General features: G+C 34.8%; 1 pseudogene; it reads right to left on the bottom strand.

Moving 5' to 3' along the window:
• Positions 1-38,764: 38,764 nt before the first annotated feature.
• On the bottom strand, positions 38,765-40,402 carry LOC122732856 (annotated as a pseudogene).
• Between the last annotated feature and the right edge of the window lie 31,687 nt (positions 40,403-72,089).

Here is a 72,089-nt window from a genome sequence, read left to right as displayed (position 1 = left end):
TTTTTGACAATTGGGGTGGATATGGATTTTGTTGTTGTCGTTTGGAAGAAGTAGAAACATCACTGCCTAAAAAAAGGAAATAACTGCTTAAGGGGAAAGTGTAGATAGGAAATTTTAAGAGTTCTTACCCAATGTGAAGACTCTGAGGCATTATCCTTTTCAAGCTTTACCCAATTCTATGACCACACCATCAGAGATAGGGGTTAGAAAAAACAGTACCTTCCTTTGAAAACAGTTTAAATTTTATAGATAAAATGACAACATTATTTCATTACAAATTGCTTTACAATAACTAAAATTAACAGGCAATGTCGCATAGTAAATAGATGGCTAGGCTTGGAATTAGGAGGTCCAAGATTCAAAACCTATTTATTATACTTAATTGTTGTGGCCCCTTGGACAAGTTATTTCACATCTTTTTGCCTCAAGAGAAATGTGTGTGTATATATATATATATATATATATATATATATATATATATATATATATATATATATATATATATATATATATATATATATATATATATCATCTGCTAAGGTACCAAATCAATAGGACAGAGGGCTTGAGGAAGGTTGAGGTTTTGCAACTCTATTCAATACTGATATTTTTTTCTACAGTGGAGAAATCATACATCTTTCAAGTATCTATATATTAGAATTCTTACTGACTCATTATTAATTTAACAAAATAAACTAATCATCAAAACTAGGAATATCAGGAATTAAGCAGCAATCTTATGCCTCTAGGTCTTTGCTCTTCTCTAAAAACACTAGGTGAATGGAGTGATAGACATATAACCTGATATTTATGCCTTCAAATAGCTTTGCAAAGGTCTGCAAACATATATATATATATATATATATATATATATATATATATATGTGTGTGTGTGTGTGTGTGTGTGTATGTATGTACATATGTATGTATGTATATATATGTATAATATTTTTCCTACTGAGAAATGACATGAAATATGCCCTTCTTTCCACAGTCCTTATTATACTGTCTGATAATATTGTTTCTTTCATTTTGATGGAAAAAAATCTTTTCATAAGATAATTCTGGGCATACAGTTGATATTTTACAAATATGTGATAAAAATTATGAGCTTTATGGCGGTAGCTAAGTGGCGCCCTGGATAAAACATTAGACCTGAAATCAGGAAGACTCATCTTTATGACTTCAAATTCAGCTTCAGACACTTACTAGCTGTATGACCCAAGTCACTTCACTCTGTCCCTGTTTCTCATCTGTAAAATGATATGGAGAAGGAAATGTGAAACCATTCCAGTACTTATGCCAAGAAAACCCCAAAATCTAGTTTAAAAGAATCAGACATAACCAAAATGTCCCAACGAAACAACATGAACTCTATGTAAGAGTATTCCTTAAGTATCTTATGATAATTAATTTTCAATTATACTGTAATTCAAGAAAATGGTAAGAGGAATTTTGAATTTGTAAATTGAAACAGAGCTGTAATGTGGTAAATTATTTCAGATAAAAAATAAAACTTTATTTACAAAACTAAACATAAAAAAATTAAGAAAAATTGTCCAGGTTGTCCCAACAGTCTGTGGCTACATCATTGACTCTTCAAACTGTTTCATTCCTATAACATGGGACAAATGAACCTGGTCACATGGGTGATGAAGTAATTTAATAAACACATTCATTAAAAATACATTCTATTCTTAATCAAACAAAATTGTTTAATTAAAGATGTTGTAACATCAAGGTCTCTACGACTTGCTACTTATATAACATTAGAAAAGTCTCTTAATCTCAAAGGACCTCAGTATATTCATATGTAAAATGAAGAAGTTGGACTATATTACCTCATTTCTTTCCATCTCTAGATCTATGATTCCTTGATTCTATGATTCATTGAATGAACTAGGAATGTTTGTCCTGATGAGGGATAGACTTGTGGTTAGCCAAATGGCCAATTTCAAAGGACTGATAGGCTATGACATAGAAAATAGATTAAATTTATTCTGTTTAACCATAGAGTAAATAACTAGGAACAAAGCATGGAAGCTTCAAAGAGGCAAATTCATGCTTGTAAAAAAAATCCAACATATAGAAATGTCCTAAAGCAGAATGGGATGCTTTACGAGAGAAGTAAGATCTCACTTTAAGTCTTCAAGTAAAGGCAGAATGACCACTTGTCAAGTACCTTATAGAAGGAAATTCTCATTCAAGTATTGTTACTGAAGTACTTACCAAGTCTGATATTTGATTCATTTGTGCCAAATGACTATTACCACTTAGAATGTTTCATGATCTTGGTTGCTGTCCTTTATTCTTTAAGAGGACCAAAATGACATCACTATGTTACAATCAAATTAATGTGTATCTGATTGTGGTTAATAAGACCAACATGAGCTTGGAATGCTCTATGACATGGATATTTGGGTTGGATTCTCAAATTTGCTCATATTGTATTTCTTTTGAGCTACTTCAATTCTACTTTGTTCACAGAATGCAGCATTTTCTCTGATAAGGGAATGCCATTCTGCGCAGTCCTGTGCTGGTGTCTCTCATGGCATGTAATCAATTGCAGTGTTCTTAAGAGATACCTTGAGAGTGTCCTTATATCTCTTCTTCTGACTACCATGTGAGTACATAACTTCTGCAAGTTCTTGGCCGTTGAACAATGTGCCTGTTAATTGGTGTGGAGCTCTCTGCAGTAGGGTTTGAATGGGTGTTTACCTCAAAAAGGAACCTCTTCCTGTGGTATCTTATTCTGCCAAATGATCTTTATAATCTTCCTAAAACAATTCAAATGGAATTGATTCAATTTCCTGTCATGGAGCTGTTATACTGTCCATGTTTCACAGGCATACAACAATTACGTGAGCACAACAGCTCTGTAGACCTTTAGTTTTGTAGTCAGTCTACCTTTTCTCTCCCACACTTTCCTTTCGAGTCTCCCAACTGCTGATATAGCTCTAGCACTGTGTGTCTCACCCTTGTTAGCATTGTATACATCTCTGAAAAGTATACTGCCAAGGCAAGTGAACTTATCTAGAGTATTCAAAATTTCTCCACTTAATGTGGATGGTTCTCTGTATGGATGGTGTGGTGCTGGCTGAAGGAGCACCTGTGTTTTCTTGCTCTTAATTGTTAGAACAAAATTAGCAAAAGCTGCAGAGAATCAATTGATACTTTGTTTCATCTCAATTTCAGAGGATGAATTGAGTGCACGATCATCTGCAAATTAAAAAAAAAAAATCATGCACAACCGCTCCCTCCACTTTAGTCTTGCCTTTTCAAGTTGCAGAATTTACTATCAGTGCAATAGCTGACCTCATTGAAAGTGTTTGAATTAGAAAAATATTAATTGTTCATTGGTAGGCTGAGCAAATATAATGAAAATGATAACCCTACCTAAGTTAATTTATTTATTCAGTGCAATACCAATCAAACTATCAAAATATATTTTATATATCTAAAAATATAATAAAATTTATCTGGAAAAACAAAAGTTCAAGGATATCATGAGAATCAATGAAAATATTATAAAAGAGTGGTCTATCAGCACCAGATCTCAAACTATATTGTAAAGCAGTAATTATCAAAACAGTCTGGTACTGGCTAAGAAATAGAGAGGTAGATCAACGGAATAGAATAGGTACACATTATACTATAGTAAATGAGTATACTAATCTAGTAAATTATAAACCCAAAGATCCAAGGTTTTGGAACAAAAACTCATTATTTGACAAAAACTGCTGGGAAAACTGGAAAACAGTATAGCAGAAACTAGGTATAGACCAACATTTCACACCATATACTAAAATAAGGTCAAACTAGGTACATGATTTACATGTAAAGGATGATACCAAAAGCAAAGTAATCAGTATGAAATCATTTATCTGTCAGATTTATGGGCAGAGGAAGAAATTAAAACCAAAGAATATATAGAGAGTAAATCAAAATGTAAAATAGATCATTTTGATTATATGCTTTTGCAGAAACAAAATTAATGAAACCAAGATTACAAGGGAAGCAGGAAAACGGGAAAGAACTTTTGAAACAAAATATTTCTGATAAAGGCCTCATTTTTCAAATATATAGAGAACTATGTGAAATGTATCAAAATACTGCTTATGCCCCAATTGATAAATGGTTAAAGGATATGAACAGGTAGTTTTCATACAAATAAATCAAAGCTATCTATAATCATATGAAAAAATGCTCTAGATAACTATTGATTAGAAAAATTCAAATTAAAACACCTCTGAGGTATCACCTCACATGTATAAGAGTGGCAAGCATAACAAAAATGGAAAATATTGGATGTTGGAGGGGATGTGGGAAAACTGGGATGCTAATGCACTGCAGGTAGAGTTGTGAAAAGATGAAACCATTCTGGACAGCAATTTGGAACTATGCCCAAAGGGCTACCAAACTGTGCCTACCCTTTGATCCAGCAATACCCCTGCTAGGTTTATACCCCAAATACATCCTCACAAAGGTGAAAAAAGACTTATTTGTAGAAAAATATTTATAGCAGCTCTTTTTTTGGTGCCTAAGAATTGGAAATCAAAGGAATGTTCATCAATTGGGGAATGGGTAACAAATGGTGTCATATGATGGTGATGGAATATTATTTTCTATAAGAATGGACAAGCAGAATAACTTCAAAAATCCTGGAAAGAAATGTATGAGCTGATGTATAGTGAAGTGAGCAGAACCAAGAGAATGTTATGCACAGAGACAGCAATATTGTTTAATGAAGAATTGTGAATGGCTTAAGTATTCTCAATAATACAATGATCCCAGATTCCCAATGGAATATTGATGAAACATACTATCCACCTCTAAAGAAAGAATTGATATTGCTAGAACAGACTGAAGCATGCTATTTTTTCATTTTCTTTCATTTTTTCTTTTAATCAAGTTTTCTTATACAAAATTACTAATACAGTAATGTTTTACATAATTTTAATATAAAAAAGTTTTTGATAACATAGCTTGGAAAGTACCAGAGCATTGTCTATTATCCAGAACCTAGGCAAGCATGCTGTCATGAAATTGACATACAATACTGATGAACTTGTCCACACTACCAAATTTTGGCTAAATTTTACATAAGCCTTTATGACTGACTGTATCATCAAAGGTCTTTACCAGGTCTACAAATGTTCTTTACAGACCACTATTCTGCTCCCAGCATTTCTTCTGAAGGTGTCAGGGAGCAAACACCACATCAACCACTCCTTGGTCCTTTCTGAAGCCACACTTGCTCTCAGATAGTTGAACATCTTCCAGGTGAAGCATCATCCTATTAAGGAGGATTCTGGCAAGAATCTAGCCAATAATGAATAAGAGAGAGAATCCCTTATGATTGTCACAGGACAATCACCTTTTTAGAGGTGGACAATGGAGACAATCTCAAACTCCTAGGTGGACAATGGAGACAACCTCAAATTCCTCTTGACATATAAGGCAAAAAAATCAGCTACTATATGAACAATGGACCCCCAACTTTGTAGATTTTTTCATGATGTACAGACATGAGATAGAAATATTCAGTGATCCCAATTCATTTTATAAATTGTTACTAAACCTATTTTTTAAGTTATAGACCCTTTGACATTCTGGGGAAATTTATAGATATCTTCTCAGATTATTTTTTTCAAAACATAAAAGAAAAATCAAATAAACAATTGTTGGACTGACTTACAACTCTACTAGCAAGAAACTAATGTGCCTATCTTTCCCCAACCACTCCAAAAGTGGATATTTTCATATTCTTTCATCTCTGCTGATTTTATGGATATAAGAAAACCCCGAGGATTGTTTGATTTGCATTAGTGTTTTGGAGTGCTCTTTTATATGTTTTTTTTTTAATTAAATTTATTTTATTCTGAACTTAAGAAATGAAACAAGCATTTCCATAACCCAGTAAAATAGAAAAATATGATTATACATGAAACTGTAAATCTATTCTGTACAACTTGCTATTCTTTTTAAATATATAATAGTTATCATGTAACTTTCTTTTTTTTCTTTCCTCCTCACTCTGTGCCCAAGAGATGACTAACATTAGACACAAATGTGTGTGTATGTAAAACCACTCCCTACATACTTCTGTTGATCATTTATTTCTCTGGATGTAGCTAATTTGGGTCTTTATGATAGTCAAAATTACTTAGTCATTCAAAGTTTTCTTAAAACATTATTATTGTTACTGCATAAAACATTCCACGGTTCTTAACAGTTTACAGTTCTTTTAAGAATTATTTGCATATATCATTTGATTATATACCTACCAGAGAAGGAAAGGGAAACAACTTACATTAAATGCAGTTATGAAAACATTAAACAAAGATCATGAATCCCTACTCAAGAAAGTCTTTATAGGTATGCTAATGATGCCAAGCCTTGAATTCTACTCCCTGATGCTCATAATAAATTCATTTTAGAATATGAATAAATAAATAAACAAATATAGTATTTTTTTAAAAATTTTACTAAGTGCCAGGCACTGTGTTAAAACCAGAAGATAGAAATATAAACAAGCAGAAGAGTGCTTGACCATAAACAGGTAATATTGTAATGTGAAAAGATAACATATAAAGGGGAATTACAAAAGAGGCAGATTTTCCTGAGGTGTTTAAATTTGGAGATGACCAAGAAGTGGTGTGGTGGTTGATTCTGGGCCAGGTAAGTAAAAAACAAACCAAAAACTCCTCAGTTATCAGAGCCCCAGGCACTGCGAGGCAGCTGGGTGGTACAGTAGAGTGCTACAACTGGGGTCAAGGGGACTCATCTTCTTGAGATCAAATATGGTCTCAAATTCTTACTCCCTGTGTCACCATGGAGAAGTTGCTTAACTCTGTTTGCCTCAGTTTCCTTATTTGTAAAATGATCTGGAGAAGGAAATGGTAATCCATTCTAGTATCTTTATAGAGAAAACTTCAAATAGGGTCATCAAGTGTCAAAGAAAACTGAAAAATGATGGAATGACAATAACAACAGGAACTAAAGATAAACTATGAGTTCCACTGGGAGGATCGTAAGAGTGCATGATTTGTCATTTTTAGAAAAAATTATTTATTTTATTTTTAACTTAAGAAATAAAGCAAACATTTATTTAACAAAATAGAAAAAAATACAGGAAACTGCAAATCTAGTATGCACAACTTCCTATTCCTTTTAGATAAATAATAAAAGTTACCTTTTCTGTCCCTTTCTTCCTTCACCCCCCCCCACTCCCAAGACATGGCTACCACTAGACGCAAATATATGTGTATGCATCTGTGGCTGTGCATGTCTCTGTAAAGCCATCCTATGCACACTTCTATCAGTTATTTATTTGGAGGCAGATAGTGTCTTCCTTTGGGAACTTTGTAGTGAATTTGGGTATGTAAAATAGTAAAAATGAATTAGTCAGACAGCTATTCTTTAAAAAAATGCAATTTCAGTATACAATATTCTTTTGGTTTTGGTCATTTTGCCCTTCTTTCTTGCAAGTATATCTATGTTTTTCTAAGATCAGTGTTCTCATCATTTCTTTTAGCACAGAAGTATTTATATACCACAACTTGTTCAGCCATTCCTCAACTGATGGGTTTCCCCACAATTTCCAATTCTTTGCCACAAAGAGAGCTGCTGGGGCAGCTAGATGGCATGGTGGATAAAGCACCAGCCCTGGAATCAGGACAACCTGAATTCAAATCTGTCCTCAGGCATTTGACCCTTACTAGCAGTGTGATCCTGGGCAAGTCACTTAACTGTCATTGCCCTGCAAAAAAAAGGGGGTGCACAAAGAGAGCTGCTATAAATATTTAAAAACATATAGGTTCTTTGTTTGAAAATGGCAGGACAGTGGCATTGACAACCTGGTTTCAGGCAAGAAAAGTGAAGTCCTTTCTGGCTATTGACATCATAGTTATATAGATACACTGTACTATAATAAAGTAGAAAGTTATAAGGTTTTTTTATTCAAGTGGATTGTGGAAGTTAATGGAACTTTTATAGCAAATGCTTTCAGGAATTCAATAACCAGATGAAACTGAGTATATTCTAGATTTAATGGAAAGATATAAAAGAAGCATATTTTGAGTACTTCTCCAATGTTATCCAAAATAACTCACATTTTGGTTTAACCCAGTTATAATTTAGACACAGTCTTATATGATGTTACCAAAGGTAACTGGATAAAATGTATTCTCATACATAACATTGTGTCAGGAATCATGAAGATGATACTTAAAATGAAATCTGTCTGTAACAATATGGTCCTTCCCTCAAGGAAATGCTAGTATACAGTGAAAGACTATTCAAGAGGGCTTATGCTTCTGGTTTCAGAAAACATTATAAAAGCATCACATATATTTAGCTGAATTCATGAGTCATCTGAAAATGAATGACAAATGAAGTTTGTTTGTTTATCACCCAAATTTCTCCCTGCCAAAATTTGTGCAATGATTCTCTAAAGTGGGGCAGCTAAGTGGCACAGTGGATAGAGCACCGGCCCTGGATTCAGGAGGACCTGAGTTCAAATCCAGCCTCATTGACACTAGCTGTGTGACCCTGGGCAAGTCACTTAATCCCAATTGCCTCACTAAAAATAAATAAATAAATAATGATAAAAATTATTCTCTAAATCTGGCGATTGTTTATAATGATTGGTAAATCGTTTTACAGTAGTTACCCAAGTTAATTATGCACTTATCACCATATAAATCAATACAATAAATGAGACAACTTGTAGTTGATATGAGATCTATTCCCACATCACAAGCTGACTCTTCAACATTTCTTTTTGGTTACAATGTAAGCATTCCAAATTCATTATGTCCCAAAAAGGAGTTAATTACCCCCCCCCAAAAGTCTTCAATCTTCCCACCTCCATTATTTCTCTCAAGAGCACCACCTTCTTGCAGAAAACTAAGACCTGAAACTGGAAATCATCTTTAATTTCTCAGTTCAGTCAATTGCTGTTGATTTTTTGTCTGCAATATCTCTTAAATTGAATGGGGGTAAATTGTCCCACAAAAAGAGGCATCAAAGAGCTATTATAATAGAGAGAAAGAAGGGGTTGGGGTGGCAGCTAAAGATTAAACTTTACTCTCATCAAAGCTGGCTCATATGGGGAATAACATACTCACTTGGATATATAAATTATCTTGCCCTATAAGGAAGTAAAAAAAAAAAGGATGGGAATTATAGAAGGGGGATGGAGGATGATAAAAGGGAGGGGATTCGGGGGAAGGCAATGATCAGAAATAAAACACTTCTGAGGAGGGAAAGGGTGTAGATAAGAATAGTGGGGATAAACAGGTGAAAAAACGTGGACAGAAATAGTTATCATAACTGTAAATGTGAATGGGATTAACTCACCCATTAAACAGAACCAGATAGCAGAATGGATTAAAAACCAAAATTCTACAATATGTTTATTTTACAAGAAATACGTATGAAGCAGAGTGATACACAAAGTGTAGATGCAAAGGGCTAGAACAGAATCTATTGTGCTTCAGCTGAAACAAAGAAAGCAGAAGTAGCAATCATATATTCAGACAAAGGAAAAGCAAAAATAGTACCAGTTAAAAGAGATAAAGCAGGAAAGTCTAAATTGCTGAAAGGTACTATAGGCAATGTAGTCATATCAATACTTAAGGTATATGCATGAAATGCTATAGCATATAAAATTTTGAATAAGTTGAATAAGTTACAGAAGGAAATAGATAATAAAATCATACTAGTGCGGACCTTAAATTTCCCCTCTCAGAACTGGATGAGTCTAACAAAAAATAAATAAGAGAGATTTTAAGGAAATGAATAAAATTCTGGCAAAGTTAGATATGATAGATCTCTGGAGAAAATTGAATGGAAATAGAAAGTAATATCACTTTTTCTCAGCAGTCTATGGGGCCTAGACAAAAATTGACATATTAGAGCATATAAACCTCAAAACCAGATGCAGAAAAAGAGAAATAGTAAACACATCCATGCAATAAAAATTACATTCAATAATAGACAATTGAAAGAGATTAAAAATCAATCAGGAATTAAATAATCTGATCCTAACAAACAAGTTGATCAAAGAACAAATCATAGAAACCATCAATGATTTCATTTTTTAAAATGATGATATCTTTTCCCTGGAAAGATAATGCTCAGTTTTGTTGGATAGTTGATTCTTGGTTGTAATACAAGCTATTTTGCCTTCCAGAGTATCATATTCCAAACCCTCCAATTCTTTAATATTGAAGCTTGCAGGTCCTGTATAATACTGACTGTGGCTTCGTGGTATTTAAATTTTTTTTCTGATTGCTTCGGAAAGACTCCTTCAACTGATTATTCTGGAATTTGGCTACAATATTCCTTGGAGCTTTCTTTTTGGAGTCTCTTTCAGGAGGTCATCAGTGGATTAGTTCAATGATGATTTTATCCTCTGATTCTATGATATTGGAGTAGTTGTACTTGATAATTTCCTGGAATACAGTGTCTAGATTCCTTTTTTTCTTTTTTCTTTTTTTTTTATCATGGCTGCTCTGAGCTGGACTGTACTGCCCTCCACTTTCACCCAAGTGAAACAGACAGGAAGAACTGAAGAAAAGACCAGAACTGAACAGAAAAATTTGATCTTCATATACAGGAGTCAAGAGAAGTATAAAAAGGTAAACAGGGAAAAAATTATTCAATAAGGTTAAGCTGTTTACATCCCTATAAGGGAAAATAATATTTTTAACTCTTGAGATCTATAACTCTGTAAGGGTATAGTTATTAAATTGACCTTGATATGATGATATAAAGAAACTTAAGGGAAAGAATAAAAGGAGAATAGAAGGAGGAGAGGGAATAGGAGCTGGAATGGGGTTAATTATATCATATGATAAGGCACAAAAAAACTATTACAATAAAGAGAAAGAAAGGAGGGGTGAGCATTGTTTCAAACTTATGCTTATATATTTGGTTCAAAGAGGAAATAGCATATACACCCGTTTGAATAAAGAAACTAAGCTTATTCTTTAAGGAAGTAAAAGTATAAGGGGAAAACAATGGTACTAGTAGAAGGGAGGGCAAATTGAGGGAGGCAGTGGTCAGAAGAAAAATACTGGTGCGGAGGATAGGGTGAAAGAAGAAAAAAGAGTACAAAGGACAAAAGAGGATGAAGGGATATACACAAGAATCATAAATATGACTGTGAATGGGATGAACTCTCCTATAAAATGGAAGTGAATAGAAGAGTTGATTAAAACCAGAATCCTACAATATATTGTTTACAAGAAATACATTTGAAGCAGAGAAATACACACAGAATAAAGGTAAAATGCTGGAGCAGAATATATTATGCTTCAGCTGAAGTATAAAAAGCAGGTGAAGCAATCCTTATCTCAGATAAAGCAAAAGCAAAAATAGATCTAATTATAAGAGATAAGGAAGGAAACTACATTTTGTAAAAGGTACCATAAAAATGAAGTAATATCAATACTAAACATATATGCACCAAGTAGTATAGCATCCAAATTCTTCAGGAGAAGTTAATGAATTAAATGAGAAAATAGACAGCAAAATTATACTGGTGTGGGGGATCTGAATTTATCCTTCTCAGGACTAGATAAATATACCCATGGAATAAATAAGACATAATTTAAAGAGGTGAATAGAATGTAAGAAAAGTTAGATATGTTAGACCTCTAGAGAAAATTGAATGGAAATAGAAAGGAATATAGTTTTTTCTCTGTGGTAGATGGCACATATTCAAAAATTGACCAATATTAGGGCATAAAAACCTCACAGTCAAATGTAAAAAGACAGAAATAACAAATGCATCCTTCTCAGATCATGATGCAATAATAATTATATGTAATAAAGAGCCATGGAAAGGTAGACTGAAAATTAATTAGAAACTAAATAATCTCTTCCTAAAGAATTAATGGGTCAAACAACAAATCATAGAAACAATCAATAATTTCATCCAAGAGAATAACAATAATGAGACAACATATGAAAAATTATCAGATACAACCAAAGCAGTTCTTGGGGGAAATTTTATATCTCTAAATGCTTACATGAATAAATTAGAGAAAGTGATCAATGAATTGGCCATGCAACTAAAAAATCTAGAAAAAGAACAAATTAAAAATACCCAATTAAATACTCAATTAGAAATCGTGAAAACCAAAGGAGAGATTAATAAAATTGAAAGTAAGAAAACTATAGAATTGATTAAAAAAAGTAAGAGCTGGTTGATCTTTGTCAGAAAGGGAGAGGGAGTGGTGAAGCCAAGATCGTAGAGAGAAACCAAAAAGTTTCCTGAGCTCTCCCATGTTTCCCTCAAAAACAACATTAAATCTAGCCTCTAAATGGATTCTGGAACTACAGAAGTTACAAAAAGACAGAGAGACACAATTCTCTTATTTGAGATAATTTAGAAGACATTAGGAAAGGTCTGTCCCATTTGAGCTAAAGGGGAGTGTGGTTCAGGACAGCTCACCACAGCAGAAAGCTCAGCACAGCTGAGAGTGGCATAACTGAGAGTGGCACAGCTCAGAGTTTTAAGCAACTTGCAACAGTGACTTCTGTCCCCCAAGAGCAGACTTCAACTTTATAAGTTTAAAAATAGGTTACAATATGAGTAAGAAACAAAAAAGGATCCTTAATGTTGATAGCTTCTTTGGTGAAAGGGAAGAACAAAACACAAACTCAGATGAGATTGTCAAAATGACTACAAAGTGAAGACTCAAGTGAGAAGAGGATCTTGTGTCAAGACCAAAAAGCCTTCATTCAAGAGCTCATAAAGTCTTTTAAAAATCAAATGAGAGAGGTAGAAGGAAAAAATGGGAAAAGAAATGAGAGAAATGAGCTACACTGGAAAAAGAAACACAAAAATTTACTGGAGAAAACAATTGCTTAAAAATTACAATTACCAAATGGGAGAGAAAAATGGTCAAATGGAAAAGGAAATTCAAAAGCTTACTGAAGAAAATAATGCCTTAAAAATTAATACTGAGCAGATGGAAGCTAATGACTGCATGATACACCAAGAATCTGTTGAGTAGAATAAAAAAACCTGAAAAATATAAGAGAATGTGAAATACCTCATTGGAAAAACAACTGACCTTGAAAATTAAACTAAGAGAGATAAGCTAATAATTGTTGGACTACCTGAAATCCATGATCAAGAAAAGAGTCTAGAAACCACATTCCAGGAAATTACCAAGGAAAACTCCCTGATATTATAGAATCAGATGATTAAAAATAGAAAGAAAGAAAAACCCTAAAAGCTCATTTTATGAAAAAAATCAATAAAATAGATAAACCTTTGGTCAATTTCATTTAATAAAAGAAGAAAACCAAATTACAAGTATCAAAAATGAAAGGGGTGATTTCACCACTAATGAAATGGAAATTAAAGCAATAATTAGCAGCTATTTTTCTCAACTGTTTTCCAATAAATTTGACAATCTAAATGAAATGGATGACTATTTACAAAAATATAAACTGCCCACATGAACAATGGAAGAAGAAATAAAATCTTTAAATAAGCCCATCTTAGAAAAAGTTATTGAACAAGCCATCAATGAAATCCTTAAGAACAAATATCCAGGGCCAGATGGGTTTACAAGTGAATTCTACCTAACACTTAAGAATGATTCATTCCAATACTATGCAAATTATTTGAAAAAATAGGTGAAGAAGAGTTCTACTAAAACCTTTTTATGACACAAATATGGTCTGGATACCTAAACCAGGAAAAGCCAAAACAGAGAAAGAAAATTATTGACCAATTTCCCTAATGGATATTGATGCAAAAATCTTAAATATAATATTAGCAAGGAGATTAAAGCAATTCATAACCAGGATAAGACAGAATGACAAGGTGGGATTTATACCAGAATACAAGGCTGGTTCAACATTCAAAAAACTATCAACATAATCAAGCATATCAATGACAAAACTAACCCAAAAACATATTTTTATCTCAATACATGCAGAGAAAGCTTTTGACAAAATACTGCACTCATTCCTATTAAAAACACTAGAGAATAGGAATAAGGGGAGGTTTCCTTAATATAATAAGTAGTATCTACCTAAAACCATCAGTAAACATTCTATGTAATGGTATACGTTAGAGGCATTCCCAGTAAGATCAGGGGTGAAACAGGGATGTTCATTATCACTTCTATTATTTAGTACTGTACTAGAAATGTTAGCTTTAGAAATAAGAAAAAAAAGAATTAAAGGAATTAAAATGGGTAAGGAAGAAAAAAAAACTATCACTCTTTTCAGATGATATGATGATATGATTATATACTTAGAGAATCCTTGAGAATCCACCAAAACATTACTTGAAGGGGAGCTAAGTGGCACAGAGAACAAAGCACCAGCCATGGATTCAAGAGGCCCTGAGTTCAAATCCAGCCTCAGAGACTTAACACTTACTAGCTGTGTGACCCTGGCTAAGTCACTTAACCCTCATTGCCCCACAAAAAAAAAGTTACTTGAAAAAATAAAAAAAACACTTTAGTAAAGTTGTAGGATGTAAAATAAATCCACAAAAATCATCATCATTTCTATGCATGACCAACAAAGCTCAGCAGCAAGATATAGAAAGAGAAATGCCATTCAAAGTAACTATAGACTATATAAAGTAATTGGGGGTCTACCTGACAAGACAAACCCAGAAACTGTATGAACCTAATTACAAAACATGTTTCACACAAATAAAATCAGATCTAAATAATTGGAAAAATATCAATTGCTCATGGATAGATCAAACTAATATGATAAAAATGTCAATTCTACCTAAAATAATTTACATATTAAGTGCCATACAAATCAGGCTATCTAAAAGTAATTTTATAGAGTTAGAAAAAATAATAACAATCTCATCTTGAAGAACAAAAATTCAAGAATTTCAAGGGAACTAATGAAAAAAATGCAAAGGAAGGTGGGCTAGCTGTACCAAATCTGAAGCTAGACTATAAAGGGCAGCCATCAAAACTCTTTGGTACTGGCTAAGAAATAGAGTGGTGGATCAATAGAATATGTTAGGCACAAAAGACCCAGTAGTAAATGACTATATTAATCTACTGTTTGATAAACCCAAAGACTCCAGCTTATGCAATAGGAATTCAGTATTTGACAAAAACTGCTGGGAAAACTGGAAGATAGTATGGCAGAAACTAGGCATGAACCAACATATTACACCTTATACTAAAATAAAGTCAAAATGAGTTCAAGATTTAGAAATAAAGGATGATAGTATAGATAAATTAGGAGAAGAAGGAGTGGTTTACCTCTCTGATCTATGTAGAGGAAAACAATTTATGTCCAACCAAGAGATAGAGAATATTAGGAATTGCAAGATGGCAGACTTTGATTCTGTTAAATTAAAATGTTTTTGTACAAACAGAAGGAATGTATCCAAAATTAGAAGAGAAGCAGGAAACTGGGAAATAATTTTTATAGCCAATATTTCTGATATAGACCTCATTACTAAAATAAAGGGAAGTAGGAAGCTAGGTGGCACTGTGGATAGAGCACCAGCCCTGGATTCAGAAGGACCTTGGTTCAAATCCAGCCTCAGACATTTGATATTTACTAGCTGTGTGACCATGGGCAAGTCACTTAACCCTCATTGTCCTGCAAAACAAACAAACAAATAAATAAAATATAGGGAAATAAATCAATTTTACCGGAATATAAGTCATTCCCCAATTGAGAAATAGTCAAAGGATACGAACAGGTAGTTTTCTAATGAAGAAATCAAAGCTATCTATTGCCATATGGAAAAATGCTCTACATAACTATTGATTAGAGAAATGCAAATTAAAACAACTCTGAGGTACCACCTGACACCTATCAGATTGGTTAATATGACAAAAAAAGGGAAAATTATAAATGTTGGAGAAGGTGTGGGAAAATTAGAACACTAATGCATTGTTGGTGGAGTTGTGAAATGATGTGACGTGGCTCTTCTCAGCAGTGCAATGATACAAAACGATTTCAAAGAACTCATGATAGAAAATGTTCTCAACATCCAGAAAAAAATAAGACAGTGGATTGAGCCATACTCTTTCTACTTTTGAGCTGTTTTTTTTCCTTCTTCTTTTGAGATTTTTCCCTTGTGCTCTGATTCTTCTTTCACAATATTACTAATGCAGAAATATGTTTAATGCGATTGCACATATATAACCTATATCAGATTGCTTTCCATCTTGGGGAGGAAGGAGGGAATGGCAGGTGGGAGAAAAATTTGGAACGAAAAATTCTATGAAAACAAATGTTGAAAAGTATCCTTATATGTAACTTTTTTAAACAAAAAGAAAATATACAGCACCAATTCCTTTTATATTTAAAATATTTAATAGTATTTTATTTTATTTTTCAGTTACATGTAAAGATATTTTTTCTTTTCTTTTTTTTTTTGGGGGGGGCAATGGGGGTTAAGTGACTTGCCCAAGGTCACACAGCTAGTAAATATCAAATGTCTGAGGCTGGATTTGAACCGAGGTCCTTCTGAATCCAGGGCTGGTGCTCTATCCACAGTGCCACCTAGCTTCCTACTTCCCTTTATTTTAGTAATGAGGTCTATATCAGAAATATTGGCTATAAAAATTATTTCCCAGTTTCCTGCTTCTCTTCTAATTTTGGATACATTCCTTCTGTTTGTACAAAAACATTTTAATTTAACAGAATCAAAGTCTTCCATCTTGCAATTCCTAATATTCTCTATCTCTTGGTTGGACATAAATTGTCTGAGGCCAGATTTGAACTCAGGAACTCCTGAATCCAGGGCTGGTGCTTTATCCACTGCGCCACCTAGCTGCCCCATTTTTTCATTTATTAAAGTAATAAACATTTTTATAGTTTTGGGTTCCAATTTTTATCCCTCCTTCCTTCCTTCCCCTCCCCCTTCCCTCAGGTGGTAAGCAATCAGATATAAGTTATACATGTCTGATTATATAAAACATTACCATATTAGTTATTTTGTATAAGAAAACTTTGAATAAAAGAAAAAATGAAAGTGAAAAATAGCATACTTTATTCTGTGTTCCATAAATATCAGTTCTTTATTTGGATATGGATAGCATGTTTCATCAATAGTTCTTTGGGATTATCTTGGATCACTAGAGTGCATAGAGAAAAATGGAGCTTATCTTAAAATAATAATTAATATTTATCTAAAACCATCATCAAGCATAATTGGGGTATCCTAGAAGCCTTCCCAGTACAATTAAGGGTGAAGCAAAGAAGCCCATTATCACCTCTATTATTTAATATTTTACTAGATTTATTAGCTATGGCAATAAGGGAAGAAAAAGGAATTAAAGGTATTAGAATAGTTAATGTGGAAACAAAACTCTCACTCTTTGCAGATGATAACATGCATATGTTATACTTAGAAAATCCTAGATAATCAACTGTAAAACTCCTGGAAATCAACTTTATCAAAATTGAAGGATACAAAATAAATCCACATAAATCATTGGCATTTTTATATATTACCAACAAAGTCCAGTAACAGCAGATAGACAGAGAAATTTCATTTAAAATAACTGTGGGCAATATGAAATACATGGGAGTCTACCTGCCAAGACAAACTCAGGAACTATATGATCAGAATTATAAAACATTTTTCACACAAAGGAAATCGGATCTAAAGAGTTGGAAAAAAATATTTATTGCTCATGGGTAGGCTGAGCCAATATAATTTCTTTATTCTCTCTATTTACATTACCATGATCCTACTACAAGCATCATTACCTCCTTCCTAAACTCATAATTAGGCTCCTTGACTCATTTTTCACCACTCCAATCCACTATTCACACTGGCTGCCAAAAGATAATTTATTTTCCTTAACTATAGGTGTGACATATAGGTGATTTGCTTAATCAATAAACTCCAGTGGGTCCCTTTTGCTTTTAAGGAAAAAAAATATAAATACCAAGTCACCATGAGGCTTGCAAAATAGAACCGGCTATAAAATGTCTATGCATGGTCCCAAGTTTCCCAATGCACTTCCATTACATTTCATAAAAACTGCTCTAGATGCATGGATCATAGCTTCCTCAAAGAGGCACATTGTATATATGCCAATTTTGTTTTATACTTATACACTTTATATATCAGTTAATGCATATACTTATACATATGCATAAATGTGTGTATATGCTTATTTATGTTTACTGCAATGTGTGCTATCATTAGTTATAAAATGATGATCTTGGGCAAGCCCCTCAAATGTAATATTTAGAATAATTAACTAAATTTAAACATGAGCCAATAAGCATATCCTAAAGTCCAGTGGGTTCCCAACTCTTCAGATTTAGGTACTTTTTTTTTAGGTAAAATGTTCTGAGTTCAGTCACAATTGCACTGAGCCCCTAATTAGGAAAAGATATATCATCTAGAAGGAGAATGGGCTACTGTCTAACCTTACTTTTATAACTATTTCTACTTAGGCTTTAATATCATTTTAATCTCTTTTTTTGGATGCAAAATGTAGCTTATTGGCAACATACTGGTCAGAAACAAGAAATCCTATGTTATAGCATCAGTCAAAGATAGGGAGGGAAAATTTGGGGAGAAACTGACCTTTTCATAGATCTTCCCTAAGTTATCAATTCCTGTATACCTATAGAGCCAATGACTCTCCTTCTCTGCAATGGCTCAGTCCTCTGTAATACATTTGCTGTAAACTCTCATATCTATCTCTCTGTCAGTCTGAACACACATATACACATATATATGTGTAAGATATATACGTGCATTTGTGAGCTGTTGAAGTTGGCCTCAGGCACCCTGAGTGTGCTGCCCCTTCCCCAGTGCTTCTGCTAGCCCCCAAAGTGTGCCACACCCAGCCCATGCCCTGTTCAGCAGGGCCTCAGGCATACCAGCTTCCCCCGCCCAGCCCCAGCTCAGGGCACATGCAGCCTGAAGGCTTAGTGCCACTTCCAGGCTTGAACACCTGCCCTGGGCCCAGCCAACGAATTAGCTTGGCATGCATGGTCAGCCAGAGTTTCAGGGGGACAAAGAAGGGATATATAGCTTGGGGGGTAGAGATGCTAGGAGGGTCAGTTGGGAGGAAAAGAGTGAAGCAGGGGAGCTGAGAAGGAAAGAGGCTGCTGATGAGAAAGGAAGAAGGGGTTTCCAGTGAGTTGAATGAGGGTGGATTTTGGCTAAGAGGGAAGTGGTGGTGAATGCAAGGGACTATAAGGAGAAGTGGCTCCCTGTTGTGAGGGGCCACACCCACAGGCAAGAGACACAGAGGGATAGAGGAAGTTAAAGGTCAACCTAAGGTTAAAGGTCGTATATTTTGCATTTCTTTATTCTTATCTCTAAATTGATTGACCTAAATAAACCCTTTGCTGTTAAATTGAAAAAAGGCTTTTTCCTCTTAGCCTGGGAGGCAGTGGGGATGGGGAGGGGGCTCCCAATTGTCTCTTCCCATATTAAATTAATAGCAGTCAGATAGCCAGCCAGCCAGGAGTTCACAGATTAGGCCCAGTTAATATATTTTTTTACATTGAATGGCGACCTCGGCAGGATTTACAAGCCAGTTACAATTTTTTAGCTAGTTATAATTTTTCAGACAACTTTAGAAAGTTTACAGATTAGGTTAGCAGTTAAGTTAAAATATTTTTTACACATTATATACACACACCCACATACACACATATGCCTGTAAAGATTCCAGTGCTTGGTATTTACATTAGCCACAGAATCCTATTGAATAGGGTAATGAAATATTAAGATGCTATTTTGGTCTACTCTAGTCAAAAGGAATTCCTAAAACAAGAACAGTTAGCATTTCCTTTAAGTAACCCAATAGCACTTTATATGCCCACCAATCAGCAAAGATTTGTTGAGGACCTAATAGGCACAGTTTTAGGGCTTTGAAATACAATGACCAAAAATGAAATAGTTCCTGCCCTCAAAGAGCTTACATTCTATGGGTGGAATGTTTGTGTGTGTTTGTGTTTGTGTATTAAAATAGTACCCACAGAAACCAGAGGAGAGTAAAAAAAAAAAAGTTAACACTGACTAATTATTGGGCATAGTAAATATTAACCTAGCCTCTAGAAACACCCTAAGATTTCTGTTAAATCAGAATCAGTATTAAATAAGTAAAAAATTTGAGTAAGAACATAGAAGAATCACTTAAATTTATATAACCAGAGGAAGAAAGTGCTCCTACTTTGAGTTCCAGTTTATAGTTGAAACTAAAGGTTCATCATTGCACATTCAAAAATAATTGCTACATACTCTTCTCCATAGTATACATTTTTCATGAACTAAAATGCACAGATGGGAAAAGGAAGGAGAAACTATTAAAGGACAATGAATTTATCATCTCAATTAGGGACTATAATATTATGAAAGGTATAATTTGACATATGTCTTGAATAAGAAACAAACCCAAGGTAAAAAAGAAAGTTTGCTTGTTTTTTCATCAAGCAGCAAACAACTAAAGCCTTAAAATCAAAGAAATGCCACCAGAAACTCTCTGGGGAGTTGGAAGTTAGCAATTTTATGGGAGATAATTAGGACTCACAAGAAAGCAATGTTATAATCAATAAGACATTATGAGTTCTACTTTACTTGGTGGTGATAGTCTGGGAAACCCTGGGGCAATATAATTGTTCTTACCACTGATAAGGTCCACAGAGCCCCTGGCTCCATTCTGTGGCCTTCTTGACACTAACCTTATGCCTCTGCCCTCAGGCTTTATCCAAGACCTGTATTACTATGGATATAGGGTTTTTGTTCTCTGCTTCTTAAGAAATAACTAGAAAAAAGCATAGGAGCATTGATGAAATTCTTCATAGCAGCCCAATTTTCAGTGAGAAAAGACAGTTCAAGTAAAACTGTGATATATATTTCTCTAAGTATAACCTTGGTCTACTAGATATGGACAAGATCTTTCTTTGTCCGAATGGATATGAATTCACCCTTTCTAGAGAAGGGGGACTTTTCCAGTTTATACTCACATAGTGGGTGGCACAGAGGGATGGTTAGCATTTTGCCCAGACAAAATGTTTCTATTTATATTTAATTAAATTTTGCTATGTTAGCCTTTTATCAAGAATTTGTAGCTCCTAAGCATACTCAACAAATATATATCTTTGCTATGGGGTTATAGGAGAGTACGATTATAAATGGCATGCTCACAGTTCCCCTTTTTTCTACCTTGGAACTTCTGCTTTCACTGAAGTAATCTCCAACTGTTAATCAAATGCTAATGTATGCATCAAGGATTCAACCATACAAATTGAAACCAGTCACAATTCATTCAGCCCAAGTGAATCACAATAAAGAAAAAGTCTTCCCTTGAAAAGGAAGCAAATTATCACAAATGAAAAAGAACCTTCTGGATGAAAATGTCAAATAATGGATTAAAATGTTTTAATTGTGTCATATTGGTCACTATTAACTAGTGCTATTTTGATAGTATACATTATTGTAAAATGTAAAATGTGTGCTGGTTATTCTTAGCATCAGTTTTTCCTCTGGATCAGCAGGATATTAGATAGCTTGCATTTAAAATACAGTATTTTATTTCCCTCATAATGGAGTCAAATATAATTCTTGAAAGGAACTGAATAGCATTTCTCTCCCTGGTTTCAAAATTAGGGAAATGGAGAGAAGCAATAAGAAAATGTTACCAGGAAGTGGTAATAATGTCAGATATAACTCAGAGGAAAGTGGACATTTTTTTTTTGCTTTTTTCTCCCCCTCTAACTTCTGAAGAGACCTAGGTTTTACCTCTCTGTATATGCATCAGGATCCTACTAGTCTTGCTTGGCTCATTTGTACTTAATTTATCCCTTGGCTTCCACTAAGAACAAAAAGATAGATTGATGACATCCTCCACTACCAGCTTCAGCTCAGAAATTGGCCGCGGTTTTACACTGTTACAGTAATGACTAAAAATAAGGTCAGTTTTATAAAAGTAAAGGCCAAGCCTCCAAATTTTTGTTTGCTTAGCTCCCCTCAGGTCAGAATTTCTGACCCTCTTCTATCACTCTTCACTGCTTTTTTAAAGCCAGAATTGTCTTATTGGAGATTGACAAGAGACCTGAGCACTAGGGAAATAAATGCCATTTTTTTTTACTATTTTTTTTTTCAGGCTGTGATTTCTGATCTCTTCTTTCCTAACTTCTTCTTATCTTATTTCTCTGCTTTAAGTACCTGGGTGTTTTATTTCATTTGCTAATTATCATGCCATGCCAAAGACACTGAAAAGTCATTCTGTGAGAAAAAGTTTGTATATTAAAGAGAGTTGAATAGCTTTTAGCTGTGGTTCAGTTGTTTCAGTTATGACCAACTCTCCATGACCTCATTTGAGACACTAGGCAGAGATACTGGAGTCTCCATGTTTAAGAGACTTGCCAGGGTCTCACAGCCAGTTAAGTGTATGAGGGCAGATTTGAACTCATGAAAATGAGTTTTCCTGAATCTAGGACTAACACTATATTCTAACTGACCATAGCTTGTATTATACCAATCAAATCAAATCAAAATTATATGCATGTATATATACATATGTACATATATGTACAAACACATACATGTATGTGTAAATGTATTTATATAAACACATTTGTACTAATATAGAAATGTGTCTGAGTATATACATATATAAAATATGTATATGTATGTGTATAGATACATAAAAACACACATAGGTGCCTGACTAACCTTTTCAAAAAAAGAAAGACTGCCTCCAGGGATTTTACAACTTTAAGAGAAAATTTACTAAAATGTTAACATTAAAAAACAACAAAAATTTTCAAGAACAAAATAATAGTGAAAGAAAGACATTAAGTCAGCATGTATCATTTCCAAAAGAATAGTAGACAAACATAAAAGCCACATACACAGAATTAATTCTCTTTTGTGATAAAAGAACTGTGGTAGATGTTGGGGACATACAAAGTTTTTTGTTGTTGTTGTTGTTGTTGTTGTTGTTGTTTCATTTTGTTTTGTTTAAACCTAGAATTTATCAATTGTGACTTTTTTCTTTATTAATTTTTTTAAAAATTTTATTTTTTAATTTAGAATTTTCCCCAAGTTACATGCAAAAAACCCCAAATTTTCACATTGACTTTTTAAAACTTGGTGTTTTGAATTTTTTTGCTCTCTCCTTCCTCACCTCTCCCTAAGAAATCAAGCAACTCAATATAAGTTATACATGTGCAGTCATGCAAAACATCTTCACAGTAGTTAGGTTGTGAAAGAAAACATGCAAAATAACTTTAGAAAGAGGAACTAACAAATAAAATTATACTTCAAATCTGTATTCAGATACCATCAGTTTTCTCTCCGTTGATGGTTTGCATTTTTCATATGTCCTTCTGATAGCATCCTTCCTGCTCATCATTTCTTTCTATCACTAACTGTATTGCCCTCCATCCTATTCCCTGCTCTTGATATTTACTCTATTTTCTATATTCTTTCACCCTATTGCTCTTCAAAAGCGTTTTGCTTTTTTACAGTACCCTCCCCCAATCTGCCCTTCCTTCCTGTGCCTCTACCCCCATTATCCCCTTCACCTCCCACTTTCCCTCAGGGCAAAATATATGACTATAGCTACTCTATGGTGTATGTTATTCCCTCTTTGAGCCAATTTTGGTGAAAGTAAGGCTCACTCACTCTCCTGCTCCTTCTCCATCTTCTTCTCCACTGCATAAGCTTTTTCTTATTTCTTTCATGTGAGCTACTTTACCACATTTAACCTCTCCTTTTCCCTTTCTTTCAGTTAATTCCTCTTATCTCTTAATTTTATTTCATGGATGTCATCATGGGTTAGCTAAGTGACACAGTGGACAAAACACCAGCCCTGTACCCAGGTCTAACCCAGCCCCAGACATAAGCCACCCCACCCTGCCTTCCCCACACACACAAAAAAAAGGACATACACAAAATAAATTCTTTACAGATATCCCTTCATATTACATTCACACCTGTGCCCTCTGTGTAAGTATATTCCTTTTAGCTGTCCTACTACTGAGAGTTATTATGAGTAAGAAGTATTATCTTCCCATGTAGGAATGTAAGCAGTTTAATCTTTTAATATCCCCCATTATTTCTTTTTCCTGTTTACCTTTTTATGTTTTCAAGGGTCTTGAACTTGAAAGTCAAATTTTCTATTCAGTTCAGGTCTTTTCATCACAAATGTCTGAAAGTACTCTTTTCATTGAAGTCCCAATTTTTCCTCTGAAAGATTATACGCAGTTTTCCTGGCTAGGTGATTTTTGGTTGTAATCACAATTCCTTTTCCCTCTGGAATGTCATATTCTATGCCCTCTCGTCCTCTGTAGAAGTTGAAAGATCTTGTGTTATCCTGAGTGTAGCTCCACAGTATTTGAAACCTTTTTTTTTTTTTTTCTAGCTGCTTGCAATATTTTCTCCTTGACCTGGGATCTCTGGAATTTGGCTATAATATTCCTGGAAGTTTTCCTTTTGGGATCTATTTTAGGAGGTGATTGGTGGATTCTTTCAATTTCTATTTTACCTTCTGCTTCTAGAATCTCAGGGCAATTTTCCCTGAAAATTTCTTGGAAAATGATATCTAAGTTCTTTTGTTGATCATGCTTTTCAGGTAGTCTAATCATTTTCAAAGTATCTCTCTTCAATCTATTTTTCAGGTCAGCTGTTTATCTAAGGAGAAATGTCATATTGCCCTCTATTTTTATTTGTTTGGATTTGCTTTATTGTGTCGATTTCTCATAATGTCATTTAGCTTCTATTTGCTCTATCCTAATTCTTAAGCAAAGATCTTCTTCAGAGAGTTTATGTACCCCCTTTTCCATTTGGCTACTTTGACTTTTCAAGCTGTTGACTTTTTTCATGATCCTCCTGCATCACCCTCATTTCTCTTTCCATTTTTTCCTCGACCTCTCTTACTTTATCTTCAAGGTCCTTTGTGAGTGCTTCCATGGCCTGAGACCAATTCATATTTTTCTTGGAAGCTTTGACTTCATTATCTTCTTCTGACAGTGTATTTTGATCTACCTTGTTGCAAAAGAAACTTTCAATGGTCGGCTGCTTTCTCTGCCTTCTCATCCTGCCCACCTATTTCTTAGTTTCTAATTCCTTCTTAACCTGGAGCACTGCTTTCAGGATACTCTTTCCCAAGCTACAGGGCATCCCAGGTGTTGCCATTTAGGCTCATTCTTAACCTGCCTGACCTCAAAGTAACCACAGGCCTTCTTGCTTTTTAACCCAGAAACAGAAATATGATTAAAATCTGATTCTCTATGGTCAAAAGCTTGGCATGCTTGTGTTCCTCCCACACTGGGCCACTGACACTCAAGTCTACTTCCTGAGTAACTCCACAGAGTTCCTGCCTCTGCTCCTGCAGAGACAGCTGCTATTCCCTTCTACCCACTGTAACGATTGGAATACCGCCACCTGCTGCATACTTACTGTAGAAGAGTTCTGCCCATGAAGGGAAGGTCTTTGAGGGCAAGACCAGGAGTCAGGAAGTGACGCGGGCTAGTGGGAGGAGGAAGGAAGAGACTGGCGCTCAGTCTCGGGCTCTTTCCTCTGGACTCTGGTGGAGAAGGGAGCTAAATATGTGCTCTCCCTTTAATAGATAGAAATCTAGGCCTTTCTCTCTCTCTTTACCAAATTCTTATTCTCCTTAATAAATGCTTAAAAGTCTAACTCTTGCTAAAGCTTATAATTGATTGGCGACCACTCATTAGATAGTTTAGACAGATTAGCTAGAATTTTAACCCTTAACAGATGGCTGACCACGAAGAGGAAAGCTAAACCTCAGTCTTCTTCTGATCTTCTGGTTGGGTAAGAAATTTCCCCTCCCTCTCCCTTTAACTGCTAAGTACTGGTGTACTGGCTGTGTTTTCCTTTAAATTTTTTCGAATGGACCTTTTAAACTCCCTAATTATCCTATTTTTGATTTTAGTCTGTTTAACCAGACAAATGGGAGATAAGATCATGTTAATGCTTTGTTTTTGTGGATTTTCTATTTTTCTTTTTATTTTTGTTAAAAGAGCCAGCAACTTACTCACACAAGGAAATATCTCTCCCTCTCCCAACCATGCTTTTTCAGAGAAACCTGAAGAGATTCCCGCAGCTTTTCCCAGTTCTAACACTAATTGTTGCTTTAATTTTGCATGCCTGGAGGCAATGACCCACCCTCTAGAAGCTTTTAATCCCCTAGCACCTGGAGGCAAAGTGGGGGAAGAGGAATCCAGGCCTGAGTTCAAAATCAAGTCTGATTCAAATTGCTCTGGTCCCTCCCCTCCTCTCCAGACCCCACCCTCTACTCCTCCTATGGCCAAGCCCATAGCTTCCCCTGCCTGGGAAGTCCAGAGATCTGGTGCGCATGCTCAACTTTTTCTACCTGCATTTGCAGCTTCAGGCTCAGCCCTTCCCCAGCCTGGCTGTGCTTCTGAGACAACCTTAGAAAACCCTTTAAATTCCAGATATGCTCGTTTTGTTCATAATTTTGCTAACCTGCTTTTGTCTTTAATTAGTAATCTTATAAAGCATTTGTATGGTGAAAAGACTGACAGACAATATAGAGGGGTTAAAGAAGAAAAACTTAAGCTGAATAAGAATGACAATCATCACCATAGTTCAAGACTCCGCTTCTTTTGCCATGGAAGTATATATATTTTACAGAAATGTAGAAGTAAGCAGCAAGGTATTGATATGAGTATTGGGGATTTTAGATATTGGAATCAAGAGTGTTCTGAATTCACTCAGATTATTAATGTCAGTTCAGAGGTTACATAGGATTTCTATGCTATTACATATACATTTTGAAATTAATGGTATGAGTTTATTTTCATAGAGATTTTCATGCTTTTGAGATTGTGTCTTATACTTAGTTTTTAAAACAAGGAGAATATTTGTAAAAGCTTTTTATAGTCATGTGATCAAGTTTATATTTTATAATACTCTTATTAATATTAAGTTCATATTCATTTAGATTTCCCTAGTTTGAATTTCATTGTCTTTTATTGTTCCATGTGTATTTTTTTCTATTTATTCATCTCTAATTTTGAAACATTGCAAGATGGTTTTGATTTCATAATACAATGTTAATTCTAGGAGTATTGTGCTCCCATATTCTGAGTTGTTTGTTTTTGTTATTTTTTCTCAACTGATTATTTGATCAAACTCTTTGAAGCATTTCCCTGGCAAATTGTTTGCCATGGCAAGTGTAAATTGATTCTAGAAGTATTATTTTTGATAAGCATATTCCAAAAAAAAAAAAAGAGGAACATTTGTAAAAGTTGTCTTTGAGATTGTGTTGTGCTTTAACTTGTATTCAAATATGTTCTGATTTTTCACAAAAGTAATTGTATACTAAGTAAAAAAAAGGGGTATTATTTGAAATTGTTGCATAATTATATATTGTGTTCTGAGTCAAGATGTATTCACATTTTTTGCAATCATTTATTATCCTCAATTTTTAAATCCATATGAGATTTTAAATTATGGGAATTTATCATTTAAGACATTAATTGCCATTATTCTGAGTTATCAGATGCCAGTTGGCCAAGATGCCATCCAATCACAAGAAGAATACATGCAAAGAGCAGACATTGAACTGTTACATGAGGGGAGACATGCACGAAGTTAAGGTATGGCCGAGGGAACGGCTTTTGACTAATGTTGAGGTTGGATTCTCTTGGTTTAATATTTTATTTTATTTTTCCCCACAATATTGTACGGATGGCTGGAAGTATTGATCCCACCCATCTCACTTCTACACCTGGCTTCTATGCTCCCTCCTATATGCCTGATGCCATGGACATCTCAATCCCATGCATCTGATTAAGTCTGACTCAGTTTCCTCCAATATGTTCAGTGGCATGGACATATATTCCATCCACCTATTTTAAGCCTGGCATACTGTATGGGCAGTACATATTGCTCAAGTGTGGGAATGCTCATATCCCATCATTTCTCTGTTCTTTTATGGTAACCCCCATAATTATCTCAGGTGTCATGATAAATACAGTGTTCAATTTGGCCTTGACACCTGTTACCAATTATATTAGATTTTTTAATTTCTCATAATGGCATGAGGATAATTAGGCAGATGATGCAAAAAGTGATGAAACAAAGATAAAAAATTATTTTTAATAATTAATATCGCAGCAATTGTCTTCTCAATTACCCTCCATAAGGGGGGGGGACTATAGTAATATTATAATTTTAAAGAATGGTTCAATTTTTGTTTTATTATATGTTTCATGTGTAACAACTAAGATTCTGAATTCCCTTAGACATGTTTTTGAGAACTTTCATTGTTTGATTTGATTATTGATAAAGCTATTTTAAAGTTGTGTTAAGCTCAATTTTGTAGGAAATTTTCCTGGCTGATTACCAGCATCTACACATCAACCCCTGAAAAGACTTCCATTCCATGACTACACCTAGAGGACATCTGAGAAAAGACTTTCAGAGACTTTAAATGAACAGTTTTGATTTGTTGGTTTTTTTCTCTTTCTGTTATAATATACACCATCTGTAACATGTATTCTCTGCAGAGGCCCTCCCTTTGCAGGACTAATGTCAAAGCGTCGGTTCATGAGGACAAAAAAAAATCGCCCCTCTGGACAAAACTTTCCTCTCTTCCTTTTCTATATTGTTGTTCACATACTATTAGTTAGCAATAGTTATTATATTCTTTTTACTGTTCCGTCAAGGAAACATTTTGTTTCTTGAGGAACAACAGGGGGGACTGTAACGATTGGAATAATGCCACCTGCTGCATACTTACTGTAGAAGAGTTCTGCCCATGAAGGGAAGGTCTTTGAGGGCAAGACCAGGAGTCAGGAAGTGACGCGGGCTAGTGGGAGGAGGAAGGAAGAGACTGGCGCTCAGTCTCGGGCTCTTTCCTCTGGACTCTGGTAGAGAAGGGAGCTAAATATGTGCTCTCCCTTTAATAGATAGAAATCTAGGCCTTTCTCTCTCTCTTTACCAAATTCTTATTCTCCTTAATAAATGCTTAAAAGTCTAACTCTTGCTAAAGCTTATAATTGATTGGCGACCACTCATTAGATAGTTTAGACAGATTAGCTAGAATTTTAGCCCTTAACACCACATTGCCACCTGAGGAATGCCCTCACTAGTCTGTGAGACAAGTTTCAGAAGAAGTCCCTCATGCTGAAGGGCACAAGGCTCTGAAGGTACAACCTGCTTGGTGATGGATCTTCACCTCAAGCCTTGCTCCTCTCCCACCCAGTACAGCAAATGATCCTTGTTGTCTATTTAAGCCATCTTTTACTGGAAAATAGTCTCACTCTCTTCTTCTGTCAATTTTGTTGTTCCAGGAATTATCTTATGGCTTTTTTTGGAGGTATGTGGACAGATTTGTCAGGAGCTCAGAGACTCACAGCCTTTCCTCTGCCATCTTGTCTCGACCCATCCAATTCTAGACATATAAAGTTTTGCTGAGAAATGACCTGTGAAATCAAGGTATTCACAGTCAGCCAAAATAGATTACTATAACACACAATTATAAAGAAAAAATGCATTAGTAACTTACAAAACAAATGTAACATCAGGATTAATGAAAATTATGGTGGATTGGGTGAATATAGTGTTTTATGAGAAGTAGCCATTGGTTTGGGCTTTCAAGAAGTGGTAGACCACATCCAGAAAAAAAGAACTGGATTCTGAGTGCAGATTGAACCATACAGTTTCTACTTTTTTGGGTTTTTTCCCTCGTTTTTTGAGGTTTTCCACTTTTGTTCTGATTCTTCTTTCACAACATGACTAAAGCAGAATTTTGTTTAATGTAATTGTACATATATATCCTGTATCACATTGCTTTATGTCTTGGGGTGGATGGAGGAATGTGATTGTGGGAAAAAATTTGGAACGAAAAATCTTACGAAAACAAATGTTGAAAACTATTTTTACATGTAACTGGAAAATAATAAAATGCTTTTATGATTAAAACAACAACAACACAATAAAAGGAATAGGTATAAATTAAAATCAAAGATTGGGAAGGCAAGCATCCATATGTAAGAAGTAACCTGAGATTCAGAGATGTGATATTACATGGTTTATGTGGAACCCAGTTTGACTAGAAAATGGAAGACTGGAAGAGAACAATATGATATGAGTTTGGAAAGCACTGGTACTTTCAGGTGGTACAGTAACTTGAATGCCAGCCAAAAGAGTTGGAACTTTGAAGGATTAATCCAAGATTCTTGAGCAATTGAATAAACAATTAGTTCAATTGCTAAGAAAAAGGATTCTATCAGTGATGTCAAAGGTGAGTTGGTTGTCAAAGAGCAGAGTTGAGAAGAACCATACTGAATAGTTCAAGCTGAAATAATTTATAAGATTTATAATGAAGTCATATATAAGTAAAGTAGCAGGAAGAATAGAGTGAAGGTTGAATTAAAAAACATTAATCTTACCCTGTCATATACCCTGGATTCCTTTGCCCCTTTATTCATTAAGTTCTCATTCTGTTCTATATCCTAATTCTGTTTTACTTATAAAACACAGTAAGCTATTGTGTCCATCTTCTCTGGAGTCTGATTTATTTTTTTTCCATCTCCTATGATAAAATTAAAATTTTTTTTAACCAGCCTCCAAAACTTTTTTTTTTTTTTTTGCTAAGGCTTTAAAATGAGTTTAACAGAATATAATATGAAATGTGAAAATGGCAGGCATTTTTGAAATTCCCTTGGAGTGATAGATATATTTTCTTTCCAAATGGATTTTATTATTATTTTATCCCATTCCAGAAACGTATTCTATGAAAATGTGTTTTGTAGAATGCTAAACTAACAGGCAGTATCAATAATTTCATTACATCGCATTGGTCTGGAAATAAATAAGAAATATTTCTCAAAGTATTTACTTTTATAAAGAGTATTTTCTAACTATAACTATTGCTTTAATAACTCCTTAGACTAACCATATTTCATGGATTATGTTATTCTAGAGGAAATATTTGAATTCTTTTACTTCATAGTGTTTTCTCAGAATTCAGAAGTTCTAAACAGTTTTCTGTTATTATTACCTGTATTATGGCATTCAGATTTTTTTATTTATCATGTATATTATTATTAAACTCTCTAGACACTGCCCAGTCTTGAAGATCAATAGTTTTGGTTTTTATAAGTACTGTGTCTTTTATCAGTATTGCTACCTTTTCCTTATTTTCTACCACCTTTTTCTCCACTTCTCTATTGGTGGGTTCCAATTTTTTAATCTCTCATTTACCTACTGATAAACACTCTCCAATGTAAATTCAATTTCTTCTAAATGGCTATTTTTGAGTTTTAAATTCAATTCTTCACTTAGATTTCTAAATTCTGACCAATACTCATTTTAAATGCATTTTACATATTTTCATCTCTTTAGAAAAGTTTGTAATTTCTTGTTTTATGCTCACTAGAAAGTCTATAGTATTTTGGTTTTTATAAGACATTAGGTCACTTTTCTATGACATGTCATATTTGTTAAGAGAGTTATATATTCCTTTACATAACTGATTATTCTTTCTGGTTTTAGCCTCTGCTCATATGATTTATCTTCTTGTGATGTTTTTATTTTCCCTTGAGGAGTTTCCTCTTGACATTTTGATATTTGATTCATTTTTTAAAGAAATTTCCCACCACTCCCTTTTTCCTGATGGACACACACCTTGGCATGGCTACCAGGATGCTTCAGTTTCTTTAGGTAGAGGAAGATATTGTAAAGAATTAATTGTTATTTGAGGTTTTGGAATGCCTAATTCTCCTCCCCCAAACCTAGAAAAAACCCACACAACCCCAGCCAATGGGATGGCCGCTCTGACAGTCACATGACTGCCCTCACTAGGTTTCCAATCATTATAATTTTGCCAGGCCCATGTAGGGGTCGGCGAATGGTGATGACGTGAGGTGCCAGAGCCCTGGCAATGGCTACAACCGGTGGGTGGAGCACCATGCAGTTTGTGGAGCCCCAGGCCAGTGTGCACAGAGGCATAAAAACCTCAAATAACAATTAATTCTTTACAATATGGTTCACAGGCTTGTATAACCCTCCTTTGAATGTTCTGTGAGAATGGTACTCTGACAATATGTGTTTTAATTCTATCTCCATCAGGATAAGTATAGCTACACAAACTGGTGCCTTGCTACAAATCCTTCATGGACTCAATTCTTTTCCTTCTTTCGACTGCCTGAATCAACAAGCACTGCTTTATGCAAGGTGGAAGATGGCTTTTTCTCACCAGGCTCAGGGCTGTGCTTAAATCAGATGTCCCCACATTTTTAGTCTCTCTCCACTTTGTTAGGAATTACAAATGACTGTGGGGGTGCAATAGGAGGGAATATTACCCAACAGTTTCTGTATATGGGGGAAGGGAATTGCAAGATCACCCCCGGTACAAAGTTCTCCAGTGCCAATTCACAAGGAATTTACTTTGTAGGAATTCTCTTTTTGTCAAACCACCTATAATTACATGATATCCTAGAGCATAATTCCTTTTGGTGGATAGTTTTGATTAAAAGATTTTAATAAAATGACTAATCTGCTATCTTCTTGGTCATGTGACTAGAAGTCATTCATTTTCATGTAATTTTGAATGAAATTTCCCTTTATGGTGTCCTCTCCTTCTCCTTTCTTCATTTCATGTGTGTGTATGCACATATGTATATACAGAAAGAAAGATAGCCAGAGGGATCATTTTGTGCATTTATTTCATATTCTACTCTATTGAAGTTATTAATCTCAAGGTTGTTTTTGTACCTGACAAGTGTTCTAAGTAAACTCATAAGTAAACCATTTACAAGAAAAAGTCATTTTGACTTTTATTTGCTCATGTTTATATAATTAAATTCTATTATAAAATGAATTATATCCAAGAGTAACAGCAAAATATAGCTAGAAGTTTTAAAATGTATGCCAAATATGGGGGCAGCTATGTGGCACAGTGGATAGACCACCAGCCCTAGAGTCAGGAGGACCTGAGTTTAAATCTTACCTCAGACACTTAACACTTACTAGCTGTGTGACTCTGGGCAAGTCACTTAACTCCAATTGCCTCATCAAAAATAAAATGTATGCCAAATAATAGGGAGAAGAGACATCGTTTTTTAGCCTCATACTTGATGCTCATTCTTTTCCCTCACCAGGCTCTGGTTCTGATTGGACTTTCTCTACCATTCTATAGCAGCATCCTCACTTTGAAATTTGACTGTCATGGGCTTTCTTACACTAGAAGTACATGTTGCCTGTGGCATTTTCCCTCTTATTGGTTGTTCCTCCCAGAGACTCCATTTTAAGGGAATCAGCAGAGTCAAATATGCATTTTTCCCCCTGCTGGATTCTACTCGACTCTCGATGCTTTGTCTCAGAAGTCTCTACAAACACCTTCTTCTGCTTCATGTTACATTTTGTCTTCATTCATCTATAAGCCCTTAGAGGGCACAGATTGCGTTTCTGTCTTTTTACTTATATCCCTCGTACTCAGCACAGTACCTAACATATAATAAATACTTGCTCACTTTCCTGGACTTAACAAACGCTTGGTGAATGATTAACAGATATATATGTTTTAGGAATATATATATATATATATATATATATATATGTATGTATTTCATTCTGAGAATAATTGTAAAAAATTTGGTATGCTAACTCATTATATTTAAAATATTTATATGTTCTCTGATTTTTTTCTTTGTATCACCAATCTTAAATTTGTGACATGTCTCACCATCTTTATTTTGCTTATGCTGTTTTTAATTCATGTTTTTATTATATCATATTTTGGCATAAGTACTTACTATTTATATATTTCATAGCTACAGATTATTTCTTTTTTGTCTAGTACATGATCTATTTTAAGTTGTTCATCATGCCAATAATAATCCTCTGTACAGGCCATATGTCTTTAAATTGAATTTCTTCTCAGGCTGTTCAACTCTATGCTTTCCCTTTTGATTATCTTGTTAGATCTCTTTCAGTTCTGAAAGGGGAATATTAAAATATCAAATAATTATTGTTTAACCATCCATGGTATTTTTAACAGTCAGTTAGGTTTTCCTTTAAGAAATCATAAGTCTGATGTAAGAAGGTCAAGTAATTCTGAGAAAATAATCCAGAGAAGCATTCAGAAGATCATGTCAGTCATTTTATTAATGAACAGACATGTAGACACATGACTCCCAACCCTATAGTCCCAATGGTGCACAAAATAATGGTGAATCAGTTGCTGAGTTGTATTTTGGGATGAGTACTCCAATTAAAAGCCCAGGTCTCCTAGGTTTTGGCTCTGGAGCTGATCTGAACTACACTAATTTCTCACCAACCCTTATCAAACACAATATCATTGTGATCAGGAAAGTTGTTTAACCTAGAATACCTGGATTAGATGACATTTGCTAAATTGATAGCTTGCTGATCTTATATTTCTTAGTTTAAATGTAGTTGACAAAGCCACTTAAAGAACAAAGGAACTTCCTAATACTTGGGTCATTCATTGGTCAAAAGTGAATCACTTTGACAGTTGGGGGATAGCAATAAGCTCATCCTCACATTAATAATGATTTTTTTCATTGTCTATGGTCACTTAAACATAAATTAGTTTCATTGTTTTTTTTTTCTTTTTTTCCCCCTTTTTTGACCTCATGAATGAACACATTGTTTTTCTTGACATAACTATTAGGGTTTTTCCATTTTTGGAACCCTCCACCCCAAAATAATTTGATTACAATCTCTGTTTTATTCCACATGTGCCTTGATTTTTCAGCTTCCCTTATTGAATTAGCACATTATAAAAATGTTCTTATAAATACAACTATTTCCTAGCATATTTGAAGAGTTTGTTTAATCCATCCACATTTAAAATTACAATTATTAGATTTTTATTATCCTTCACATAATGCTTTTGCTTGACTTTTCCCCATTTTTTCTTATTACTTGTTGCCTGAGTTTATTATTGGTTGTATTAATTTGAGCTCAATCTCCTCAAAATAAAAGCTACCCTCTGTCTTTCCATTTTCCTTTTCTGCCTATAATTCCTTGACTTTATTTTTATCTTTTTTTCAACCTCCCCCCCACCCCTCCGCCTTTTTTTTTTTTCTTTGCAGGGCAATGAGGGTTAAGTGACTTGCCCAGGGTCACCCAGCTAGTAAGTGTCAAGTGTCTGAGGCTGGATATGAACTCAGGATCTCCTGACTCCAGGGGCGGTGCTCTATCCCCTACACTACCTAGCTGCCACGCCACCCCCCCCCTCCACTTTTTACCCTTCTGTCTCACAGTCCAGGCACACTTCAAAGGACAACAACCATATTGTTAGTTGTTGTCATGTCAACAAATAACTGCTTCAAAGAAAGAAGTCAATGAACAGTTCTTACTCATCTCTTCTTCTGTTCACCCTTACCTGATCTTTCACTGGGCTGCACCTGTAGCTATTGTACAGCAACTCTCCTCCTTAGCGTTCACTACTGGCTTCTCTTCATCCATCCCCAGAGGAATTTTTTCATTGTGTTTGTTGTATTTTGGTGTTTTGTATTTTTTGGTGTTTGTTGTATTTTTCTTTTTTGTATAAATTTTTTTACTCTAATTTTTTTAGATTGCTCTATTTAGGAGAGCTCCCTTCAGAATGCTATGATAGCTTAGGTAAACCTCATTTGATCCCAAGCCTGATATATTTTGGCTATCATTACCACTGTTCATCTACATGGGGTGGCAGGTATTAGGCTGCCTCAGTCTTGCCACAAACCTTATCTTCTATTTCAATCTTCTGGGATACATGTTGTTGCCAGGCCTTGCTTGGCCACTTTTCTCATTTTCATCGTACACTTATTGATCTAAAATTGATTCCCATCCCTTCTTGTGGCTTTAACAGTCTACAATGAGATGGTGGTTAATACTGCATAGCCCTTGTAGCACAGATGGAAATTTGGTTTTCTCTCTTGCCCTGTTACCCAATCCTCTAAGGATTTCACAACTAGGACTTTACTCACTCCAAAATGAGCTATGGGAGCTTGTTGTCATTCTCTTACAATCCAGTTAAGGAACCTGATTATTGAAAATGATACTGGTTTATGATTGTAAGAATTCATAATGGATTCCATAAAGTGGTCCCTCTTCTCACCTCTACTGCTTCTCAATTTGCTTATCTCCTGTCTCACATTGTCATATACCCTTGCTGCAGGAAATTTTATCATCACACAACTGGGTCTCACTGACTCAAGTCTCTCTTCTCTTTCAAAAGTATATGTCTAAATTGACATCCTTCAAGCCCTTCCAATTTAAAGAAATAAACAATTCAAGTGTCTCACTATAGCTATAAGATTAAATATAAAATACACAGTGTGGCTTTTAAAATCCTTTGTAACCTGTGCCTGCTTTTATCTTTCCAGTCTTCTTATACCTTGCACCATTCCAAATTCTACACACTGGCTCAGATTCCTTGCTATTCCTCATACAAGGTTCCATCTTCCTATTATGGGAAGTTTTGCTGGTTGTTTCCCATTGCTAGAATTTCTTCTATCCTCATTCTTGCCTCTTGGCTACTCTAGCTTCCTTTAAGTCTTAGCTAAAATTGATTGTTCTGCAAGGAGCCTTTCCTAGTCCCATTTAATGTGAATGCCTTCCTATTGAGAGTGTTTCCATTTTCACCTGTATACATCTTGTTTATACATAGTTCTTTGTATATCATCCCCTCCCTCCCAAATTCTGGCTTTTTTGAGTACATGGGCCATTATTTTGCATTGTTTTGTTTACCTTTCTTTGACTCTTCAGTACTTAACATAGTCCCTATCCTATTATAGGTGCTTGTTGATGAATTTTTGACTTGAATAACTCATGCTGGCTTCTCCCAGTGTAATGATTTTACCTACCTCTTTATACTTCAGGTTATCATTTTTGAGAATTCGGGATTAGATAGAGGCACTTGCACAATATTTTTGGATGTATTTTTTTTCTTTTTAGAGGTGAACTGGGACTTCTTAGGAAATTCCCCATTGCCCTCTTTAAAAAATAATTTATGAAATAAAACAAGCATTTTCATAACCTAGTATAATATATTATTTTTTGGAATCAAAAGTGCTATTGAAATATGGTCAACTGAAGTTTTCCATTGACACTCAGAAGTCAAAGTAAGACAGTGCAGAGAGGGAAGACAGAAGAGAGAACTCATAGTTGTGTCATAAAGCAGTATATCTTTCCAATTACATCTTGCATAAAAATACAACTTGGTGCAGTGGAAAGAATGCTGTGGGCTCTGGTGTCAGAGGACCTGCTTACTTTGAATCAGTACCCAGGCTTTGCCAATGAGTAAGGACTGAAAAGGGAGAGGGATGTAACAAGCAACTCAGAAAACCCTGGACAGTAACAGTAGGAGATCTTTCTTTAGTGCTGTCCATCTAATCCCCCAAAGAATCTCCCTTTGGGTACAGTCTCTATGTGAGCACGTTCTGCTCTAATCTGATTCAATCACCTTCACTCCCACAAACTTTCAGTCCAATGAAAATCTCCCAATACTTTGATCAAAGTTGTTGCTAGCACAGACATGGTGCCTATTTCCTCCCCCCATAACCTAGTATAAAAAAAGATGATTGCACATGAAACTGAAAATCCATTTTGTATAATTTGTTCCTTATAAATATATGATAAATTTATAATGTACATTTCTTTCTTATCTCTACACCCCCAAGATAATTACCATTAGAAACATGTGTGTGTGTGTGTAAACTTATTTTCAACATACTTCTGTCAGTTCTGGATGCAGATAGCATCTTTCTTTATATGTCTTTTATACTTGTTCTCTTAATCAGAAGATGAAAATTTCTATATTTTATCTCATTTGATTGTCACAATAGCCCTGTGACACAAATGCTGCAAGTGTTATTATCTCCATTTTAAAGATCAGGTAAATGAGGCTGAGAGATTAACATTCATTTTCCTAGTGTCCCATAGTTAGTAAGCATGTGAGGAAAGGTTCAAACCTTGATCTTTTATGTCTAATGCCAATAACCAGTCCACAGCACCATGCTGACTCCTTGACAGACCTGCTGGTATTTCTGAGCATAAAATGTAGTCATGTGGTCATTATAGAAATATAAATATTGATGCATGTCAATGCAAAATTGTTACATAATTTTATGTTTTAGTAAGTGAGGTTCTTAGTCTTGATATCAATATTAGAAAATTAATCTACAGATGCTTATAGCATTCACATTCTTGTGTCTTTAGCATTTCCTAAGAGATGCATCTGTGAGAGCCTTTTCTTTTTATTCCTAAGCTCTTACCTTGTTTTATGTACTTCCTTTATTTACCTTGTCTTAATAACTCTCTTGTTCTTTTCCCTTGAAACCTCCTTCTACTTCTCTTTCTGTGTGACTCCTTTTTTTCCCAAGCTGCTAGGTGGCTCTTATTTAATTCTTGTCCTTTAAAGGCAGGCTCCAGTAGCTGAGCCCTTTTCTAGGTACTTGGAAAGAAGGGGAGTTAGAAATTGTCTACAAACATAACCCCTGCCCTCAAAGAGCTTAAAGACTAGCTGAGGAGATTGTATCAGCCTCAAATTTCCACTAAGCAGAGGGGAGTCAGGGTAGCCTAGGAAATCCAGTACTGAAGCATGTGACCTTGTCTGGGCCTGGGAAAGGCTGAGAGCCTCATCCCCTGTTCTGAGAATAGATGGGGGGCCATGTTGCTGCTATCTCCTTGCAAGGCACCCAAGTCCCTCCTTGTAATATCCAGACCAAGACCCTTGGTCCTTCCCTCCAAAGTGTCCTGGAAAGAAGGAAGCAGGAAGAGAATGACTCTGGCTGCAGCCACTCAGCTGGGGGCCTGTGGGAGCCATTTCTTGAGAAGGACATGAGGTAGCTGCCCATTTCTTCATCCTGACAAGTCCAGGAGACCAGCAGCATTTTGGTGCCTAGATCCTCTGAGTGGACAGTGGCCTGGATGAGGATGGATTCCACAATGACCAAGTCATCAGGCAGGTGCTGGACTGAATGAGCTTCCAGAACATTCCTCAGGTAGCTGTAGATGTGCAGCATGATCTCCTGCTTCTTGCATGTGTCATGGATGTGCACACAGCATGTGAAGCAGAGGTGGTGTCAGCCAGGCCCAGCTCCTTGGGGTCTTACTCAGAGGGCACCAGCCAGAAGTTATTGTCCTTCATGATCAGGATGCCGTGCATGAGCTAAGGCTTATGGGTGTCAGGGAGCAGGCCCGGAGCCATCTCCCTATTTGGCAGGACCAGCAAGTTGACCACAGGGATATTGGGGTGAGTGAGCAGGGTGACCACCTCCCCATTGGCTGGAATGTAGCAGTCCACATGGAATTCAAGCTCAAACTTCTGTTTCAGGAATTCCATCTTCTTGGCTTCCCCATGGACAAGCAGCACGTTGTCTGACTCAGCCTGGAAGACCAGCTGCATTATGACTTTGGCATCTTCTTGGTCACTGAAGGACATGTACTCCACCTGTGACTTCACCTCCAGGATCTACCTAACTTCCCTCTGCAGCTTGAACTGCCCACTCAGGATCTTGTGGCCCACAGTCCCCTGCCCATTGCAACCCTGCATGATGAACATGTTCTTCTTGTTCCAGCCCACTTCCTGACAATCTGCAGGGACTGGCCAACATGCAACCTGTGTGGAATGGCAAAGACAACCATTGGTCAAGGGTTATCAGCAAAAGCTCAGTCAAAAGCCTTGATGTGTTTGAACTCAAACATGTTTCTCTGAACAAATGTTTTCCAGATCTTCTGATTGGTCCAGGTAATGAAGAGCTTGTACTGGTGATTGGCCTTCTTGATCAAACCTGCAGAGAAGTAGATTGGGTCTTTCAGCTTCATTCTTTCCCATAACATCTCCAAGAGGATGCAGAGCTCCTGTTCCCAGCCCAGAGCAAACACCTTTCCATCCTGCTCCACTGTCCTAAGTGCCAGTCCAGAATCGCGTTATAGTCGCCTGTGTAAATTGGAGATTTGGAGTTAACTTTTATCTGGAATATGGTGGCATGTAGCTATGTCCTGTGTAGTAGGCCTTGATTTCCAGATCATCATCCACATGTATAGTCTGCTAGAGGTACACAGCCACAACTTTCTTCATGGAGTCCTTGATTATCTGGGAAGTGAAGAAGTTGGTTTCCCCTTTCTTATCCGCAGTAATCTTCCCATAGTCCTCCAGGAGAATGGGGCAGATGGTCTTGGTAGGATGAGTCATGTAGGTGGGTACCTTGTAGCCCACCATCTCACTGAAGAAAGGTAAGGCTTCACAGTGGTCCAAGTGGAAGTTAATCTTCCATTTTGGGTAATGTAAGAAAAATCTGCAAAGTGTCTATCATCATTATGGCCCATGTGCATCCCATCATCCAACTTGACGTTCTGGCCAGCAATGGAGACAAGGATACAACTGGGGTCCACATTATGACCAGCCCTCAAGTGAGTGACTTTAATCTCTGGCATCTTGAGTGACCAAGTTCTCAGTACTTTATCAGACTAGATCCAGGACACCACAGAGCAATGCATACAAAGCTTGGGTCTTTGAGATCACACAGGTACCATTGGTGAGTGCCTAGGTCCTGAGCCTGCAGACTCCTTTTCTTCCCACTGCCTCTCCTCCTATTCACTCTCTAGCCTTTTATTTCTCCTTATCTCGCTTCCCCTTCTCTTATCTCTTTTTTTTCTTCTTTCTCCCCTTCTTTTCCCCTCCTCTTTATGTTTCTCTGTATTATCCTTCTCTTTCTAGTGTTAAGGGCTAAAATTCTAGCTAAACTGTCTAAAATATCTAATGAGGGGTTGCCAATAAATTATAAGCTTTAGCAAGAGTTAGGCTTTTAAGCATTTATTAAGAAGAATAAGAATTTGGTAAAAAGAGAGAGAAAAGGCCTAGATTCCTATCTATTAAAGGGAGAGTGCATTTCTAGCTCCCTTCTCCACCAGAGTCCAAAGGAAAGAGCGTGAGACAGAGCGCTAGTTCCTTCCTTCTTCCTCCCACTAGCCAATGTCACTTCCTGACACCAAAGAAAAGACTCCTGGTCTTGCCTTCAAAGACTTTCGCTTCATGGGCGGAACTCTTGTACAGTAAGTCTCCAGCAGGTGGCGTCATTCCAATCATTACACTAGTTTCCTTCCTCCTGTTCCCTTTTCTATTTTCTCCTCATTAAATCCTCTTCTTCTTACTCCTCTACTCCTTCTCCCCTCTTTATCTTCCTCCTTTAATGGAAGAAAGACCTTTAGCAGCTCCTTCTAGTCAAGTTCTTTTTTATGCTTAGAATATTATTTTCCAATTACTTGTAGAAACAAATTTTGACATAATTTTTGGTGGGGCAATGAGGGTTAAGTGACTTGCACAGAGTCACACAGCTAGTAAGTCTCAAGTGTCTGAGGTGGGATTTTAAACTCAGGCCCTCCTGAATTTAGGACTGGAGCTTTATCCACTGTGCCACCTAGCTGCCCATTGACAACAATTTTTAAAAACTTTGTGTTCCAACTTCTCTTCCTCCTTCCCTTGCCACCCCACCCTAAGAACTCAAGCAATTCAAAATAATTTATACATGAGAAGTCTTAGAAAACATCTCCACATTAGCCAGGTTGTTAGAGAAAACAAGTAAAAACAAAACTTCAAATTAAAGAACTATCAAAAAATATGCTTCAATCTGTTTTCAGATACCATCAGTTTTTTTCTCTGTAGACAGATTGCAATTTTCATAAGTCTTTCAGAGTTATACTGGATCACTGCATTGCTGAAAATAACCATGTCCTTCCCAACAGATCATTTTACACTATTGCTATTCTTTTGTATATAGTACATTTCACTCTGCTTCAGTTCATGTAGGTCTTTCCAGGTTTTTCTGATAGCATCCTGTTCATTCTAACTTTTATATAGTACCTTAAACTTGACAAAGAATTGTCTTCACAATAGCCCAGCAAAGTAGATACCATACTTTTACCATTATAATCAATCAATCATCAGTGTTTCCCTCCATCCTATTCCCTTCCTGTGTTATTTACTCTATTTTCTATCTTCTTTTACTCTATTCCTCCTCAAAATTGTTTTGCTTCTGACTGTTCCCTCCCCTGCTCTGCCCTCTGTTTTTTCACTCTTCCCTCCTTATCCTCTTCTCCTTCTACTATCCTCCAGGTTTAGAAAGATTACTTATCTTAGTTAAGTGTGTATGTCATTCTCACCTTGAGCCAATTCTGATGAGATTAAGATCTTTGAGCTAATTCTGCGTTCTAAAATTTCTACCTCTCTCCCTTCTCAATCCCCACTATTGCATCAAGCAATTAAGTATAAGGCATACATGTGCAGTTGTGCAAAACATCTTCACCTTCCTTGAAAGTGTTCTGCTTTTTACTGTTCCCTCCACCAATCTACCCTTCCTTCCCCTCCCACCCTTGTCTCCTTCTCCTTCCACTTTCCCACAGGGAAAATTATATTACTATACCCACATGAGTATGTATGTTGTTCCCTCTTGCAGGCATTTCTAATGATAGTAAGGTTCACTCACTCCCCCACTCCTTCCCCCTCTTCCCTGACCCTCCATAAGCTTTTTCTTGTTTCTTTTATGTGAGCTACTATTCCCCAGTCTACCTCTCCCTTTCCCTTTCTTCCAGTGGATTCCTCTTACCTGTTAACTTTATTTTAAAGATGTCATCAAGGGTTAGCTAGGTAGCACAGTGGACAAAGTACCAGTCCTGGAATCAAAAGACCCCAAGCTCAAATCTGGCCCCAGATATAAGCCACCTCACTCTGCCTGCCCCACAAGAAAGCAAGGATAAACAAAAAAATAAATGCTTTACAGATATCATTTCTTTATAATCAGTTCATACCTATGTCCTCTTTCTATGACTATTTGAATTCCTTTTTTTCTTGCTGCTTGCAATATTTTATTCCTGACCTTGGAGCTCTTGAATTTGGCTATAATATTCCTAGGAGTTTTCCTTTTGGGATCTCTTTCAGGAGGTGATTGGTGGATTCTTTCAATTTCTATTTTACCTTCTGTATCTAGAATATCAGGGCAATTTTCCCTGACAATTTCTTGGAAGATAATGTCTAAACTCTATTTTGGTTATGGTTTTCAGGTAGTCCAATGATTTTGAAATTATCTCCCCTGGATCTGTTTTCCAGGTCAGCTGTTTCTCCAAGGAAATATTTCATATTGTCTTTTTTTACTTATTATTCATTTGGATTTGCTTTATTGTGTCTTGGTTTTCCATAAAGTCACTAGGTTCCATGTATTCAATCCCAATTCTTAGGCAATTATATTCTTCTGAGATCTTTTTTATCTCTTTTACCATTGGGCTTTTCAAGCTGTTGACTTTTTTTCCTCATGATTCTGCTGCATCTCTCTCATTTCTCTTTCCCTCCTTTCTTCTACCGACTAACTCTTCCTCCTATCTCTCCTACTTTCTCTTCAAACTTCCTTTTGAGCACTTCCATGGCCTGAGACCAATTGATATTTTCCTTGGAAGCTTTGGATGTAGGGGCCCTGAGGTTGCTATCCTCTTCTGAATGAGCACCTCAATCTTCCTTATTGATAAAAAAAACCAACAAGAAACAAACAAAAAACCCTTTCTATAGCTCTCAATTTTCTTTGCTTGCTCATATTGCCATCTTTTACTTGACTTTTAACTCCTTCTTACAGTGGGGTGCTACTTCCATGCTACACTGTTCCAAGCTTCAGAGGGTCCCAGGTGTTTCAGTTTGAGGAAGGGAAGGTTTTTTTTTTTTTTCCCTAGCCTGACCTATTCTTTGATCTGAAGATAACCTCAAGCCAACTTGCAAAGTAACCAGTCAGAAAAAAAACGTTGTGTGCTATGTTTCTTAGCTGTGACAAATCAGTGCCTCTCCCCCACCTGGATCTTCTGCTGCTCAAGATTTCTTCCTAGTTCCCTTCTGGGTTGGGATAGCTGAATTGCTCCTTAGGTCCCACAGATACTCCTGTATTCCCACCTGCCCTCTGACCAGCCAATTAGCCCTCTCACCTAACCATAAGCTTAGTTCCAAAAGATGCTGGTGTTGCAGCTGATTTAGAGGCTTGGGGGTAAATTTCTCAGGCACAGCCTGCCTAGGGATTATGTCGGTAAGACTTTAGGATTGAACTCTTCTTACAGCCCAGCACAGCCCCCTCTAAACTGTCTTTGGCTGGAAAATAATCTCAGCCTGTGTTTTTTGTAGGTTTTGCTGTTCCAAGGGTTGTTTTGTGGCTGTTTTGGGGGGTAATTGTGGTAGGAGCTCTGTGTGTTTAATGTCTTTCCTCCACCGTCTTGGCCTCTACTCAAGTGGTATTCCTAGAGTCTTCTCCTTAATTTCTAGTCCTTTTTTGAATTTAAAATCCTTATCCTACTAATGCATAATTGGTTTAACTGTGAGATGATCCAACCATTCTGGAGAGTAATTTGGAGCTCTGCCCAAAGCACTATCAAAATTTGTATACCCTTTGATCCAGAAATAACATTGTTAGGTCTATATCCCAAAGGTTTCACAAAAGGAGAAAGAACCTAGTTTTACAAAACAATATTAATAGCAACTCTTTTTTATGGAGGCTAACTATTGGGAATCAAAGGGATACTCATTAATGTGGGAATGGCTAAGCAGGCTGTAGTATATATCATTGTAATGGAATATCCCTGTGCAGGATAACAAGCAGGATTATTTCAGAAAAGACCAGAAAGATTTACATGAACTGATACATAGTAAAATAAACAGAAATAGGGAAACATTGTCCAGGGTAATAGCAATATTATTTTGATGAAGGATCATAATGTCTCAGTTATTCTAAGCAATACAATGAACCACTAATCCCAGAGGACTAATGAAGAAATATACTATCCACCTTCATAGAAAGAAATGATATTGATTGAATACAGCCTGAGGCATGCTATTTTTCACATTCTTTCTTTTATTTTTTTCCTTTATCCAATTCTTCTTATGCAAAATGACTAATATAGAAATATTTTACACAATTGCACATGTGTAATCTGATCACTTACTGTCTTGGGGGCTTGGGGGGGAGAAAAAAGGGAGGGATAGAATTTAGAATTCAAAACTTTAAGTAAAAACATTTTAACAATTTGAAAAAAATAAATTATTTTCCTTGGTCTAATCTATTTTTCTTAAGTTTTGTCTCACTTCCTCAGATTAAAATCTCAACTAAACTTTACCTAATATCAGATTTTGAAACATTTAAAATGAATATTGAATAGAGATTCCAATATGATGACTAATTAGGACACAAACTATTTCTTTTTTTCAGGATATATTTTATTCAAAAGAAATAGGATCAGTAAAAAGGGAGAGGTAACATTTGATATTAAAATCATTTCATCTTCATTATTCTTCATCATAAAACTAATATGAGAAAACATGGGAGAGAAGGAAAAGTATTTAGGTGAAAATAAAAGGAGGGACAAATATAAATGATTTTGCTATCATGTCATCACTGTTTACAATAGGCCATCTGGACAGAAAGAGAAAATAGATGAGATATTTGCAGAAGGAAAATTCCAAACTATAAATAACAATGAGTATCCAAGTATCAATAGTCATATATATGTAAGTTTGCTCCAGATTACTGATAATATAAGAAGTGCACATTAATACACACCTCTGAGGCATCATCTGACACCTAGAAAATTGGCAGATGAACACAAAATTGGAGGAAAAGCAACATTGCCAAGACTGTGTGAAAACAGGCTCACTAATACATGTTTTTAATGAGGGAATTGGGGTTAAGTGACTTGCCCAGGGTCACACAGCTAGTAAGTGTCTGAGGTCGGTTTTGAATGCAGGTACTCTTGCTGCCCACTTATACGTTCTTTTTTTTTTTAAATAAAAGTATTTTATTATTTTCCACTTACATGTAGAAATATTTTAACATTTGTTTATATAAGATTTCCAAATTCAAATTTTTCTTCCTCCCTTGCCTCCCTCCCCCCGCTCCTAGACAGCAGGTAATCTGATATAGGTTAGATATACATAATAACATTAAACATATTTCTCCATTAATCATGTTATAAGAGAAGAATCAGAGCAAAAAGAAAAAGAAACCCTCAAAACAGAAAACCTACAGAACAAAAAACAAAATAAATAGTATGGCCCAATCAGCATCCATATTACACAGTTCCTTTTTTCTTCTGGATTTGGAGAGCCTTTTCCATCATGAGTCCTTTGGAACTTTCTTGTACCATTGAATGGGTCAGAAGAATCCAGTCTATCACAGTTGATCAACACACAACCCTAATGATACTGTGTATAATGATCTTCTGGTTCTGCTCATCTCACTCATCATCAGTTCATGCAAGTCCTTACAGGTTTCTCTGAACTCCTCCTGCTGATTGTTTCTTACAGCATAATAGAATTCCATTACATTCATATGCCACAACTTGTCCAGCCATTCCCCAATTGATGGGCATCCCCTCAATTTCAAATTCCTTGCCACCACAAAAAAGAGCAGCTATAAATATTTTTGTACATGTGGGTCCTTTTCCCTTTTCCATGATCTCTTTGGGAAAAAGACCCAAAAGTGGTATTGCTAGGTCAAAGGGTATGTACAGCTTTATCACCCTTTGGGCATAATTCCAAATTGCTCTGCAGAATGGTTGGATCAGTTCACAGCTCCACCAACAATGCATTAGTGTTCCAATTGTTCCACAGTTCTCCAACATTTATTATTTTCCTTGTCATTTTAGCCAATCTAATAGTTGTCAGGTGGTACCTCAGTGTTGTTTTAATTTGCATCTCTCTAATCAATAGTAATTTAGAGTATTATTTCATATGGCAATAGATAGCTTTGACTTCTTCATCAGAAAACTGCCTGTTCACATCCTTTGACCATTTCTCCTTTTGGGAATGACTTGGATTCTTATAAATTTGATGTTGTTACCTAAATATTTTAGAAATGAGGCCTGTATCAGAAGTACTGGCCACAAAATTTGTTTCCTAGATTTCTGAATCCCTTCTAAATTTGGATGCATTGCTTCTGTTTGTACAAAACTTTTTAATTTAATGCAATCAAAATCATCTATTTTGCCTTTTATAATATTCTCTATCTCTTGTTTGGTCATAAACTGCTCTCCTTTCCAAAGATCTGAAAGGTAGAAAATTCCTTCTTCTCCCAATTTACCCATGTTATCACCTCTTATGTCTAAATCATGTACCCATTTTGAACTTATTTTAGTATAAGGTGTAAGATGTTGGTCTATGCCTAATTTCTGCCATACTATCTTCCAGTTTTCCCAGCAGTTTCTGTCAAATACTGAATTCCTATCCCAGAAGCTGGGGTCTTTGGGTTTATCAAACAGTACATTACTAATGTCATTTACTACTGTGTCTCCTGTGCCTAACCTATTCCACTGGCCCCTCACTGTATTTCTTAGCCAGTACCAGATAGTTTTGATGACTGCTGCTTGATAATAGAGCTCCAGATTTGGTAAAGCTAGCTGACCTTCCTGTGCTTTTTAAAAAATTATTTCCCTTGATATTCTTTACTTTTAGTTTTTCCAGATGAATTTTGTTATTATTTTTTCTTGCTCTATAAAATATTTTTTAGGTAGTCTGATTGGTATGGCACTGAATAAATACATCAATTTAGGTAGAATTGTCATTTTTATTATATTAGCTCAGCCTATCCATGAGCAATTGATATCTTTCCAATTATTTAGATCTAATTTGATTTGTGTGAAAAGTGTTTTGTAATTGTTTTCATAGAGTTCCTGGGTTTGTCTTGGCAAGTAGACTCCCAAGTATTTTATATTATCTACCAATACTTTAAATGGAATTTCTCTTTCTCTCTCTTGCTGCTGGACTTTGTTGGTCATGTATAGAAATGCTGATGATTTATGTGGATTTATTTTATATGCTGTTACTTTGCTAAGGTTGTCAATTGTTTCCAGTAATTTTTGAATTGATTCTCTAGGATTCTCTAAGTATAACATCATATCATCTGAAAAGAGTGATATGTTTGTTTCCTCCTCACCTATTATAATTCCTTTAATTTCTTTTTCTTGGCTTAGTGCTAAAACTAACATTTCTAGTACAATGCTAAATAATGGAGGTGATAATGGACATCCCTGTTTCACCCCTAATCTTATTGGAAAGGCCTTCAAGTTATCTCCATTACATATCATGCTTGCTGATGGTTTTAGGTAGATACTGTTTACCCTTTTAAGGAAAGCTCCACCTATTCCTAAGCTCTCTAGTGTTTTTATTAGGCATGAGTGCTGTATTTTGTCAAAAGCTTTCTCTGCATCTATTGAGATAATCATATGATTTTGGTTGGTTTTCTTATTGATGTGGTTGATTACATTAATAGTTTTCCTAATGTTGAACCAGCCCTGCATTCCTGGTATAAATCCCAGCTGGTCATAGTGTATTATCCTGGTGATCACTTGCTGTAATCTCCTTGCTAATATCTTATTTAAGATTTTAGCATCAATATTCATTAGGGAAATTGGTCTATAATTTTCTTTTTCTGTTTTTGCTCTGCCTAGTTTTGGTATCACAAATTATTTCAAGAAACACATACTATTTAGGAAAATATCTCTTCTAATATCCACTAGGGAAACATACTTATTCTGTCCTCTCATATGCCTTTAGGCAAAGTCCCAAAGAAAAAAGTGAAATTGTCTCAGGCCCTTGAATAGCTCAAAAGAGATTTTCAATATCATAAAAGAGAGGCAGATAAAAATGAAGAAAATAAACTAAGGTGATAAAAGAAAGAAACAGCATCTTGAAAAAATGCATGGAAAATACTAAAGGAAATAACATTTTAAAATAGAATAGGTGAAAGTTTAAAAGAAGCACAAAAATCCACTGAAGAATAGAATTCCATAAAAAGCAGAATTGGTAAAATGGATAAAAGAAGTACAAAGTCTCACTCAAAAAAATAATTCCTTTAAAATTAGAAGTGGGGAAATCGAATTTAAAGGTACTTAAGACATCAATAATCAATAAAACAAAAATCAAAAGAATGGAAAAAATAGAACAAAATGTGAAACATTTCATTGGAAAAAGAAGACTTAGAAAATAAATGGAAGAGAGATAATTTAGAATGATTTGAATTTCTGAAAGCCATGATCAAAAGAAGAGCTAGATATCTTTTAAGAAATTATCCAGAAATGGGGCAGCTAGGTGGCACAGATGATAAAGCTTCAGTCCTGTATTCAGGTGAACCTGAGTTTAAATCTGGCCTCAAACCCTTGACACCTACTGTTACCCTGGGTAAGTCACTTAACCCTCATTGCCTCACTAAAAAGAAAGAGAGAGAAAAATGAAGAAAGAAACAAAGAAACAAAGAATGAAACAAAGAAAGAAACAAAGAAAGAAATTTTCAAGGAAAACTGCCCAAATGTTCTAGAATCTAACAGCAAAATAAAAATTGAAAAAATCCACTTATGACCTCTAGAAACAAATTTTAAAATAAAAATTCCTAGGCGTGTTATAGCCAAATCCCAGAGCTACCAAGTCAAGGAGAAATAATTATAACCATTTAGAAGGAAACTATTCAAATATCTTGAAGCTATATTCAACATAATTAAAGATTTTGGATTATCTACATTAAAGTATTGCATGTTGTGGAATATATTACCGAGGGCAAAGGATCATGGTTATAGCTAAGTATCACCTACCCAGCATAACTGAGTATAATCTTTCAGAGAAAAAAGAAAATGATCATTTAATGAAATTGAGGATTTTCAAGCATTCTTTCTGAAAAAAAAAAACAAAGCTGAATCAATAATTGACATTGAAACAGAAGACTCAAGAGAAAGATATAAAGATAAAGAAACAATAATACTATCAGTGATTCAATAAGGTTAAAATACTTTTGATTCTCCATCTGTAAGAAAGAAAAAAATTCATTAAACTGATTAATGTAGGTGGTAAGTTTAGGAAAAAATCAATAAATCATTATTTAATTTGTTTTAGGAAAGAAAGATCAAATTACCAATATAAAAAATAAAAAGGGTGAATTCATCAACAACAAAGAGTATATTAAAGCAGTAATTGGGAACTATTTTGCCTAATTGTGCAAAAATAAATCTTACAATCTAAGTGGCATGGATGAATATTTACAACACTATAAATTGCTTAAAATAATAGAAGAGGAAATACAATACTTAGATAACCCCAACTGAGAAATAGATATTGAAGAAGCCATTAATGAACTCAATAAAAAGTAATATTCAAGAACAGATGGATTCACAAGTTATTTCTTCCAAAAAAACTAAAGAGCATCTAATTCATATATTTATAAAATTTTTTTGGAAAGTAGGATAAGAAGGATTCCTACCAATTCCCTTTCTTTGTGTGTGTTGGGGGGGGGGCAACGTGGGTTAAGTTACTTGCCCAGGGTCACACAGCTAGTAAGTACCAAGTGTCTGAGGCCAGATTTGAACTCACGTACTCTTGAATCCATGACTAGTGCTTTATCCACACCCCATCTAGCTGCTTCCCTCTGATTTCCTTTTACAACAAAAAGATAATGCTGATTTTTAAACCAGGTAGAGTAAACTTCAAAAAAGGAAAATTCTAGAATAATATCCTTAATGTATATTGATGCAAAAAATATATAAATTAACAAGGAAATTACAGGAATATACCATAAAGATAATATACCATGACCTGGTGGTATTTATAATAATAATGTAGTGCTGGTTCAATATCAGGAAAGGTGGGGGCAGCTAGGTGGCACAGTGTTTAGAGCAACAGTCCTGGGGTCAGGAGTACCTGAGTTCAAATCCAGCCTCAGACACTTAACACATACTAGCTATGTGACCCTGGGCAAGTAACCCCAATTGCTTCACTAAAAACAAACAAACAAAAAATATCAGGAAAGGTATCAGCATAATTGACCATATCAGTAATAAAATCAACAAAAATCACATGATTTTTTCAATAGAAACAGAAAAGACTTTTAACAAAATATAACACCCATTCCTATTAAAAATCCTGGAATTTATAGGAATAAATGGACTTTTCCTTAAAATTATAAGTGGTATCCATCTAAAACTATAAGAAAACATTATCTGTAACAGGGATTACCTAGAAGCCTCCTCAGTATGTTCACAGATAAAGCAAAGATGTCCATTTTTACTAGTATTATTCAATATTGTACTAGAAATGCAAGCTCTAGCAACAAGAAAAGAAAAATAAATTTCAGGGATAAAAATAAACAAAGGTATCCTTTCCAGATGATGTGATTTTAGAGAATCAAAGAAATCAATGAATGAAATAATTATCAAGTTTAGCAAAGTTGCAGAATATAAAATAAACCCAACTAAATCATCAAAATTTCTATATATTACCAACAAAATACAGTTTAAAGACACAGAAAGAGAAATAGCATTTAAAATAACTGGGGCAAATATAAAATATTTGGAAGTCTACCTGACAAGACAAACCCAAACAAAAGTATAAAATACTTTTCACACAAATAAAGTCAATTGGAAAATAATTGGAAAAAATAATTGCTCATGGGTAGGTGAAGGAAATATAATAAAAATTAAATTATACCTGAATCAATTTACTTCTTCAATGCCATAAAAATAAACCTATCAAAATATATTTTATAGAGTTGGGAAACTAATAATAAAAACCATCTGGAATAATAAAAGGGCAATAATATTAAAGGAATTGATGAAAAAATATGAAGACAGAGGGGTAGCCATAACATATCTCAAACTGTTTTTCAGAGCAGTAATCCTCAAAACAATCTAGTACTGGCTAAGAAATAAAGTCACTAGAGGAATAAATTAGCCCCATAATATACAATAGCAAATGAACATAGTTATCAAGTGTTTGCTTGTAGTTCTTGTTGTAGTATTTGTCTTTTATAGGACAATGACATCAGGGTGATGTCATGACTTGCATGAAATTAGATTAAAGTCAGGATTGCTGTGCAAGGTCACTAATCTTACTCTTGCTTCCAGAGCTACCTGGGTTCAGTGGCAAGATGTATGTATGTGTGTGTGTGTTGTGTTCATATGTGTGTATACATATATGTATGTATGTGGGTATGTATATATATATATATATATACACACACACACACACACACTCATATAGGTAGGTGTAGGTGTAGGTAAATATAAAATATTTTATAGCAAATGTCTGTGATGAAGGTCTCATTTCTCAAATGGAGAATTGAGTGAAATATATAAGAAAACAAGTCCTTCCCCATATGATAAATGATCAAAGGATATGAAGAAGGTTTTTCATATGAAGAAATCAAAACTATCTATAGTCATAAGAAAAAAATATCTGAATCACTAAATCTAAATCAATTGGATTAAATTAAAATTAATTTAATTTACTTTAATTTAATTTAAATTAAATTAAAGTAAAACAACTCTGAGGTATCACCTCATACCTACTAAATTGGCTAATATATAAAAAATGGAAATGATTAATTCTGGTGGGGATGTGCGAAAATCAGTACTCTAATGAAGTGTTAGTAGAATTGTGAACTTATTCAACCATTCTATACAGCAATTTGTGATTATGCCCCAAAGGCTATAATTCTATGCATACATGGACTGTGATCTATCAATAACATTGCTGGATCAAAGGGCACATATGCATAACAATACCAGTACTAGATCCTACTAGCTCTGTGTCCCAAAGAGATTTAAAAAAGAAAATAACTTTTTTTCTACAAAAGTATTTATAGCAGATTATTTTTGTGGAGGCAAAGAATTGGAAATTGACATGATGGCCATCAATTTGGGAATGGCTGGACAAGTTATGGTATATAAATGTAATGGAATATTATTAATTGTGCTATAGGAAATATTGAGCAGAATTTTTTCACAAAATTCTGGAAAGACCTATATGAATTAATGCAGAATGAAGTAAATAGAACCAGAAGAATATTATACAAAGCAATAGCAATATTGTTCAATGATCAACTGTGAATGTATTCACTATTCTCAGCAATACAATTCATGAGGACTCATGAGAAAAAATGTTTAACCACCTTCAAAGAATGAATTGATGAAGTCTGAATGCATATTTGAGTGTAGTATTTTTTTGAGGGCAGAGCCAAGATGGCAGAGAGGAATCAGCAAGCTGCCTGAGGTCTCCTTCTGTTCCCTAAAAAAGAACATTAAACCAAGCCTCTGGATGGATTCTGAAACTACAGAACCTGCAAAGAGACAGAGAGACAGTCTTCCAACCACAGATAATTTAGAAGACTTCAGGAAAGGTCAGTCTGACTCGGGCAAAAGAGAGGTGCAGTGCAGGGCAGCAACCCAGTGCTGAGGGTGTTGGGACAAGACAGCAGGAAACTGTGGGCCAAAGCCAAGCAACTAAGGCCCCCTCGATCCTGGCTCAAAAATCTAGTGGCCCAGCAGGACAGCGGAAAACCTACCTCCACCAGCCAAGAGGGCAAGTTGCCAGCTGGAGGGCCACGAAAAGGATAGGCACAACTAGGCCCACAGAACCTAGTGTGCTTAGACAGGAAGTGCAGGGCAGCAGAACTCCACACACCATAAAGGTCTCAGTGTAAAAAGCTGGTCACACAGCACAAGAAGCTCAAAACAAGGACCCTGGTGCCCCCAGAGCAGACCTCAAATTAAAAAAAAAATAATCTGCAATAATGAGTAAGAAGCAAAAAAGAGCCCTCTCCATTGAGAGCTTCTGTATCACAAGGGAAGAGGCAAACACAAACTCAGATGAGGACAATACCCTCAAATTGCCTACATGTGAAGCCTCAAGAGGGAAGGTGAATTGGACTCAAGGACAAAAAGCCTTCCTGGAAGAACTCAAAAAGCATTTTAAAAATCAGTTGAGAGAGGTAGAAGAAAAAATGGGGAGAAAAATGAAAGCAAAACAAGAAAACTATGAAAAAAGAATCAGCAGCTTGGAAAAGGAAGCACAAAGATTGACTGAAGAACACAATTCCTTAAAAAAATTCATCTAGGGGCAGCTAGATGGTGCAGTGGATAGAGCACTGACCCTGCAGTCAGGAGTACCTGAGTTCAAATCCGGCCTCAGACACTTAATACTTACTAGCTGTGTGACCCTGGGCAAGTCACTTAACCCCAATTGCCTCACTGAAAAAAAAAATTCATCTGGCCAAATGGAAAAAAAGGTGCATAATCTCATTGGAGAAAACGATGTCTTAAAAATTAAAATTGGACAGTTGGAAGATAAGGAATCCATGAGACACCAGGAATCAGTCAAGCAGAATCAAAAGAATGAAAAAATAGAAGAAAATGTGAAATACCTCATTGGAAAGACAAATGATCTGGAAAACACATCCAGTAGAGACAATGTGACAATCATTGGACTACCTGAAAGGCATGATCAGAAAAAGAGTCTAGACAACATATTCGAGGACATTATTAACAAGAAGTGCCCTGATATTATAGAATCAGAGGATAAAATTGTCATTGAAAGCATCCACTGATCACCTCCTGAAAGAGACCCCAAAAGGAAAACTCCAAGGAATATTGTAGCCAAATTCCAGAATTATCAGGTGAAGGAGAAAATACTCCAAGCAGCCAGAAAGAAGCAATTTAAATATCAAGGAGCCAAAGTCTGGATTGCTCAGGACCTGGAAGCTTCAACATTAAGGGATTGCAAGGCTTGGAATATGATATTCCAGATGGCAAAGGAGCTTGGATTGCAGCCAAGAATCCATTACCCAGCAAAAATGTGCATTCTCTTTCAGGGAAAAAATGGACAATCAATGACATTGGGGACTTTCAATGTTTTCTAATGAAAAGACCAGAACTGAATAGAAAATTCAATTTTAACATACAAGACTCAAGAGAAGTTTAAAAAGTTAAACAGAGAGGAAAAAAAAAGTTACTCAATTAGGTTAAACGGTTTACATTCCTACACGGGAAGATAATACTCATAACTCTTAAGAACTGTAAATGTATTTGGGCAGAGAGAAGGACTATACACAGAGGGTATAAATATAAATTGTCTTTGATGTGATGATACAAAGATAATTAAGGGGTTAAAAAGGGAGTCTATGGGGAGGACAGGAAAGGGGAGGTGGAATGGGGTGAATTGCATCATATGAAGAGGTGGAAAAAACATAATACAATAGAGGGAAAGGAGGGGTGAACATTCTTTCAACCCTACCCTCATCAGATTTGATTCAAAGAGGGAATAACGTATACATTCATTGGGATAAAGAAACTTAGCTCATTCTTTAGGGAAGTAAAAGGGCAAGGGAAAGGAGGGGCTGATAGAAGGGAGGATAAAAGCAAGGGAGAAAAGGGTAAAGAAAAGGGAGGAGGTGATAAAAACAGAGGGCAGATTGGAGGAGGCAGGGGTAAGAAGCAAAATGTTGGTGAGGAAGAATAGGGTGAAAGAAGAGGGAAAAGGTACAAAGAGGGTAAATAGAATGGAAGGGAATAGACAGTCAGTAATAATAACTGTGAATGTGAATGGGATGAACTCTGCTATAAAACAGAAGCAAATTGCAAAGTGGATTAAAAACCAGAATCCTACAATATGCTATTACAAAAGAGACATATTTGAAGCAGAGAGATACACACAGAGTAAAGGTAAAAGGCTGGAGCAGAACATATTATGCTTCAGCTAAAGTAAAAAAAAAAAGCAGGGGTAGCAACCCTTATCTCAGACAAAGCACAGGCAAAAATAGATCTCATTAAAAGAGATAAGGAAGGAAAGTAAATCTTGCTAAAAGGTACTATAGGTAATGAAGCAATATCAATATTAAATATATATGCGCCAAGTGGCATAGCATCCAAATTCTTAGAAGAGATGTTAAATGAGTTACAAGAGGAATTATACAGTAATACTATACTAGTGGGGGATCTGAATCTCCCCCTCTCAGAATTAGATAAATTTAGCTGAAAAATAAATAAGAAAGAAGTGAAAGAAGTAGATACATTACTAGAAAAGTTAGACATGGTAGATGTCTGGAGAAAACTGAATGGGGATAGAAAGGAATATAGCTTTTTCTCAGCAGTACATGGCACATTTTAAAAAACTGACCACGTATTAGGGCACAAAAACATCATACTCAAATGTAGAAAGGCAGAAATAGTAAATGCATCCTTCTCAGATCATGATGCAATAAAAGTTACATTTAAGAAAGAGCCAGGGAATAGTAGAATGAAAATCAATTGGAAACTAAATAATTTCATTCTAAAGAACAAATGGGTGAAACAACAAATCATAGAAACAATCAATAACTTTATTCAAGAGAATGACAATAATGAGACAACATAGCAAAATCAATGGGATGCAGCTAAAGCAATGCTTAGGGGAAAATTTATAGGTCTAAATGCTTACATGAATAAAAAAGAGAAAGAGGAGATTAATGAATGGGGCATGCAAATTAAAAAGCTAGAAAAAGAAGAAATTACAAATCCCCAATTAGATACTAAACGAGAGATCCTGAAAATTAAAGAGAAATTAATAAGACTGAAAGCAAGAAAACTATAGAATTAATCAATAAAAGTAAGAGTTGGTTTTATAAAAATACCAATAAAATAGATAAAATATTGGTTAATTTGATAAAAAAAGAAAGAAGAAAACCAAATTACCAGTATCAAAAATGAAAAGGGTGATGTTACCACCAATGAAGTGGAAATTAAATCAATAACTAGGAATTATTTTGCCCAACTGTATGCTAATAAATTTGAAAATCTAAATGAAATGGATGAATATTTACAAAAATACAAATCGCCCAGATTAACTGAAGAGGAAATAAAATCCTTAAATAAGCCCATATTAGAAAAAGAAATTGAACAAGCCATTAATGAACTCCCTAACAAAAAATCCCCAGGGCCAGATGGGTCTACAGGTGAATTTTACCAAACATTTACAGAACAATTAATTCCAATATTATACAAATTATTTGGAAAAATAGATGAAGAAGGAGTTCTATCAAATTCATTTTATGATACAAATATGGTCATGATACCAAAACCAGGCAAAGCAAAAACAGAGGAAGAAAATTATAGACCAAATTTCCTAATGAATATTGATGCTAAAATCTTAAATAAGATATTAGCAAGGAGATTACAGCAAGTGATCACCAGGATAATACACTATGACCAGGTGGGATTTATACCAGGAATGCAGGGCTGGTTCAACATTAGGAAAACTATTAACATAATCAACCACATCAATAAGAAAACCAACCAAAATCATATGATTATCTCAATAGATGCAGAGAAAGCTTTTGACAAAATACAGCACCCATTCCTAATAAAAACACTAGAGAGTTTAGGAATAGGTGGAGCTTTCCTTAAAAGAGTAAACAGTATCTACCTAAAACCATCAGCAAGTATTATGTTCAATGGAGATAAATTAGAGGCCTTCCCAATAAGAAATGTTAGTTTTAGCAATCAGAGAAGAAAAAGGAATTAAAGGAATTAGAATAGGCAAGGAGGAAACAAAACTGTCACTCTTTGCAGATGATATGATTGTATACTTAAAGAATCCTAGAGAATCAACTCAAAAATTACTTGAAACAATTAACAACTTTAGCAAAGCAGCAGGATATAAAATAAATCCACATAAATCATCAGCATTTCTATACATGACCAACAAATTCGAGCAGCAAGAGAAAAAAAGAGAAATTCCATTTAAAGTAACAATAGATAATATAAAATACTTGGGAGTCTACTTGCCAAGACAAACCCGGGAACTCTATGAACACAATTACCAAAAACTCTTCCCACAAATCAAATCAGATCTAAATAATTGGAAAGATATCAATTGCTCATTTATCTGCAGAGCCAATGTAGTAGTAAAAATGACAATACTGCCTAAATTAATTTACTTATTCAGTGCCATACCAATCAGACTACCTAAAAATTATTTTATAGAGCTAGAAAAAAATAATAAAAAAATTCATCTGGAAAAACAAAAAGTCAAGAATATCAAGGGAATGGGGGCTAGCTAGGTGGCACAGTGGATAAAGCACTGGCCCTGGTTTCAGGAGGACCTGAATTCAAATCCGATCTCAGACATTTGATACTTACTAGCTGTGTGACCCTGGGCAAGTCACTTAACCCTCATTGCCCTACAAAATTAAATAATGAAATAATGAAAAAAAATACATAGGAAAGTGAGTTAGCAGTACCAAACCTGGAGCTTTACTATAAAGTGGCTTTCATCAAAACTATCTGGTACTGGCTAAGAAATAGAGTGGAGGATCAATGGAATAGGCTAGGCTCAGGAAATGCAGTAGTAAATGACACTAGTAATGTAGTGTTTGATAAACCCAAAGACTCCAGCTTCTGGGATAGGAACTCAGTATTTGACAAAAACTGCTGGGAACACTGGAAGATAGTATGGCAGAAATTAGGCATAGACCAACATCTTACACTTTATACTAAAATAAGGTCAAAATGGATACATGATTTAGACATAAGAGGCGATACCATAGGTAAATTAGGATAGAAAGGAATTGTCTACCTTTCAGATCTTTGGCAATGAAAACAGTTCATGACCAAACAAGAGATAGAGAACATTATAAAATGCAAAATGGATGATTTTGATTACATTAAAAAGGTTTTGTACAAACAGTAGCAATGCATCCCAAATTAGAAGGGAGGCAGAAAGCTAGGAAATAATTTTTATGGACAGTACTTCTGATAAAGGCCTCATTTCTTAAATATATCTGGAACTAAATCAAATTTATAAGAATCCAAGTCATTCCCCAATTGAGAAATGGTCAAAGGATATGAACAGGAAGTTTTGTGATGGAGAAATCAAAGCTATCTATTCCCTAAATCACTAACTATTAGACAGATGCAAATTAAAACAACTCTGAGGTACCACCTATCAGATTGGCTAACATGACAAAAAAAGAAAATAATAAATGCTGGAGAAGCTGTGGAAAAATTGGAGCACTAATGCATTGTTGGTGGAGCTGTGAACTGAACCAACCATTCTGGAGAGTAATACCCAAAGGGCTATAAAGATGTGCATACCCTTTGACCCAGCAATACCATTTTTGGGTCTTTTTCCCAAAGAGATCATGGAAAAGGGAAAAGGGTTGTGTGTTGATCAACTGTGGTGGATGATATTCTTCTCACCAATGCAATAGTACAGAAGAGTTCCAGGGGACTCATGAGGGAGGAGGATCTCCAAATACAGGGGGAAAAAAAATAACTGTGAAATATAGATGCTGATTGAACCTATTTCTTTTGTTTTTGATGCTGTTGTTTTTCTATTCTGAGGTTTTTCCTCATTCCTCTGATTTTTCTCTTATAATATGACTAATTCAGAAATATGTTTATTGTTATTATATGTATATAACCTATATCAGATTACCTGCTGTCTTTGGGAAGGGGGAGGGAGGGGCGGGAGGGAGGGAGAAAAATCTGAAATTGGAAAGCTTGTATCAATAAAAGTTGAGAACTATCTTTACATGTAACTGGAAAAAATGTACTTTATTAATAAAAAAAACTTTAAAAATTAAATAGAACAAGAAGAATATTGTACAAAGTAATAGCAATATTGTTCAGTGATCAACTGTGAATGTATTCACTATTCTCAGCAAAACAATGATCCATGAGGAGTCATGAGGAAAAATGCTTAACCACATTCAAAGAATGAATTGATGAAGTCTGAATGCATATTTAAGTGTACTATTTTTTTCATTTTATTTATTTTATGTGGTTCTTGGTATGTTTTCTTTTACAGCATGATTAATATGGAAATTTATTTTGCATGACTGAACGTGTACAAATGAACATATATCATACAGCTTATCATCTCAGGGAGTATACTGGTGAAGGAGGGACAGGGAAAAATTGAAATTCTTTTTTTTTAAATGAGTATTAAAATTTTACATGTAATTAAAAAAATTGTATAACCATCCATTTGTAACCATGTCAAAATTTTTTTATGAAATAGAGAATAGATTACTAAAGAGAAGTTCCTCAGAGAGGAACCCCATGCCATACACATCAGCATTTCTCTGCAACTCATGACCTTAAAGAGCAGCCAAGTGTCACAAGAGGTTCAATGAAAGACAGTATGCATCAGAGGAAGGCCTTAAACCCAGATTTTCCTGGCTCTAAGGCCATTAGGTCATGCTAACTAAAATATTTAAGATGTAATAATAATAAAAAATAATAATTTATGTTTTTCTACCATTTTATAATTTATATATCATGGGGCAGATACATGGTGGAGTGGATAAAGCACTGGTACTGGATTTTGGAGGACCTGAATTCAAATCTGACCTCAGACACTTTACACTTACTAGTTGTCTGACCTTGGGCAAGTCACTTAACACTAATTTCCCCAGAAAAAAATAATATATATCATATCACATTTATATATTTAGAACATATTTATATATGTTTATAATATAATTAATAATTAAAATAAAATAAATATTATTTTAATATAATTATATTCAATTGTAATGCTTCTAATCTGCATCCAAATTAAAGTCTAAAAGGAATATAGCAAATACATGAAAACACTTTATTCAATAATTTTTAATATACTTAAAATTCAATACTCTACAATACCACTAATGAAAGAGTAGGGAAAAGTAGGCCTTTTTTCCTTTGTGCTGTCCTTTCAAGTTACGTATTAAAAAGAAAATAATTCTGGGAAAGATTATAGATTAGGCTTCATAGCCAGCACCTTTTTGAGGATTGTAACTAAAATTGTAACTAAAAGCACAGGGGCAGGGGAGTTGAGTGAAGGATCCCTGAAGGATGAATTTCATTGAAGAAAGCATAATATTCCCTCTAAACTATCAGAGGATCAGAGAAAGTACCACAGAGGGCACAGATGTGAGTTCTCTATATGAAGCAATGATAGCTTTTAAAAATAAAATTAAGGGGTGAGAGGAAGAATCAAGAAAAAAAATTTACATTGGAGGGAATGGTATGGGAGGTGAGGGAAAATGAGTAAGGGAACTTTATTCTCATCAGAATTGGCTCAAAGAGGGAATAGCATACATATTCAGTTGGGTATAGAAATCTATCTTATCCTACAGGAAAGCAGGAAGGGAAGGGGCCAAGAGAAGTGGGGGTGATAGAAGGTAGGGCAGATTGGGAGAGGGGCTAGTCAGAAACAAAACACGATTTTTAAGGGACAGGTGAAAGGAGAGAGAAAATAAAATAACCCAGGTATAGAGGGAAATGCAGTTAGCAATATTAGCTGTGAAAAAAAAAAATGAAGCATATTTCTCTGATAATGATCTCATTTCTAAAACATATAGAGAACAGAATCAAATTTATAAAAATAAAAGCCATTACCCAATTGATAAAAGATTCAACCATTCTATAGAGCAATTTGGAACTATGTCCAATGGGCTGTAAAAGCATACATTCTATCTGACCTAGCGATACCACGATTAGGTTTATACAAAAAGAGAATTTTTAAAAAAGGAAAAGGACCTATATGTATAAAATTATTTACAGTGGTTCTTTTCTGGTGGCAAAGAATTGGAAATTGAGAAGATGCCCTTCAATTGGAGAATCCCTAAATAAATTGTAGTATGTGATTGTGATGGAATTCTATTGTGCTTTAAAAAATGATGAGCAGGATGCTCTCAGAAAAATCTGGAAAGGCTTACATGAGTTGGTGCAAAGTGAAATGTACTGTCTGCAAAGTAAAAACAATATTTTCCTATGATTAGCTGTGAATGACTTAGCTATTCTCAGCACTACAATGATCTAAGACAACTTTGAAGGACTTATCATGAAAATGCTGTCCATCCCCAAGAATGTACTGGTGGTGTTAGAAAACAGATTGAAGCATACTTTTTTATTTTCTTTATTTTACTGAGGTTATTTTTTATCTATGTTTTCTTTTAAAACATGACTGACATGAAAACATTTTGAAACATTTTGAATGACTGCAAATGTATAACCTATATCAGATTTGTTTGCCTTCTCAATGGGCCTGGGGTGGGGAGGGAGGAAGGAAGAGAAGTTGGAAAACAAAGTTTTAAAAACAAATGTTAAAAAATGGATTTACATTTCATTGAGCAAAATAAAATGCTAAATTTTATAAGCCTATATATTGTTCTGAGAAAAGTTTTGTTTTCTTTATGCATTTCTGTCTCTGCTAGACTACTATAGCCATTTTGCTTCTCTATATGCAACCTTTCTGTAACTCCCTAGTGATTGCCAAATAAAGCTTAACCTCTTTTGCATTTAAGGTCCTCTATAATCTATATTTAAGTTAATTATCTGATCTTATATCATGCTAATTTTAATATTCTTTTTCACATATTCTAAATTACAGTCAAAATGGCCTCTTCTGAATCATCTCTTCTTATCTTATCCTTTTCCATCCCTATAGCTATCTGCAGAGAATCTTCTATGTGTGGAATGGATAAATCTCACTTTTATTACTTAAATACATGTTTTCTTTCAAGGTAAAACTTGCAAGTACTTTCTTGGATGAAGCACTATCCAACACTTCCCTCCAAAAAGTCATCTTCTCTGTTTTCTTTCCTCTATCCATGCTTCCCATGAAAATGATCTTTCCTTCAATATAGGTCTCATACCATTCAGTCTGGATGTCTCTTTTCATGCTATCTCAGTTTTCCTGTTATCATAGTTGTCCTTGTGTGCACGTCTACTAATCCTGACCTTTAAACTTTAATGTAGTGATAAGTGCCTGTTGTAGGTAAACAAAAAGTGGTTTTTTGCTGAATTTTAATATCTATATTCTTATTGCATTTTATTGTGATTTTCCAAGGGTTCACAGAATTATTCAGTTTTCCAAGCTAAACTTTATTCTTTTGTCATCTATTTCTTATAATACATACAAGAAATAACATATACAAGGAATATAAGTTTCAATACTTTGTTATTTTTTTAACTACTCTGAGATTCTTGAGGAGGGCCAGGCATAAGTGGCCCAATGGGACTAAATCTACGACACACAAGATTAAGTTCAGAAAACTATATCAAATAGTTCTCTTCTTGCAGGAAAAATCTAATGAATATACCCTTCTTGTATGTTTTAACTTTGGGTTCTCATTTCTTTGCCAAGTATAAATGGCTCCCATGGGATTAAACTTTTAGGTTGAACCTCATAAAAAGAGTGATGTCTAAAAAAGCCCAATGCTTAGTTTCATGGAAAATAATCATGAAATTCATAGAAATATCAACACATTTTTAATTCTAGAATTTAAGAACTATCATGATAGTTATAAGATATTGGCTCCGAAAACATACAATTTCATTTTTAAGGAAATAAGTAATTACCTATGTATATCTATGAATTTCAGTGCTTTCTCTCTCCTTTAAGAGTAGGAATAAAGCAAGAATGTTTGATTTAATTATACAAAATGTTTCAGAAGTGAATTTAAGATGGGTACAAGATTTAGACAAAAAGGGCAAATTAGAAAAGAGAGGGATATTTTACTTGTCAGATCTATGGAGAGGTGAAGGATTTATGACCAAAGATGAGATAGAAAACAGTAAGAAATTCAGAGTACATAATTTTGACTACATTAAATTTAAAAGACTTTGCACAAACAAAAGTAATGTAAGCAAGATTAGAAGGAACGCAGAAAGTTAAAGCAAATATGTAAGAATAAAAGACATTCCTCAATTGAAAAATCATTAAAGAACATGAACATGCAGTTTTCAGATGATGAAATTAAAGCTCTCTACAGCCATATGAAAAAAAAAACTCTCAATTACTACTGATTAGAGAAATGCAAATTAAAACAAGTCTGACATACCAATGCACACCTATCCAATTGGCCAACATGACTAAAAAGGAAAATGATAAATGTTGGAGAAGATGTGGGAAAATGGTAACACTAATGCACTGTTGATGGAGCTTTGTACCGATCCAACCATTCTGGAGAGTAATTTAGAACTGTGCCCAAAGGGCTATAGAGCTGTGCATACCACTTTGATCCAGCAATACCACTTCTAGGTTTATATCCCAAATACATCTCAGAAAAGTGAAAAAGACCTATTTGTATAAAAATATGTATAGCAGCTCTTTTTGTCATGGCTAAGAGAGAGAAATCAAAGGAATGCCCATCAGTAGGGGAGTGGTTAAATAAACTGGTATATGATGGTGATGGAATCTTACTGTGCCATAAGAAATGACAAGCAGGATGATTTCAGAAATGCCTGGAAAGACTTGTATGAGCATACTTTTAAGTTTTTTTTTTTAATCGTTAAACTATTTTATTATTTTCCAGTTGCATGTAAAGACAGTTTCAACATTTGATTCCATAAGATTTTAGTACCAAGTTTTTCTTTTTCCCTTCCTTCCTTCCCCTCTCCCCAAGACAGAAGGCAATCTAATATAGGTTACATGTGCACAAACACTTTAAACATATTTCTGCATTGGTCGTGTTGTGAAAGAAGAATAAGAACAAAAGGGAAAAACCTAAAAAAGCAAGCAAGCAAACAAACAATGAAAAAATAAAAACAAACAGAAACAGTATGGTTCAATCTGAATTCAGAATCCAGAGTTCATTTTTTTGGATGTGGAGAACATTTTCCATTATGAGTTCCTTGGAATTTTTTTGGATCAGTATATTGTTGAGAAGAGCTAATTCTATCACAGTTGATCATCACACACAATGTTGCTGTTACTGTATACAATGTTCTCATGGTTTCTATGAACTTATGTATAGTGAAGTGAGAAGAACCAGGATAATGTTATTCACAGAAAAAGCCATAGTGTTTGGTGAAGAACTGTGAATGACAACTATTCTCAATGATACAATAATCCAAGATAATCCCAAAGAAAAATATTATCTACCTCCAAAGAATGTACTGATATTGATGGAACAGAAGCTAAAGCATACTATTTTTCACTTTCTTTCATTTTTTCCCTTTTATCAGGGTTTTCTTGTACAAAATAACTAATATGGTAATGTTTTACATATTCATACTTGTATAATCCATATCTGATTATTTACTGCCTCAGGGCAAGTTATGGGAGAGAGGGAAGGAGGGATAAAAATTGAAACTCAAAACTATAAATAAAAATGTTTATTACTTTAAACATATAAAATAAACAATTATAATGTTTAAAACAGAAATGTATTTAAAATATGAAATTGTGATACTGAAATTGGCTGAACTTTTGTAACTGACCTCATGTTCAAAATAGTCTAATATTTTAAAGATTAAAGGTTCATTTAATAAATTAACTGGTTGAAACTATTAAAAATGAAGACATTGTAATTCTTCTTCCAACACCGTATATCTTATAAATATCAATATGACACTATTATACAAGAGAGTCAATAAAAAGGAAATAATTGACGTAAGCCCAAAGAATTTATTTGGAATTTTAATACATTTCCTAATAGAAAAATAATAACATTGATAAGCCAACTTTCCAAAAGAACACAGAAAAAAGGTGTTTAACCTACAATATAGCTGAAATACTATTTCAACATATGAACAACAATAAGTCAATTCAATGGAATTTTTTTTTATATTCCCAGAGCTTAGCATGGTATCTAGCACATAGTAGGTACTTAATAAAAGTTTGCTGGATTGACTGGAGTTGAAACATTTATACATGGAAACTCAATATTAGAATTCTTGAATATAATTTAATAATATAAAAAGAAAACAACTGCATAAATATATGTAGAATAATAGTTCAATAAAATATAATTAATTTGCAATAAAAAATTAAAATATTTCTATAAATAAACCTTCTTGAGTATGATGAAAAATATTAGCTAGATTTTAATTTTTAATTAGAGATCCATTAAGAACTTTCCAAATAAGTTCAAGGGTAAACTGAATGTTTCTACATTACCACCAATCATTTCACATAGGAGTAAAATTGCTAAATAATCAAATAAAATGTGAGAAAAAAAATTAATGTACCAATCATTAACAAAGAGTAAGCAAAATTTATTTAAACATTTGAGTTTCATTTTTTTAATTGGCTATCAGCAAAAAGTTTCTAAATGAACTTATTAGTAACCTCAGGGGCAACTAAGTGGTTCACTGGATACAACACCAGGCTTGAAGTCAGGAACACTTGAGTTCAAATTTGGCCTCAGATACTTACTTGTTGTGTCACCCTAAATAAGTCAATTAATCTTATTTCCCTCAGTTCCTAATCTATAGAATGAGCTGAAGATGGAAATTGCATTCCAGTATTTTTGTGAAAAAAACCCCCAAAATTTCACAGTCAGATGTCACTGACATGATTGAACAATAACCAAAGCAAAAATTATTAGCCTCAGTAAAATGACTGTACAAAAGGACGATGTTGCATTTATGATATGTGTTCATTAAAATTTATTACATTTATACATAATAATTATTATCATTATTAAGCAATTTTGGCTCATGTATGTACATTTAATACTTTCTAAAAATATTTAAATAAAATATCTCTTAAGTGAATGAGATATCCAGGGTTTGTAGTTATATGTCCTAACTATTTTTTTCCAGGAATGAATAGCTAAACAATTAGAACATCATTTAATGTTCATGGCTGGGTCATGTCAATGTAATGAAAATTATGTTGTTATTGTTTGCTCAGTTGTTTCTGACTCTTTGTGATCCTGTGGGTCATACTGTCTATGAAGTTTTCTTAGCAATGATACTGTAGTACTTTGTCATTTCCTTCTCCAGTGGATTAAGGCAAACAGAGGTTAAGTGACTTGCCCAGGTTTACAGAGCTAGTATCTTAGGTCACATGTGAACTCAGCTCTTCCTGTATACAGGCCTAGCATTCTAATTGAGTCACCTATCTTAGTCCAATGAAAATTATAGTATTACTTAAATGAATTTACAAAATTCAGGAGATATTTCTTTGCCATTTACTTCTGGTTCTATAGTTTGAGTGACAATTGCTAGTAGTAATTAAATTAATTCAAAGAAGCACAATCAGTATTTTCAAATAAACAACAACAGCATAGAATGAAAGTATTTAATTTACATTATTTTATAAGAAAGTAATTATCCAAATCATTTGGCAACAGTTTTTAAAAAGAGATAAAAGATAAGATTAATAGCTTGAATAAAAAGAATTAAACATAAATGAAAACTCACCTCCTATTAGATAAACTCCAGAACTCAAACAACTGAAGAAATATCACTTAATTCAATAGTAATTGCTGAGAATGGGAAGCAGGGCAAAGATGGCAGAGGAGCTCACCCACCCAAATACTTTCAAATAATGACATAAGACAATTGTTAGGGCAGCAGAACCCACAAAAAGACATGGTAAAATAATTTTACAGCCAAAGACAACTTAGAAGATTTTCTGGAAGGGTCTATTGTACCTGGATGAGAGTAAAGTACAGCTCAGCCCAGGCCATACCAGCACAGACTCGGCCACAGCCACAGCCATAGCCACAGTCACAGCCACAGCAAAACAGCAGCAGACCTTCAGAGACTCTGAATCAGCAGTGGCAGCAACTGCTTCTGCAACTCAGCCCACAGACAGTAATAGGATCTAACAATTAGCCAGAAAGAGATTACGGGGATCTGTTTGCTAGCACCGAGGCAGGATTCTGTTATTTTGCCCATACTTGGATACAGGTCACAGTCTTGGGGAGTGATCCCAAGCAAGAGGAGGAGCACAAGTGAACAAGAGCTTACTGCCACAGTGAAGTGGGACTCTGTTCATCTTTCCAGGGCAAAAAAACAGGCCAGGAGAGTAGTAAACATACTTCTTAAATTATACCACCCTAGAACAACTAAAAACTTACAAATTTCTGGAAGTATCTCTGAGAACAGCAGCACAAACTCCCTGAAGCTTGGGACAGTGTGCCCTCCATGCTGAAAGCAGTGTTCCACTTTAACGAAGAGTTAAAAGTCAAGAAATAGGCTGGGAAAATGAGCAAACAGAAAAGATGCTGATCCTAAAATGTTTCTGTGGTGACAAGGAAGATCAGCATACACCCTCAGAAGAAGATAACAAAATAAACTCCTACATCCAAAGCTTCCAAGAAAAATGAGTTGGTCTCATGCCATAGAAGGGCTCAAAAAGACTTTGAAAATAACATAAGAGAGGTAGAGGAAAAATGGAAAGAGAAATGAGAGTGATGCAAGAAGATCATGAAAAAAGTCAACAACTTGGTAAAGGAGAAACAAAAAAACACTGAAGAAAATAACACCTTAAAAAACAGACTGGGCCAAATGGTAAAATAGGTGAAAAAGACAATGAGGAAAAGAATGTCTTGAAAAGTCAAATCAGTTAAAAGAAAAAGGAGGTAGAGAAGCTCTCTAAAGAACATATCTGCTTAAAAAATATGATTGAGGGGCAGCTAGGTGGCGCAGTGGATGGAGAGCTGACCCTGGGGGCAGGAGGACCTGAGTTCAGATCCGGCCTTAGACACTTGACACTTACTAGCTGTGTAACCCTGGGAAAGTCACTTAACCCCAATTGCCTCACCATATATATATATATATATATATATATATATATATATATATATATATGTATATATATGTATATATATGTATATATATGTATATATATATATGTATGTATGTATATGTATATGCGTATATATATGTATATATATATATATATATATATATATATATATATATATGATTGAGCAAATGGAAGCTAATGACTTTATGAGAAAATTAAAAACCAAAGAATGAAAAAAAATAGAAGGCAATGTGAAATAATTCATTAGAAAAACAACTGACTTATAAAACAGATCCAGGGGAGATAATTTGAAAATTATTGAACCACCAGAAAAGCCATAATTGAACCACCAGAAAGCCATAATCAAAAAAAAAAAATAGCCTCGACATACTCTTCCAAGAAATTGTCAGTGAAAATTGCTCTGATATTCTAGGACCAGAAGGTAAAATAGAAATTGAAAGCATCCACTGATCACCTCCTGAAAGAGATAATATTGCAGCCAAATTCCAGAGCTCTCAGATCAAGGAGAAAATATTGCAAGCAGCCAGAAAGAAACAATTCAAGTATTGTGGAGTCACAGTCAGGATAACACAAGATCTAGCAGCTTCTACATTAAAAGATCAGAGGGATTGTAATATGATGTTCTGTAGGGCAAAAGAACTGGGATTACAACCAAGAATAACCTACCCAGCAACATTGAGTATAATCTTTCTGGGCAGGGGGAATGGGAATTCAATGAAAGACAGGATTTTCATGCATTCTTGATGAAAAGACCTGAGCTGAATATTGAATTTGACTTTCAAATACAAGACTCTAGAGAACCATAAGAAGGTAAACAGGAAAAAGAAATTGTAAGGGCTATTAAAATGCTAGATTGCTTAAATTCCTACATGGGAAGATGATACTTGTAACTCATAAAAACTTTCTCATTATTAGGGCAGCTTGAATGGAGTATATTTAGACATAAGGCACAGGTGTGAGTTGAACATGAAGGGATAATATCTTTAAAAATCAAATTAAGGGGTGAGAGAAGAATGCACTGGGAGAAAGGGAAAGGGAAAAGTGGAATAGGGTAAAGTATCTCACATAAAAGAAGCAAGAAAAAAGCTTATACATGAAGGGGAAGATGGGGGAGGTGCTGGGGAGTGAGGAAACCTTACTCTAAATCAGAATTGGCTCAAAGAGGGAATAACATACATTCAATTGGGTATAGTAATCTATTTCCTGCAGTCAGAAGCAAAATACTTTCAGGGAGGGAGAGGGTGAAAGGTGATAGAGAATAGAGTAAATGACATGGGGTGGGAATAGGATGGAGGGAAATTCAGTTATCGATAGTAACTGAAAATTTTTTAAAGCAAGTTTGTCATTTATCAAACACATAGAGAATTGAGTCAAAGTTGTTAAAATGAAAAATTCTCCAATTGACAAATCATCAAAAGATATGAACAGTTTTCAGATGAAATAATTGAAGCTATCAATAACCATATGAAAAAATGCTCTAACTCACTAATGATTAGAAAGTTGCAAGTCAAAACAATTCTGGGATACTACCTCATAACTATTGGATTGGATAATAGGACAGCAGAGGAAAATTATGTATGTTGTAGGAGATATGGGAAAAATGGGACATTGATACACTGTTGGTTGAGTTATAAACTTATTCAAACATTCTGTGGAACAGTTTGGAACTATGGCCAAAGGGCTATGAAACACATATACTCTTTGACCTAGTAATACCACTACTAGGTCATTATTTAAAAAGAGAGAAAAAAAGTTAAATGACTTACATGTACCAAAAATATTCATGGCAGCCCTTTTATGGTGCAAAGAATTCAAAATTGAGGAGATGCCCATCAATTGGGGAATGGTTGAACAAATTGTGGGATGAAATTATAATAGAACTCTACTGTGCCATAAGCAATGATGAGCAGAATGCTATCATTTAAACCTGGAAAGACGTACACAAGCTGAGGCAAAGTGAAATATACTATATACCAAATAACAACAATGTAAGATGATAAGTTGTGAATGACTTGGCTATTTTCAGCAAAGCAGTGATCCAAGACAAGTCTGAAGGACTTATGGAAAATGTGATCCATCTCCAGAGAAAGAACTCATGATGTCTGAATACAGATTGAAAGCATTTTTTTCTTAATTTTTTTTGTCTGTTTTCTTTCACAACCTGACTAATGTGGAAATGTTTTGCATGACTACACATGGAAAACAAATTGAATTGCTTTTGTTCTTAAGGGGCAGGTGGGGGGTGGGGGAGCGAGGAAGAGAATTGGGAACATAAAAGTTTTGTTTTGTTTTGGTTTGGTTTTTTGCAGGGCAATGGGGGTTAAGTGACTTGTCCAGGGTCACACATCTAGTAGGTGTCAAGTGTCTGAGGCTGGCTTTGAACTCAGTTCCTCCTGAATCCAGGGCTGGTGCTTTATCCACTGCACCACCTAGCTGCCCCCATAAAGTTTTAAAAATGGATGTTGAAATTGTTTTTGCATGTAATAGGGGGAAATATAAAATTCTAAATAAATAAAAATCATTGGTGAGAAAACTGGAAATTAGTTTATGCAAAATAGGTTTAGACCAACAATTTATATAATATATCACAATAAATTTAAAATGAATAAGCAATCTCTGCATGAAAAAGGCATGTATTATAAAAATTAAAGAAGGGAGGATGCTACCTTTTATAATCATAGTTAACAGAGAATTCATACCAGCAATAAAGGAAATGACCAAAGAGAAAAGAGAAAAGCCTGATTATGTAAAAATTTAAAATCTTTTACAAAAACTAAACCATTGCAACTATTGGAAGAATAGAATTTCTAAATTGTCAACAATTCATGCATTCAACATTTCTAATAAAAGATTATTATCCACCCCCTAAAGCACTAAGGTCATTTCCCATTAACTAAGTTGTCAGTTATGAGTTAAGTGAACTTTTTTTTAAACTGATACAAGTATTTTCCAAAACAAAGACTTCAAATTATGCCATATTTTAAACTATCTCAAATAAATAACAAGAAATACATATTAAAATATGGTGGTGTCATTTCATACCCATCAAATTGATGCAGATTTTTTAAAAAGATTTACAGTGCTCAATGGTGAAAGAGTTGTGAGAGGACAGAGACTTTAATGCATTATCAGTGAGACTACATATTAAGCCAACTTTTTGGAAAGTCACAAGAAAAATTACTAAATTATTTATCCTATTTTATGCACTTACCTTACTACCAGATTTATTACAAGAAGAAGTCAGTTAAAAAAAAGGTAAAGAAAACAAAAGTAATATGTGGATTAAAATATTTGTAGCAGCCCATTTTATAGTTTACTCCTTTTTTTAATGCTTTTTACTAAAGCAGGCAATTCAATGTGTATTTATCAATTGAGGAATAACCAAAGAATTGAGGAATGTGGATGTAATGTAGTATTATACCATATGCAATGTCTAATAGGAAATATTCAGGTATTTCCTATGTGACTTTGAGAAAGAAGAAAGCATAACACCAAGAGAACAATACATGCAATAGAGAATGTAAAAGGAAACAACAGAGAAATACACAGAATTTCAATCAAATTCTATATTTGACACTGGTTCCTCATTATTAAACTATAATTGTATAATATTATGTGTTCTATATTAGAGGTTTATGACATAATTTTATTAAATGGGAGGGTAGTTCCACGGAGTGGGAGATTTATTTTGAAGTGAAAGTTGTTAGAAAAACAAATGGGGGGATAAAAGTAATTGGACAAAATAAATGAATAAATAAAAGTAATTGGGCTAATTTGGAATGATTTGTATTTGATAAATATATGCTCACTTCT

Source organism: Dromiciops gliroides, chromosome 6 (genome assembly GCF_019393635.1).
Source record: "Dromiciops gliroides isolate mDroGli1 chromosome 6, mDroGli1.pri, whole genome shotgun sequence".
Classification (NCBI taxonomy): domain Eukaryota; kingdom Metazoa; phylum Chordata; class Mammalia; order Microbiotheria; family Microbiotheriidae; genus Dromiciops; species Dromiciops gliroides.
Note: the sequence above shows the minus strand (reverse complement) of the source record. Positions and strands in the feature narration are given on the sequence as shown.